The 72,089-nt window shown below is 42.4% G+C and overlaps 1 protein-coding gene across 1 annotated transcript; it reads right to left on the bottom strand.

Moving 5' to 3' along the window:
- Positions 1-52,428: 52,428 nt before the first annotated feature.
- Positions 52,429-70,435, bottom strand: SLC14A1 (solute carrier family 14 member 1 (Kidd blood group)). Its single transcript, XM_052660557.1, has 9 exons — positions 70,289-70,435; positions 66,995-67,148; positions 66,225-66,414; positions 64,915-65,043; positions 63,049-63,241; positions 59,851-59,998; positions 59,512-59,646; positions 54,234-54,283; positions 52,429-52,602 (listed from the first exon to the last, which is right to left on the bottom strand). Exons 1-9 carry the CDS (start codon positions 70,433-70,435, stop codon positions 52,429-52,431), a joined length of 1,320 nt encoding a protein of 439 aa, XP_052516517.1.
- Positions 70,436-72,089: the final 1,654 nt, after the last annotated feature.

Raw genomic sequence — 72,089 nt, 5'->3', positions numbered from 1 at the left:
GGATCCCCTGGAGGTCCCCTGGAGAAGGGAATGATTACCCACCCCAGTGTTCTGGGCTGGAGAATTCATGGTCTGTATAGTCCATGGGGTTGCAGAGTTGGACATGATTGAGCAACTTTCACTTCTCTTCATGGGTATTATAAAATATGGCTATATTTCCTATATTGTACAATATGTCCTTGTAACTTGTTTGTTTTGTACACAGTAGTTTGTACCTCTTAATCCCATTTCCCTATCTTGCCCCTCCTCCCTTTCCTCTCTCATTGGTAACCACGGATTTGTTCCCTATATCTGTGAATCTATTTTTTTTTGTTATATTCACTCATTTTTATCTCATTTTTAAATAAAGTTTTTTAATTGAATGAAATGTAATTTAAATTATATAGTGCTTTACAATTTGTAAAATTTTACACACATGATTTCATGGATCCCATAACCATACATTTTTTTAGTCCTCTCCCCCATATCACCCCACCTTCCCTCTTTATTCTGATAACCACTACTTTATTCTCTGTATATGTAAATCTGTTTCTTTTTTGTTTTATTGACTAACCTCTTTTATTTTTTTAGATTCCACATATAAGTAATTTTTTTGTAGATTAACTCACCATAGATGTGTGGATTTGTTTCTGAGATTTCTATTCTATTCCATTGGACTATAAATCTGTCTATGTGCCAGTACCATACTGTTTTGATTATTGTAGCTTTATAGTATAATCTGAAGCCAGGGAGTCTGATTCCTCCAGCTCCATTTTTCTTAAGATTGCATTGGCTATTGAAGATCTTTTGTGCTTCCATACAAATTTTAAAATTGTTTGTTTTAGTTCTGTGAAAAATAAATTGGTGTTTTGATAGAGATTTCATTTTATCTATCAATTGCGTTGGGTAGTATGATCATTTTAATAATATTAATTCTTCCAGTCTATGAACACAGTGTATCTTTCAATCTTTCTTGTCTTCAGTTTCTTTCATCAGTGTCGTGTAGTTTTCTCTGTATAATCCTTAGATTTATTCCTAGATATTTTATTCTTTCTGATGGGATTATAAGTGGAATTGTTTCCTTTTCTGATAGTTCATAATTAGTGTGTAGAAATGCAATAGATTTCTGGATATCAATTTTGTATCCTGCAACTTTACCAAATTCACTGATGAGCTCTAGTAGCTTTTTGGTGGTGTCTTTAGAATTTTCTATATAAAGTAAGACTGACAGTTTTACTTCTTTCTTTCCATTTGCATTTCTTTTCTTTCTTTCTTTCTTTTTTTTTTTTTTTTCTAAATTTGCTATGCCATGCAGCGTGCAGTATCTTAGTTCCATGACCAGGGATTGAACCCTGGCCCACGGCCATGAAAGCATGGAGTCCTAACCACTGGACCACTAGGGAATTACTTTTATTTCTTTTTCATGTCTGATTTATGTGGCTGGGATTTCCAACAGTATGTTGAATAGAAGTGGCAAGAGTGTTCATCCTTTTCTTATTCTTGAGCTTAGAGGAAATAATTTCAGTTTTTTAGCATTGACTATGATGTTAGCTGTGGGTTTGTCATATATGGTGTTTGTTATGTTTGAGGTATGTTCCCTTTAGACCCAGTTACTAGAGGGTTTTTAATGATAAATGGATGCTGAAGTCTATGAAAAGAATTTTAGCTTTTTCTGTATCTATTGAGATAATCATATGTTTTGTTAATAAGATATACCTTGTTGATTAACTTGTGGCTATTGAAAAATCTGTGTGTCCTGTGATATATCCAACTTGATCACAGGTACAATCCTTTTAATGTATTGTTGGACTCTATTTGCCAATATATTTTGCTTAGGATTTTTGCATCTATGTTCATTAGTGATATTGTTCTGTAATTTTCTTTTTGTGATACCCTTTCCTGATTTTGGCATCAGGACAATGCTAGTCTCATAGAATGAGTTTAGAAGCATTCCTTCCACTGTTTTTTTTTTTCTTCTTCTTTTTTTACTAGTTTCAGAAGAGGAGGTGTCAACTCTTACCTAAACATTCATCTGTGAGGCCACCTTATCCTGGACTTCTGTTCGTTGTTAGGAGTTTTGGTTTAGTGATTCAATCTTATTACTGGTAAATGTCCTGCTCATATTTCCTATTTCTTCCTGGTTCAGTCTTGAAAGTGAAAGTGAAAGTTGCTCAGTTGTGCCTGACTCTTTGTGACCCCATGGACTATACAGTTTGTGAAATTCTCCAGGCCAGAATACTGGAGTAGGTAGCCTACTCCAGTGGATCTTCCTGACCCAGGAATTGAACCAGGGTCTCCTGCATTGCAGGTGGATTCTTTACCAACTGAGCTGTCAGGGAAGCTTTCAGGTTCAGCCTTGGGAGACTGTATATTCTAGGAATTAGTCCATTTCTTCCAGGTTGTCCATTTCACTGGCATATAGCTATTTGTCACAGTCTCATGAATCTTTGTATTTCTGTGATGTCAGTTGTAGCTTCTCTTTTTTCATTCCTGACTTTATTGACTTGAGACCTCTCCTTTTTTAGGGGGGAGAGTCCTCCATAATTTTTAATTTATTTTTATTTTTTCTTACTTTTAAACTTTTTATTTTGTACTTGAGTATATCCAATTAACAATGTTGTAATATTTCAGGTGAACAGCAAAATGATTCAGTTATATATACACATGTCCCTATTCTCACCCAAACTCCCATCCCATCAAGGTTACCACATAACACTGAGCAGTGTTCTCTGTGCTATACAGTAGGTCCTTGTTGGTTATCTGTTTTAAATGTAGCAGTGTGTACATGTCCATTCCAAACTATCTCTTCCCCCTATCCTTCCCTCTGACAACCACAAGTTCATTCTCTAAGTCTGTGAGTCTGTTTCTGCCTTGCAAGTAATTTCATTTGTATCATTTTTTAAATATATGGGATGTTATGTTACATATAAGGGATGTTATATGATATTTCTCCTCTGTTTGACTTACTTCACTCAGTATGACAATTTTTAGTTCCATCCATGTTACTGCAAATGGCATTATTTCAATCTTTTCAATGGCTGAAAAATACTCCATTGTATGTATATATAACATCTTCTTTATCTACCCCTCTCCTGATGGACATTTAGGTTGCTTCCCTGTTTTGGCTATTGTAAGCAGTGCCACAGTGAACATTTGAGTACATGCATGCTTTTGGATCATATTTTTCTCTGATGTATGCCCAGGAGTGGAATTGCAGGGTCATGTGGTAACTCCACTTTTAGTTTTTTAAGGAACCTCCATACTGTTCTCCATAGTGGCCCTACCGATTTACATTCCCACCAACAGTGTAGGAGAGTTTTCTTCTTTCTACACCCCCTCTAGCATCTATTGTTTGTGGATTTTTTAATGATGGTCATTTTGACAAATGTGTGGTGCTATCTTGTTGCATTCTCTAATAATTGGGATTGTTGAACACATTTTCATGTGCCTCCTGGCCATCTGTATGTCTTCTTTGGAGAAATGTCTGTTTAAGTCTTCTGCCCGTTTTTTGATTGGGTTGTGTGTTTTGATTATGACAAGTTTCATGAGCTATTTGTAGATTTTGGAGACTAGTCCCTTCTCAGGCACATCATTTGCAAATATTTTCTCCTAATCTGTATGTTGTCTTTTCATTTTGCTTGTTTTTCCCTTGCTGTGCAAAAGTTTTTGAATTTAAGCAAGTCTTATTTGTTCATTTTTGTATTTATTTCCATTATTTTGGAAGATGGATAGAAAAAGATACTGCTGCAATTTATGTCAGAGAGAGTTCTATGTTTTTCCTCTAGGAGTTTTATAGTGTCCAATCTCATATTTATGGCACCTTGCTTTTTTTTTTTTTGATAAGTCTGGCTAAAGGTTTATAAATTCTATTATCTTTTCAAAAATCAGCTCTTAGGTTTAATTATTTTTTTAAATCTCTAGGGTATTTCTGCTCTGAGCTTTATGATTTCTTTCCTTATATTAATTTTGAATTTTGTTTGTTCTTTTTCTAGTTTCTTTAGGTTAAATTTACATTGTTTACTTGATATATTTCTTGTTTCCTGAAATAGGCTTGTATTAATATCACTATAAACTACTCTGTTAGAACTGCTTTTGCTAAATCCTATAGAGTTTTGGATCATTTTGTTTTCCTTTCCATTTGTCTCTAGTGAAGTCACTTAGTTGTGTCCGACTCTGCCACCCCATGGACTGTAGCCTGCCAGGCTTCTCCACCCATGGGATTTTCCAAGCAAGAATACTGGAGTGGGTTACCATTTCCTTCTCCATGGGATCTTCCCAACCCAGGGATCAAACCTGGGTCTCCTGCACTACAGGCAGACTCTTTACCCTCTGAGCCACCAGGGAAGCATCTGTCTCTAGGTATTTTTAAAATGTAGATTTCTTCAGTGGTTGATTGGTTGTTTCGTAACATGTTTAACTTTCATGTGTTTCTGGTTTTTTTTGTTTTTTGTTTTTTGCAGTTTTTTTCCTTGAAGTTAATTTCTAGTCTTGTGGTTGAAAAAGATGGTTGATATCATTTAAATTTTCTTACGTTTACTGAGACTTGTTTTGTGGCTTAACATGTAATCTGTCCTGTAGAGTGTTCCATGTGCACTTGAAAAGAATGTGTATTTTGCTGCTTTTTCATGGACATATATATATTATATATAGACTTTCTTTATATATATATCTGGTCATTTCACTTAGTTCAGTTCAGTTCAGTCGCTCAGTCGTGTCTGACTCTTTGCTACCCCATGAATTGCAGCACTCCTGGCCTCCCTGTTCATCACCATCTCCCAGAGTTCACTCAGACTCATGTCTATTGAGTCCGTGATGCCATCTAGCCATCTCATCCTCGGTCGTCCCCTTCTCCTCCTGCCCCCAATCCCTCCCAGCATCAGAGTCTATTCCAATGAGTCAACTCTTCGCATGAGGTGGCCCAAGTACTGGAGTTTCAGCTTCAGCATCATTCCTTCCAAAGAAATCCCAGGGTTGATCTCCTTCAGAATGGACTGGCTGGATCTCCTTGCAGTCCAAGGGACTCTCAAGAGTCTTCTCCAACACCACAGTTCAAAAGCATCAATTCTTCAGCGCTCAGCCTTCTTCACAGTCCAACTCTCACATCCATACATGACCACAGGAAAAACCATGGCCCTGACTAGACGGACCTTAGTCACCAAAGTAATGTCTCTGCTTTTGAATATACTATCTAGGTTGGTCATAACTTTTCTTCCAAGGAGTAAGCGTCTTTTAATTTCATGGCTGCAGTTACCATCTGCAGTGATTTTGGAGCCCCCAAAAATAAAGTCTGACACTGTTTCCACGGTTTCCCCATCTATTTGCCATGAAGTGATGGGACCGGATGCCATGATCTTCGTTTTCTGAATGTTGAGCTTTAAGCCAACTTTTTCACTCTCGTCTTTCACTTTCATCAAGAGGCTCCTTAGCTTTTCTTCACTTTCTGCCATAAGGGTGGTGTCATCTGCATATCTGAGGTGATTGATATATCTCCTGACAATCTTGATTCCAGCTTGTGTTTCTTCCAGTCCAGCGTTTCTCGTGATGTACTTTGCATAGAAGTTAAATAAGCAGGGTGACAATATACAGCTTTGACGTACTCCTTTTCCTATTTGGAACCAGTCTGTTGTTCCACGTCCAGTTCTAACTGTTGCTTCCTGACCTGCATACAGATTTCTCAAGAGGCAGGTCAGGTGGTCTGGTATTCCCATCTCTTTCAGAATTTTCCACAGTTTATTGTGATCCACACAGTCAAAGGCTTTGGCATAGTCAATAAAGCAGAAATAGATGCTTTTCTGGAACTCTCTTGCTTTTTCCATGATCCAGCGAATGTTGGCAATTTGATCTCTGGTTCTTCTGCCTTTTCTAAAACCAGCTTGAACATCAGGGAGTTAAGGCCGGTGTTAATATTGATTTTCTTTCTTGATGATCTATCCATTGATATAAGTGGGGTGCTAAAGGCCCCTACTATTGTTGTGTTACTATCAGTTTCTCCTCTTATGTCTGTTATTTGTTTTATATATTTAGGTGTTCCTATGTTAGGTGCATATATATTTATAATTGTTGCATCTTCTTGTATTGGTTCCCTGATCATTTTGTAATGTCTTTCTTCATCTGTTGTAACAGTCTTTGTTTGAAAGTCTAGTTTGTCACATATACCAGCTTCCCTGGTGGCACAGACAGTAAAAATCTGCCTGCATTGTGAGATACTCAGGTTTGATCTCTGGGTCTGGAAGATCCCCTTGAGAAGGATATGGCAACCCACTTCATTATTCTTGTCTGGGAAATCTCACAGACAGAGGAACCTGGTAGGCTTCAGTCCATGGAGTCACAGAATCGGATGTGATGCTCTTATAGGCAACATCTATACAAATCTTGTTTTTGTATCCATTTAATCACTCTGTGGTTTTTGATTGGAGCATTTAGTCTATTTATGTTTAGAGCATAAATAATTATTGATATGTATGTTCTTATTGCCAATTTGTTAATTGGATTTTGAATGTTTTTATAGTTCTTTTTTCTTCCTTTGCTATCTTCCCCTGGGATATGGTGGCTATCTTTAGTGTTATGTTTGGCTTCCTTTTTTTTTTTTTCCCTGTGAGTATCTATTATAAATTTTTGTTTTGTGATTTCCATGACATTTATATATAGCAGTATGTAATATGTGTGATCGTTTTAAGTTGCTGACCTCTTATTTCAATTACATTTTAACAGCCCTGCATTTGTACTCTCTTCTCATAATTACTGTTTTTGACATATTTTACATCTAATTGTTTTGTTTTAACTGCTTAATGTGGATACAGATGATTTTACTACTCTTGTCTTTTAACTTTTCTATTAGCTTCATGCATGGATGATTTAGTATCTTGACTGTATATTTGTCTTTACTGATGAGCTTTTTCCTTTTGCATTTTTCACGTTTCTAGTTTGTGTTTTTTTCTTGCATAGAAAAGCCCGTTGACCATGTTTTGTTAAGGTGGTTTGGTGATGCTAAATTCTTTTATATTTTGCTTGTTTATAAAACTTTTGAGCTCCCCATCAACTCTGAAAGAGAGCCTCACTTTGTAGAGCATTCTTGACTGTTGGTTTTTCCTTTCATCACTTTAAATATATTGTGCCACTCCCTTCTCATCTGCAGAATTTCTGCTGAAAAGTCAGCTCATAGCTTTATGAGAGTTCCGTTGTTTATACCTTATTTCTTTCCTCCTTACTGCTTTGAATAGTCTATCTTTATTTTTAGTTCTTGTTATTGTAATTTTCAGTGTGTCTTTGTACCCTTTGGGTTGGTTCTCTCTGGGATGCCCTTTGGTTTCTGGATTTGAATGTCTGTTCCTTTCTTGCATTAGGGAAGTTTTCAGCTGTTATGTTTCAAAATATGATCTCAGCATCTTTCTCTCTTCTTCTGGGATTCTTATGATACAAATATTAGTGTGCTAGAAGTCCCAGATCTCTTAAACTTTCATTTCTTTTTTTTTTCCGTTCAGTAACAGTGATTTCCACTACTCTCCCAGTTCACTTGCCTGTTTCTTTGTATCATTTAGTTTACTACTGACTTCTTCTAGTGTATTTTTCATTTTAGTTATTGTATTCTTCATTTCTGTTTGATTGTTCTTTCTCTTTTCTGTTGCTGTTGTTAGTTGCTAAACTATGTCCAACTCTTTTGCAATCCCATGAACTGTAGCCCACCAGCTTCCTCTGTCCATGGGATTTCCCAGGCAAGAATACTGCATTTTCTTCTCCAGGGGAATCTTCTTGACCTAGGCATCAAACCTGCCACTCCTACATTGATAAGCAGATTCTTTACCACTGAGCCACCAGGGAAGCCCCTTCTATTTTCTAACTCTTTGTTTAAAACTTCTAACTTCTTGCTCTGAGTATCCATTCTTCTCCTGAGTTCTTTGATGTTTACAATGATAAATCTGTACTCTTTTGGGTAGATTGCCTATCTCCATTTCACTTAGTTCTTCTCCTGGGGCTTTATCTTGTTCTTTCATCTGGAACATGTTCCTCTGTCATCTCATTATGCCTAACTTGCTGTTTTTATTTTTATGTATCTAGTGGTTTGATTATGTTTCCCAGCTTTATAGAAGTGGGGTCTTAAAGGGGACATCTTTTACATCCCAGAAATGCATTCCCCTCTTATCACCAGATCTATATGCTCCCTATGTGGACTGTGTGAGTCTTTTTGTTGTAATGCACTGACTGCTGTAAGAAGTCAGGCAGGCTTAGTTAACCCTCAGTCCATTTGTTTCCATTTTTCCCCCATTGTGAACAATTCTGCTACAAATGCCCTTGAATATATGTCCTTCTGTATAGCGATTTCATTTCTATAGGATAGGTTTCTTAAAGTGGAATTGTTAGGTCAAAGAACATATACATTTTCAGCTTTAGTGACAGCACTACATGGCTATCTAAAACAGTTGTGATGCTTGACATTTCCATCAGCTATGTTTGAAAATACTGTTCCTCTATGTCCATATCAGAAGTAAGAGTTTCAGCTTTTGGTTTTTTTACTTGTTAGGAAGGGATGCAGTGATATTTAGTTATTTTGTAACATTTATTTCCTGTGAATTTGAGCATCTTATTATGATTGCTGGCCATTTGGATTTGCTCCTATGTGGATTTTTTTTTAAAGTAATTTGATTTTGTCTAATTTTCTATGATAATTATCTTTTTCTTACGATATTTGCAAGATCTGTTTACATATTTTAGGTGTTAACTTTATATTACCCACATTATAAATATTTTTCCTTGGGCTATTGTTTACTATTGTTTGTTTGTGGCCTGTTTTTCTGCTCAAAGGGCTTATGTTTTCTTTGTAACTTTCATTACCAAATATATCTATCTTCTTTTATAGCTTCTAGATTCTCAATCTTAGATAAGAAGATGTTCTTTGCCCTTACTATATATATATATATATATATATATATATATATATACACACACATAACACTTTAATCTTCTCAGGCAGCTGTAACAAAATATCATAGATTGAATGGCTTAAACAGCAGAAGTTTATTTCTCATGGTTCTGAGGCTAGGAAGTCCCAAGATCAAGGTGCCAGCAAAGTTAATTTCTGGTTAGATCGTTCTTCCTGGCTTGTAAACTTTATTATCCAATTAAAATTTTATTCATCTAATTAAAATTCATTTTCCAATGAAAAAATAACCACTGGTATTCAAAATAGAATTACATAAGTTTTATATTTTGATTTTTAGAGACCAGGTACTTTAAATCAACCCTTCATTTATAGTTCCCTTCATATTTCTTGTGCCTTTCTTATTACATACACCTTTAAAAAACTTGTTAATCCTTAGATCCTCTAATATACTACTGTGATCTTTTGTCTGCAAACGTGACTAAAAACAATCCCTCTTATCACTGCATCATAATGACACTCCTCCTTTAAGAGGTGGAATTGGTTTCTTTTCCCCTTGAGTCTGGGTTGCTCTTGTGGCTTGAATTTATCCATGGAATATGGTGGAAGTGACACATTGAGACTGCCAACCTTGAACTTTACGAGACTTGCCAGCTTCTGCTTTTATTCCTTCGGTAGCCAGCTGCCAGTTAAAGGAGCTTGGGGTGGACTACAGAAGGGACAGAGACTATGTAGACAGAGGGAGGCTTAGTCAGCCCCCAGCCTTGCCAGTCATTTCAGCTGAGATTCCAGACCTGTGAATTAAGCTGTTTTAGGTGTTCCTAGCCCCAGCCAACCTCCTGGCTAAACACAGACTTAAGAGTGACCCCAGGCAACACCTCAGAGAGCAGAAGAATCTCCCAGCTGAGCCTGGTCAACAAGTACAATCCTAAGAAAATCTTAAATCTTTGTTTTAAGACACTAAATTTTCGGTAACTTGTTAAGAAGCAATACATAACTGGAACACAAAAGACTGTGTGAAAGTATTTCACAGTTAAACACACACACACAGTGAAACAAATGCTTGGTAATACAACCTTGCTTAGCAATAAACGTTATTAAATAGTCACTCGGTTGCTCCTTGATCACATCTTCGCTCCTTGCAAGAGATAACCATTGTCCTGAATTTTCTGTTAATCATTCCCTTGGTTTTGATTTTACCACCTATGTATTCACCATAAATTAAGACTTTAGTTCTGATGTTTATACAAATGGAATTATACAGTATACATACTTTGTTACTTTTTGTGCTTAATATTTTGTTATTAAGCTTTATCCACGTGGATATACTAGCTGTAGTTCATTCATTTTCAGTGATGTATGGCATTCTATTGGTAACATTTGGATTGTTCTAGTATTTCATTTCTATGTTATAAATGTTTGTTTTAAATTATATTTCAAAATTTATAATTGAGTAGTAATTTTTATCAAGGTAAAAATATTGACAAATTTTATTTATTTTAAACATGGACATAGTTTACAAGATAAATAAGGAAACAAGCCTTTTTATTAAAAAAAAAAAAAGCGTTCTTTACGCTCAAGTTCCACCTTTGCTGTTGTTTAGTTGCTAAGTTGTGTCCAGCTCTTTGTGACCCCATGGACTGCAACATGACAGGCATTCCCCTTCCTTGGGGTTCACTGGCTCACGTTGAAGGGCTGCAATTGCTGATTCCATTCCTCAGGTCTTCGCCTCTTGAACCTGAATTTGACCAATATTTGGTAGACATTTCATGATCAACTTTTGTCATGGTTCTGGGAGGCTCATCTCAGTTCAGGTAAAATAAATCTTGCTATGTCACTCCAAGTATTAAGTTTTGGACTAGGGCTCATCAATAATTAAAAATTCTCTGGATTCTAACTCTATCCAGGAGATATTTTCCCTTGTTGCTTCTTCCTGTGCCTAGAATCACACTATGGCAATTATTTTATGTTACAAATGTGATTTTCTCAAATGTTTAGCCATAGAAGTTTTGTTGGAGGCCTGATAATGCATTGGTTACTGAAAGAGACAACAATCTTATAAATTAAGCAAGATATAACTAATTAAGACAGTGACATAGTGCAGCAGGGAGACACAAGCCCAATTTGAAAACAAAGGACAAATTTAAACAATGATTATGATAACTAGTTGTTATCCCGTTACAATAATCAAGTGACCAAAGGAGCCATAACTGATTTAATGCGCTATCAGCAGTTTCACTGTACTGGTCATGCACACTTATGAAGAGATTAATCTTTGAGATAAACATATGTCTCTGGGAGGATCAACCAGGTAGACAGAAAAAGATAGATGTTTCAAAAAGCATAATCTACCAAACTATTGCAAGTCATAATTAATTGAAGCTGAAGTCCAACTCTGTGTGCCCCTATAGACGGCAGCCCACCAGGCTCCCCTGTCTCTGGGATTCTCCAGGCAAGAACACTGGATTGGGTTGCCATTTCCTTCTCCAATGCATGAAAATGAAAAGGGAAAGTGAAGTTACTCAGTCGTGTCCGACTCTTAGCAACCCCATGGACTACAGCCTACCAGGCTCCTCCATCCATGGGATTTTCCAGGCAAGAGTACTGGAGTGGGGTGCCATTGCCAGTTTGTTTAGTTCTATGTAAATAATCCTTTTTGTTAACAGCTTAATGAAGTCATCAGGTTTCTCATTAGAATTCTTCAATTTTTCTCAGTTCAGTATTATGTTCTGTAAGTCAGAAACTTGTATTTATCCAAAAGTCCTTGAAGAGGAGGCATTTTTTCATGGCATCAGAGTGAAACCAAAACTGTCTACATTAACAAAAGACTTAAAGAAGGCAAGTTCAAATCTGATTACAATGCAATTGACAAAACAAACTGATTATTTCTGTGATGTAAAACACCTTCAGATAACTAAAATTATACCTGATAATATTCTACAAGAACATATCAGATTCTTAAGAACTCAACATAATCTCTATAATATCATACCATTTATGTATGGATGTGAGAATTGGACTGTGAAGAAAGCTGAGTGCCGAAGAATTGATGCTTCTGAACTGTGGTATGGGAGAAGACTCCTGAGAGTCCCTTGGACTGCAAGGAGATCCAACCAGTCCATTCTGAAGGAGATCAACCCTGGGATTTCTTTGGAGGGAATGATGCTAAAGCTGAAACTCCAGTACTTGGGCCACCTCATGTGAAGAGTTGACTCATTGGAAAAGACTCTGATGCTGGGAGGGATTGGGGGCAGGAGGAGAAGGGGATGACCGAGGATGAGATGGCTGGATGGCATCACTGACTCGATGGATGTGAGTCTGAGTGAACTCCGGGAGTCGGTGATGGACAGGGAGGCCTGGCGTACTGCGATTCATCGGGTCGCAAAGAGTCGGACATGACTGAGCGACTGAACTGAACTGAACTGAGCCATATAACTTAAAATTTATTACTCATTTGACAACACCTCCCTTATAGTTTAATTTACCAAACGAACCTGATTAGTTTAATATCTCCTTTTGGGGTACCTCAGGGATCCCCTCAAGCACCCCAAAGTTAGCTAGAGGTCAGAGGAACCTTATTATAATTTGATTTGAGAAGCCCTGTCAAAGGAACACCAAAATAAAATATTTTTTTAAAGTGACAATCACCTACTGTATAGCTCAAGGAACTCTGTGCTCTGTGGTGACCTAAATGGGAAGGAAATCTCCCCCAAAGAAGGGATATATGTACAAACTAATGTATATGTATAAACTAGTGCAACATTGTAAAGCAACTATTCTCCAATAAAAATTAATTAATAAAAAAATAAAAAAATAAGGTGACAATGAAAGATTTCAAAAGCAAATACAGATTGTTTGAAAAGTGAAAGTGAAAGTCACCCAGTCGGGTCCAACTCCTTGTGACCCCACAGACCATACAGTCCATGGAATTCTCCAGGTCAGAATACCTTTCCCTTCTCCAGGGGATTATCCCAACCCAGGGATTGAACCCAGGTCTCCCGCATTGCAGGATCCTTTACCAGCTGAGCCACAAGGGAAGCCCAAGAATACTGGAGTGGGTAGCCTATCCCTTCTCCCACAGATCTTCCTGCCTCAGGAATTGACCTGGGGTCTCCTGTATTGCAGGCAGATTCTTTACTAACTGAGGTAAATAAACTTGAAATCTGTTACAAAGGCAGTTTAGCATCTTCAGAAAATTTGTCTGTTTTAACAGAAAAAACTCAACTTTAAATTTTACACCCTCTTATTTTTAAAAATTTGCTCAATTAATCTTAAACATAGTAACTCCCAACCACACACAAAACTCTCAGTATTTTTTTTTATGCCTCACATCTACTGAAAACACATATCTTAGTTTCCTTAAAGGTTTTCCACATTGAGGTACTTTTCTTGCTGACAAATTTGTAACAGGTATAACACCTTATTTATGTTAAACCTAGAGGCAATGAAGGTATTATACTTAATATTATATTTAATATGTTGATGACTCAAGACATATCTCTATTATTATAATTAGACAACAAGCAAAGATTAATACCAGGTACTAATTTAATATTAAATATTTCCCAGTTCATATGAACTTGAAACTCATTTAACTTGATTTTCTTTTTTGTATTTAGAATTGTTTGGTTTGTAAGCACTTATTGCTATGATTTGAGCTAATTAAATAGAGTTCTTTTACTAATCAACCATGGCAATGTTATCCAAATACATATACATATAAACACACCAACAGAGAGGCCTCAGTTCTTCAAGATTTCAGTTCTGAGTCAGGTACCGCAATGTAAAACCCATCAGTTCACAAAAAAGTTGGATTAAAATTGGGGTTCTCACAGATGAAACAAGTCAGGCTCACTTGGCTAAATGGCTAAATAATTAATATTCGCAGGAAAAGCAATTTCTAATTATCTTGGGCAAGCCAACTTCTAAATTTCTTCACCCTCTCTAAAACTTGCATTTCAAAAAAAGACAGCAGAGGTAAGTTTTCTGAGAAGACCACAGAGAATATTTGCATCTCAAAGATGCAGGCAAATTCTTCCTAGGATGTCTTTGTTTCTCTTTGTTTAATATTTCATTGTTGCTTTTCACTCCCTTCTGCTAAGTTGCTGCTAAGTTGCTGCTAAGTCTCTTCAGTCGTGTCCAACTCTGTGCGACCCCATAGACGACAGCCAACCAGGCTCCCCCGTCCCTGGGATTCTCCAGGCAAGAACACTGGAGTGGGTTGCCATTTGCTTCTTCAATGCATGAAAGTGAAAAGTGAAAGTGAAGCCACTGAGTCGCGTCCAATTCTCAGCGACCCCATGGACCATGTCCAACTTTTGGGGACCCCATTGACTACAACATGCCAGGCTTCCCTGTCCTTCACCACTCCCAGAGTTTGCTGAAACTCTCATCTGTTGAGTCGATGGTGCCATCCAACCATCTCTTCCTCTGTCACCTCCTTCTACTCCTGCCTTTAATCTTTCCCAGCATCAGGATCTTTTCTAACGAGTCAGCTCTTTACATTAGGTGGCCAAAGGAGCTTCATCTTCGGCATCAGTCCTTCCAATGAATATTCAGAGTTGATTTCCTTTAGGATTGAGTGGTTTGATCTCCTTGTAGTTCAAGGTACTCTTACGAGTCTTCTGCTGCACCACAATTAGAAAGCATCAATTCTTTGGCACTTAGGCTTCTTTATGGTTCATCTCTGCTTTTAATATGCTATCTAGGTGTGTCATAGCTTTTATTCCAAGGAGCAAGTGTCCTTTAATTTCACGACTGCCATCACCATCTATAGTGATTTTGGAGCCCAAGAAAATAAAGTCTATCACTGTTTCCATTTTCCCCCATCTATTTGCCATGAAGTGATGGTACTGTATGCCATGATCTTTGTTTTTTGAGTGTTGAGTTTTAAGCCAGCTTTTTCACTCTCCTTTCTCACTTTCATCAAGAGGCTCTTTAGTTCCTCTTTGCTTTCTGCCATTAGTGTGGTGTCATCTGCATATGTGATGTTATTGATATTTCTCCTGGCAATCTTGATTCCAGCTTGTGCTTCATCCAGCCCAGCATTTCACATAATGTACTCTGCGTATAAGTTAAATAAGCAGAGTGACAATATACAGCCTTGATGTACTCCTTTCCCGATTTTGAATTGGTCCATTGTTCCATGTCCAGTTTCTAACTGTTGCTTTAATATTTACAAGCTTCATAAAATGAACAGGGAAGGTTTTAGGAATGGTGAAAGGAGTTTTGAAACCACCTTTCTGGTCCTGTAAAGACTACCTTTGTAAAGCAAGGACAGCTTTGATTTTCCTTCCTTTTCCAAAAGAATTGGGTGGCCTCCCCAACAGGGACTGAGACACCCATCCACCCATGCTGGAAAGCCTCACCGCTTCCTCCTCTATTGTAAAGCAGAAGGCCACTCAGGATGGGCCAGAGGCACCACCCAGGCTCCTGCAAACCAACCTGGACCAAGGAGGAAAGAGGCAAAGGCAACAGGAAAGACAGGGAAGACAGACTGCAGAATCTGCTTTGTAATCCCACTGGCCTGGATCTCAACTTAAGGGAGGAAGAGGAAAGGAGAGCTCTCACCCATTTTTGCAGCAGCTACTGAGGAACAGTAGGCTGTGGGCCTTTGGAACACACCAGAGAGTAACTCTGGCCAGAGTCCCTCAATCCCTTTCACAGCCACTCACCTGTTTGCAGAGGGTTCAAGGAGAAAGAAATGAGAAAAACATAGAGAAAATCTTAGAGGAAGCAATTAGTACCAGCTGTCTGTGTATTACCAAAGTTACCAGAATAAACCAAAACCTAGTCAGCCGGAAAGTCACATTAACATGAATTCCCAGTCCCATTAGACCAGTGGCCTCTCTTCAAAACACCTTATAATGGAGTTTTCCTTCACAGTGGAGCAGCAACCCATTCCAGTATACTGGCCTAGGAAATCCCATGGACAGAGGAGCCTGGAGGGCTCTTCATGGAGCCGTGAAGGGTCAGACATGACTAAGCCACTAGGCCCACATTGTCTTCACAGGGAGAACACCCCAAATTGGAGCTGAAACCTCCCAGATGGGAGCCAAAGCTCCCCAGATTGGCCAAAGTCAAAAAGGCCCCAGTGCGACCCTGATGTCAAGTTATTCTGGGAAAAAGATCATTTAAACATTTAGTTTACAAAGAAGAGTGGCATCTATTAGAGAGTCCATCAGCTTGTTCCCCACTGTCAAAGTTACCTGGGACTCCTGTAGGGGACTTTAGAATTGGATGCCTCAAGTCCAAGGGAGTCCCCTTCTTTGTAAAGTGCTTCTGATTGCCAGATTGTAATTGTGAGCCATTAAGAGACTATTGCTTTTCTGATTTTAACGTATCTAATGCATGCCCTAAAGAACTTTCCTTCAGAATAGATGAAATATTTCCCATTTTTATAAGTTTTCTAACACCAAAGCACAAAAGATGCAGACAGGTCTTCTGAGGCAAGCTATTAAGTACGATTATAATAACAAAAGCAAAGAAAACAAGTCAAAGAAACAATTTTCCACATGGAGTCAGAATTGGCTTCTTCTCTGCAACAAATAGGTGGGAAATATATCTCCCGCAGAGTTAGGGGGAAGAAAAGCAAACTTAGTTACAGACATGCAGAGTTATGAGCAGTTAAAGTAAAAAAAAAAAAAAAAAACTAGGAATATTCAGGTCTGCTCACTATTCTTTTTATCTTCTTTGTTCTCAGGGAAGAAAGAGAAAAAAACTCGTTCCACTTTTTTTCCTTTTCACTGCAACATTCAACTTACAGTTCTTCTTTTTAAGTATCAGAAAGAAAGATGCAGAGCCACCGACCTGCCAGACTCCATCACTGGGTTACTGATGCCAGCCTAGTATGGCCTTTGAAACAATCCATGTACAAAGGTCCATTTAGTCAAGGCTATGGTTTTTCCAGTGGTCATGTATTGATGCGAGAGTTGGACTGTGAAGAAAACTGAGTGCCGAAGAATTGATGCTTTTGAACTGTGGTGTTGGAGAAGATTCTTGAGAGTCCCTTGGACTGCAAGGAGATCCAACCAGTCCATCCTAAGGGAGATCAGCCCTGGTGTTCTTTGGAAGGACTGATGCTAAAGCTGAAACTCCAGTACTTTGGCCACCTCATGTGAAGAGTTGACTCATTGGAAAAGACTCTGATGCTGGGAGGGATTGGGGGCAGGAGGAGAAGGGGATGACAGAGGATAAGATGGCTGGATGGCATCACTGACTCGATGGATGTGAGTCTGAGTGAACTCCGGGAGTTGGTGATGGACAGGGAGGCATGGTGTGCTGCGATTCATGGGGTCACAAAGAGTCAGACACGACTGAGCGACTGAACTGAACTGAACTGAAGAGGAAGAAATCAACATCCTAACATCTTTGTTCCTCATCACGGACTCCTGACTGTGAGCCCTCATCTTATATAAGCCCCTAGACTCCTCATGGAGGAGGCCGGAACAGTTCTTGAGCCATGAACCTACTGTGTTCCCCTCTCCACCAACTGAGAATAAAACCACCTTTCTATTTCCTCCAAATTCTGGCTCTGTATTTTTTTTATTAAGCTTCGGTGGGCAGAGAAAGCCAAGTTTCTGGCAAGCAACAAGGGGACAGTCACATCCCAGGTCTCAGATGAGACCCTGGGATGGCTGCCAAGTGTGAGTTTTTGACTTCACATGGGAAAGAATCCAAGACTGAGCCATAGTAAAGTGAAAAGGTTTATTCAGGGAGATACTCCCTCCATAGAGTGAGTGTGGGCCATCTCAGAAGGCAAGAAGCCCCAGGGGATTGGGTTGCCAGTTTTTATGGGAGTGGGTAATCTCATAGGCTAGTGAGTGGGAGGATTATTCCAACTGTTTTGGAGAAGGGGCAGGGATTTCCAGGAATTGGGCCCCCTATCCACTTTCTGACCTTTTGTGGTCAGCCTTGGAACTGTCATGGTGCCTATGGGTGTCATTTAGTGTGCTGATATATTACAATGAACATATACTGAGGCTAAAGGTCTAGTGAAATCAGCTCATGTGCCATCTTGGACCTAGTTGGTTCTAACCTTTTTTGTTTTTTCTTGCGATGACTCTTGGATGTAGGTCTCATTGCTATCTCTTTAAAAAATATATTTATTTGGTTATGTTGGCTGTGCTGTCCTCATTGCTGTGCACAGGCTTTCTCTAGTTGTGGAGAGTAGATTTACTACCCTCTAGTTGCAGTATGTGGGTTCTCACTGTGGTGGCTTTGCTTGTGGAGTATAGGCTCTAGGGTGCACATTTCAGATGCCATGATGGAAAAGAAAGGAACTTTTCCTAACTCCTAACTTCCCACTAAGTCCCACAAACTGAGGAATTCTCTCAAATAGAGAAAAGAATGAGAGGCAGCCCAAAGCAAACCACCAGCAGCTGACTACAAATGTTTTCAAAATGTGCTAGGCTGGATTTATTCAACATGGCCCTGAGGGCAGAGCTGAGATTAGGAGAAGCAGACTTCAGCTCAGATAAAGGAAAACCTCCCTCAAGCTGCAAATTGCCCAGACACGGCAAACCCACCTCCTGAGAGGCAGCCATCCACACCTCATCTTTCTGAGCAATTTAGAGCCATTTCTTCCACTCAGCACATCCTTCTACCCATCTCTTCTTGCATGCCAGTTTTCTCACTTGTTAGAATACAAGGTTCCTTGAAAGAGGATTAGAAAATGCAAATAAGAGAGTTAAGAAAGCACTGGAGCTGGGGTTTACCCCATATCTGCCAATCCCTAGGGCCTAAGGCACATGGGTGGGGGAGCAGAGGAGGATGAAAGCCTGGGGAAAAAGCAGAGTGGGGGTCATGTTAGACATGCCTGCCTACAAGAAAAACATACTCCTGGATGAGCAAGGACAGTTACGTGACTGCCTGGGCATTGGTTCTAGATGGAGTCAGGGGGAAAAACACATCTCTTTAAGAAGAGGAAGAAATAATTCTTAATATGCTCACATGCACATGAGATGGCCACAGGGCATCTGGATATCTACAGCCCCCGGAGCAGTCACTCTGGGCACAGCAGCTTCGTTGATTTTTCACTAGTTTATGGTAGAAAAAACTGCATATTGTGACTTTTTAAAAGTTGAAAGAAGCATTGAATTAATAAAACTGGGAGCCAGGCCTATGACCCAAGAAAGAAACTACAAGATATTTTTCTGAAGAGTATCCCCAATTCAATACGAACTATATGAAGACAGTGGCAGTGCAACAGTCCACCCATATTATCCTATAGTGAAGAACACAATCAACAAGTCCTACCCACACAGTGGAGCTTTAAATTACCTTTTAATCCAGCAGACAATTGATTGAGGTAGAAATTGCTAGGCAATCAGCATAGGACTCTTAGATCTGGTCTTGTTTTCAGTAAACATCTTCATTAGCCTAAAGCTATACCCTTTGTCCTGAATTCCTGGAATGTGTCCTTGGTCTGATAAATTATCAGCACTCAGATCTAGGGATGGGCAGTAATTAACTTCTCTTCCATATGCCTGAAGGAAAAATAACTGATGATGATTAATCTTTAGCCCATACATCTGGTCCTTTGTAAAATGGCTAGGGGACATAAAAAAGGGTGGTGACTTAATCCAAAGATCAAGAAAAGCCATAAAGATGTTAAGTTAAGCATCTTGACCTTTAAACTAATTGGTTAAAAATGATGTATTTTAAGGACAGGAGCCAACCAAAAGTGTACAGATTAATACTGGTAAAGATATAAACTCTAGAGGGGTAGCTCCTCCCGGCCACTGCCCCTGACCTCGGACGTGGGGTAACTCCTCTTGGCTGCTGCCCTTCAGGCATGGGGTCCTCCCGGCTTCTGCCCCTGACCTCAGACGTGGGATAGCTCCTCTCGGCCACACTTAGTGCGCCGGTCACAGCCTCCCACGCTGCCAAAGCAAAAACAATACCCAGCTGTGGATGTGACTGGTGACAGAAGCAAGATCCGATGCTGTAAAGAGCAATATTGCATAGGAACCTGGAATGTCAGGTCCATGAATCAAGGCAAATTGGAAGTGGTCAAACAAGAGATGGCAAGAGTGAACGTCAGCATTCTAGGAATCAGCGAACTAAAATGGACTGGAATGGGTGAATTTAACTCAGATGACCATTATATCTACTACTGTGGGCAGGAATCCCTCAGAAGAAATGGAGTAGCCATCATGGTCAACAAAAGAGTCTGAAATGCAGTACTTCGATGCAATCTCAAAAACGACAGGATGATCTCTCTTCGTTTCCAAAGCAAATCATTCAATATCACGGTAATCCAAGTCTATACCCCAACCAGTAATGCTGAAGAAGCTGAAGTTGAACGGTTTTATGAAGACCTACAAGAGCTTCTAGAACTAACACGCAAAAAAGATGTCCTTTTCATTATAGGGTACTAGAATGCAAAAGTAGGAAGTCAAGAAACACCAGAGTAACAGGCAAATTTGGCCTTGGAATGTGGAATGAAGCAGGGCAAAGACTAATAGAGTTTTGCCAAAAGAATGCACTGGTCATAGCAAACACCCTCTTCCAACAACACCAGAGAAGACTCTACACATGGACATCACCAGATGGTCAACACCGAAATCAGATTGATTATATTCTTTGCAGCCAAAGATGGAGAAGTTCTATACAGTTAGCAAAAACAAGACCAGGAGCTGACTGTAGCTCAGATCATGAACTCCTTATTGCCAAATTCAGACTTACATTGACGAAAGTAGGGAAAACCACTAGACCATTCAGGTATGACCTAAATCAAATCCCTTATGATTATACAGTGGAAGTGAGAAATAGATTTAAGGGTCTAGATCTGATAGATAGAGTGCCTGATGAACTCTGGAATGAGGTTCATGACATTGTACAGGAGACAGGGATCAAGACCATCCTCATGGAAAAGAAATGCAAAAAAGCAAAATGGCTGTCTGGGGAGGCCTTACAAATAGCTGTGAAAAGAAGAGAGGCAAAAAGCAAAGGAGAAAAGGAAAGATATAAGCATCTGAATGCAGAGTTCCAAAGAATAGCAAGAAGAGATAAGAAAGCCTTCTTCAGCGATCAATGCAAAGAAACAGAGGAAAACAACAGAATGGGAAAGACTAGAGATCTCTTCAAGAAAATTAGAGATACCAAGAGAACATTTCATGCAAAGATGGGCTTGATAAAGGGCAGAAATGGTATGGACCTAACAGAAGCAGAAGATATTAAAAAGAGGTGGCAAGAATACACAGAAGAACTGTACAAAAAAATCTTCATGACCCAGATAATCATGATGGTGTGATCACTCATCTAGAGCCAGACATGCTGGAATGTGAAGTCAAGTGGGCCTTAGAAAGCATCACTACGAACAAAGCTAGTGGAGGTGATGGAATTCCAGTTGAGCTATTTCAAATCCTGAAAGATGATGCTGTGAAAGTGCTGCATTCAATATGCCAGCAAATTTGGAAAACTCAGCAGTGGCCACAGGACTGGAAAAGGTCAGTTTTCATTCCAATCCCAAAGAAAGGCAATGCCACAGAATGCTCAAACTACCGCACAGTTGCACTCATCTCACATGCTAGTAAAGTAATGCTCAAAATTCTCCAAGCCAGGCTTCAACAATAGGTGAACCATGAACTTCCAGATGTTCAAGGTGGTTTTAGAAAAGGCAGAGGAACCAGAGATCAAATTGCCAACATCCGTTGAATCATGGAAAAAGCAAGAGAATTCCTGAAAAACATCTATTTCTGCTTTATTAACTATGCCAAAGTCTTTGACTGTGTGGATCACAATAAACTGTGGAAAATTCTGAAAGAGATGGGAATACCAGACCACCTGATCTGCCTCTTGAGAAATCTGTATGCAGGTCAGGAAGCAACAGTTAGAACTGGACATGGAATAACAGACTGGTTCCAGATAGGAAAAGGAGTCCGTCAAGGCTGTATATTGTCACCCTGCTTATTTAACTTATATGCAGAGTACATCATGAGAAATTCTGGACTGGAAGAAACACAAGCTGGAATCAAGATTGCTGGGAGAAACATCAATAACTTCAGATATGCAGACGACACCACCCTTATGACAGAAAGTGAAGAGGAACTAAAAAGCCACTTGATGAAAGTGAAAGAGGAGAGTGCAAAAGTTGGCTTAAAGCTCAACATTCAGAAAACGAAGATCATGGCATCCGGTCCCATCGCTTCATGGGAAATAGATGGGGAAACAGTAGAAACAGTGTCAGACTTTATTTTTTTTTGCTCCAGAATCACTGCTGATGGTGACTGCAGCCATGAAATTAAGACACTTACTCCTTGGAAGAAAAGTTATAACCAACCTAGATAGCATGTTCAAAAGCAGAGACATTACTTTGCCGACTAAGGTCCGTCTAGTCAAGGCTATGGTTTTTCCTGTGGTCATGCATGGATGTGAGAGTTGGACTGTGAAGAAGGCTGAGCACCGAAGAATTGATGCTTTTGAACTGTGGTGTTGGAGAAGACTCTTGAGAGTCCCTTGGACTGCAAGGAGATCCAACCAGTCCATTCTGAAGGAGATCAGCCTTGGGATTTCTTTGGAAGGAATGATGCTAAAGCTGAAGCTCCAGTACTTTGGCCACCTCATGCGAAGAATTGACTCATTGGAAAAGACTCTGATGCTGGGAGGGATTGGGGGCAGGATGAGAGAGGATGAGATGGCTGGATGGCATCAGTGACTCGATGGACGTGAGTCTGAGTGAAGTCCGGGAGTTGGTGATGGACAGGGAGGCCTGGTGTGCTGTGATTCATGGGGTCGCAAAGAGTCGGACACGACTGAGCGACTGCACTGAACTGAAAGATGTAAAACTGCTGTAATTCTTGCATTTTGGTGGGACTCTTTACCCCTTCTCAGTGTCTGTGTTGAGAGTTTGTACTTTCTTTCTCTTTAATAAATCCTATTCGCTTGTTGCTATGAGCGTTTTCCTGTTTTTGAAGTTCATTCTTTGGCTCTGCAAATAAGAACTTGGGTTCCTATTTCACATGCATCACTAGATTTTTGAGGAAATCATCTATTATGAAAGACAAGCTAAAACAGATTTTCTTACGGAATTTAGAAAGATGGTAATGATGACCCTATATATATATGTGTGTGTTAGGGGAAGCACACTGATTGAAACCACCCACCCAGGCCAGGCACCATAGTAACCATTTGCATGAGTTGTTTCATGACAGGAGATCCTGATAATGAATATGGAACTAATAAGGCACCACCAACCAGAAGAGTTCGGGAAAGGTCTAAAGGAGACACCACGTGTCCGTTCACTTCCCAGAATCCCTCTCACTAGCATCCATCTTGGCTGAGCGATGTGTGCACCACCAGGAAAGACTCTGAATTAGAATGATTGGCCAAAGACCACCTGGAAACTAATCCCATCACCATAAAACCCAAGACTGTGAGCCATGTGGCAGAGCAGTTCTCCTGTGTTCCCTTACCCTACTGCTCTCCACCTGGGTGCCCTTTCCCAATAAAATCTCTTGCTTTGTCAGCACATGCGTCTCCTCGGACAATTCATTTCTGAGTGTTAGACAAGAGCCCAGTTTTGGGCCCTGGAAGGGGTCCCCCCTTCCTGCAACACAACGATCATGTCCTTAATAACTTTTGTATCTCCCATTGTTTATTGCAATTCTCTATGCGGAGGAGACACTAAATAAATAATATTTGCAGAAATAGGTAACCAAAGAAAGACATTTAATATCCGAGTCTTTTTCTCAGCTGTAAAATGATTAAAAGAGTAACTGCGTAGCCTAATTCATGAAATTGTTAAGAGCCTCAAATGGGCTAACAGATGTGAAAGTACTTGGATTATAAATTTGGTATAAAGCATTGATTAAGCATTTACTGGGTATTTATATCATGAGCATTAAACACTCAATGATGAGAGATTAATAAGAATCAAAAGTCATTCTCTGAGCCCTCAGGTAGCTGGCATCAGGATTTAAGTCATCCATTCACTCATGCACGCAATGTTTACTGAAATATACTATGTACCTGGCATTGGGTCAGGCAGTGAGTGTGCAGAAGTAACCAGTTTCTGCCCACGCCCAGCTTAGTCTCTGGAGGATGAGAAATGAAATATTGCCTGCTACATCAGTAAACAAAGGATGTCACAATCACTAGCAGTTGTGGCCACAGTCTATGGTGAGCTTGCGAGCCCCGAGGGAACTCAGGAAGGAAAAGAATACCTGCCGTCTAGCAGCCATCAGACTGCAGCCACTCCCTGTGGCGAACCCCAAGGAAACTCAGGATATGAAAACAAAATACTGGCCCCAGATAGTGAAGGTGCATATAAGAGGAATGACTTCAGTGCGCCCAGGCTCTTACTCCTTCCCATATATAGAAAAATGCTAAATTCCTCGATCTGAGATGTCTGGTTTTAATTAAAAATAATCTTTTGATGTTCAGACAACCTGCCTTTTGTGGAAAAACTCCTATACATCCTGGCTTCCCCCTTTGACTCCTTGCAGCAGTTCTCAGGGTTACTTGAGATGCTGCCTCCTGGGTTTGAGGTTCTAAAAATTCCCACTGAATATAACATAACTCTCAACATTCAGGTTATGAATAATTAGTTGACAGGGACCAGAAAAAGGTGGCAAGTGATGTAGCAGAGATATCTCTAAAGTGCTGAAAGAGCACAGAGGGGAGACACCTGAACTGGAAACTGAGGTATTAGGAGGGCATCTTAGGGGAGGTGATCACTGAAACAGTCCTGAAGGACAGACAGGAGATAGACAACATCAGAAGAAGAAAGAACAAGGTATAAAGCACAGTTTCAAAGAATAAGTCTCCTTAAGGAAAGTTTTGGCAGTTTTATGTATCTGAGTAGGTCTGTTGCCTTAAGGGACTGGACAGTTACATGAGCACCAGATTAGTAAGGGCCTGAAGGGGCCTTAAGGTCCTAAGACTTATGAGCTGTCTTCTCTTCAAGGGACTCTGCAGGTCATCTAATCCATCAGTTCGCAAACTTAAGCATCAATCAAACCTCTTGGAAGACCTGTTAAAAGACAGTTTGCTTGATTCACCACTGAGTTTCTGATTTCTTAAGTCAAGGGGGCCAGTTTGATTTAGTCCGATCTCTCGCTCTTTTTTTCTTCCAGATGAACACGTTAGACCTAGAGGGGGAAATGCACGAACCAAGTCCACACAGCTAAGTAAGGCCAATTAGCCAAGCGACCAAAGCACCCCTGCCTCCCCACACCACCCCCCTGCCCTCCCCACCGCGCCCTCCTCGCTGCCCCAAGAATGCTTTCTTCTCAGAGTTCCTCTTTCAGCCATTTAGGAAAGAATTTTATACTTTTATATAAAATTTATACTAAAATTCAGTTTTAAGAAGGTCCCTAAGGAAGGCAACGTTTGAACCTAAGAAAATGCATCTAAACGGGCAGGTTTTCAGCCACCATCGCGGCGGGTGACTCCCGACAGATCGCCGGGAAAACCGGCCTTGCAGACGGTGACCACCGAGCTGGGAGGACCGGGCCCTAGGGCCCGGCCCCCGCTCCGTCGCTCCACGCGCAGACTTGTGCGCCGGGGGTTGGCATGGCTCAGTGCCGGCCGCAGGCTCCGCGGGGCCTGAGTCCTTTGGCCGTAAGAGCGACTTTTCAGACCGGGCAGGGCGTGGCGGGGACGGGCCTCGCCAGCTCGAGGCCCCTCCTTCCCGCCCGCTGCCCGCCCCGAGGTTACACCCTCCCCGGGTCCCACCTCCCGGCCTCTGGGCGCCCGGCGAGGGCAGCATCCTTCCCCAGGGCGGTTTCTCAAGCTCGCGGAGTTCTCCGACTGTTACAGCTTGGAGGGCGTCTCCCAGGTCTGTCCTGATCGCTGCAGTCCACCACAGGCTTAATAACAGCCACTAATATTACTGGTTATATTGTGAACAAATGACTGGACGGTACCATCCCCTTTCTCTTTAGTCGGAAGCATTTATCACGTCTGCCATTTACATTGCCCTTTGCTGGGCCCGTGGCAGCACCACTCTTGTCTTCCAGGAACTTAATGTCGCGAAACAGTTGCTGGGCAGAGTTCAGCCTCCATTCTACTTCATGGTCTCGGGAGGTGCCTCCAGGAACCACGCAAACCAGACACATGTTACCATCTACAGTGTAAGCTTTGGAAGGAAGGGTCACTAAAGTGGGCAACAGAGGTTTCAGAGAGAAGGTGGGGCTTGAAATGGCCTTCGAAGGAATAAGTAGCCATTGGCAGGATGGACAGGAGGGGTGCCTTTCCAGGTGGGGAGTGGGTGAGCTGAGGAGTGATGAGGTACGACCAGGGTGGGGGTAGAGCGAGCCTCAGGTGGGTGGGAGGTGTGTGCTGGCAGGTGAAACCTCCTCCTTTCTAGGAGATATAGTCCTTCCTTTGTATTTCAAGTGACCCTGGTAAGGCCACTGGATGTGACACCTGACATCTAGGACAAAGAGGGATTAGTGCAGTTTTGTGGGCTTGGTCAGAGCCACTGCGGGAAATGGTACCTGCCCTGGGGTGGATGCAGGAGATCCAAGCTGGAAAGCAGGAAGCTGTCTGGGGTTTTACGGGCAGCCTCACAATAGGAGCGTGACAGTTATCTTCCAGGGTGATCGTTTTTATTTCACTAAGGCCTGTTTGCTGCTGCTGCTGCTAAGTCACTTCAGTCGTGTCCAACTCTGTGCGACCACAGAGACGGAAGCCCACTAGGCTCCCCTGTCCCTGGGATTCTCCAGGCAAGAACACTGGAGTGCATTGCCATTTCCTTCTCCAGTGCATGAAAGTGAAAAGTGAAAGTGAAGTTGCTCAGTCGTGTCAGACTCTTTGGGACCCCATGGACTGCAGCCTACAAGGTGGGATTTTCCAGGCAAGGGTACTGGAGTGGGTTGTCATTGCCTTCTCCGAAGGCCTGTTTGCTGCTGCTGCTGCTGCCAAGTCGCTTCAGTCGTGTCCGACTCTGTGCGACCCCAGAGACGGCAGCCCACCAGGCTCCCCTGTCCCTGGGATTCTCCAGGCAAGAACACTGGAGTGGGCTGCCATTTCCTTCTCCAATGCATGAAAGTGAAAAGTGAAAGTGAAGTCGCTCAGTTGTGTCTGACTCTTTGTGACCCCAAAGACTGCAGCCTACTAGGCTCCTCCATCCATGGGATTTTCCAGGCAAGAGTTCTGGAGTGGGGTGCCATGAAGGCCTGTTTAGACACTGCCAATGGCTTAGTCATAGGCCAGTTAGGCAGGACTGAAAGTAATCTCAGTTTCAATGGGTTCTTAGTTAATAATCAGAGCAGGGCTGGAAGAGAGAGTTTTCCCAGGGAAAAACTGATGTTTCCTAGAGGCTCTGAAAAATATTAATATTTTATTTATCCTGATGGACTCTCTCCCTGACTTCAAAGGAAAGGAAGTGTCAAATCCTTTTTAGATTTCAGCTGGTAAAGAATCTGCCTGCAATGTGGAAGACCTGGGTTCAATTCCTGGGTTGGGAAGATCCCCTGGAGAAAGGAAAGGCTACCCATGCCAGTATTCTGGTCTGGAGAATTCCATGGACTGTATAGTGCAGGGGGTCACAGAGTCAGACATGACTGAGTGACTTTCATTTTCACTTTTTCTCAAGTGTTAATGAGAACCTACTGCTAATGGAGAGGACTGGGAGTAGGCATCTTCTCACTTCTGGTGTAAAATTGATGGTTTTCTTCTGGTTGGTGTAGGAGGCTATGGGCAGAAGATGGAGAAGACACACTAGGGAGACTGCTGAATGCTCAAGCTCTCTCCTCCTAAACCTCTCCAAGAGATGCTCTTTAAATTTATCTCTTTTTAGTCTCCACCTTGGAGTGTCTTTGGGGTTGTTAAAGTCTTCCTTTAAAGCACAAATACCTGGAAGACTCCTTAATGGAGAGAGGGGAAGGATAATAGGAAAGTGGGAAAAGGAGGTAAGAAGGATGGAGATAAGAAGGATTCTGAGGTGGGTATCTTGGGGAGGGAGATCTGGGAGGGTGTCTGCAGGGGGTGTGGCAGTGGAAGAGTACTGAGTGTTGGGCGAAGGCATTGACAAGGAGCTGAGAGGGCACTAGACACAAACTTTGCCTAATGTACAGTCTGACTATAAAACAAAAAAGCGTTATGTGCCAACTGTGAGGAGGGGAGCTTCCCAGTGGTAAAGAATCTGTCTGCCAATGCAGGAGACACAAGAGATGCAGGTTCGATCCTTAGTTGGAAAGATTCCCTGGAATAGGAAATGGCATCCCACTCCAGTATTCTTGCCTAGAAAATTCGATGGACAGAGGAGCCTAGCAGGCCACAGTCCATGAGGTCACAAAGAGCTGGATATGGCTAAGCGACTGAGCACACATGAGGAGGTAGCTTTTTCAGACCTCCTGAGGGTTTACCAGCTTTCTGTTGCTGTTGAACAAGCTACAATAAAACTCAGTGGCTTAAATCAATAACCACTTCTACCTGATGGTTTTGTGGGTCAGAAATGGGGTTGGGGCTCTGCTGGGTGATTCTTCTGTTCCATGTGGAGTCAATGAAGGTCACTTGGTGGTGCTTGCTACCTTTTTAAGAGGAAGAAATAAAAATGGAAAAGTCAGCCAATAAACATTTTTTGAGCGTCTCCTTAGCACAGAGGCTGAGAGCACAGACTGAAATGAAAATGGCGCCATCTCTTCCCAACCACATTGTCTTGCTAAAGTAACAGCCTCTCTAAGTGTCATTTGTCATATCTGCAGGTGGGGTTGTTATGAGGTTCAAATGAGATCACAGATGAGTGCTCAATAAAATCTAAGTCATTTAAATTATCCCAAGTGTCTCCCATCTTTAAAGTAATTGCTCTCTCCTCTCTCATCCAGCTTTAATTGCTTCACTCTGTCTCTCTTTTAAGAAACTATTTACAGATTTGCAAACATTTTCCAACTCACTGTCTCTACTTTCTATCTCCCATTCCCCATAAATCCAGGGCTGTCCAGGTTTTGCTTCCACCATGCCAAGCTCTTCCTCCTAAGGTCACCTCCTTGTTGCAGAATCCCATGCACAATCTCTTCTGGAAACAGAAGCCACGATTAGCACTCTCTTTAAATCTGTTCTGCTCTGGCTTCTGTGGCGCCCCCACTCCTGGGTCTTCTCTCACCTCCCTGGTTACTCCTCAGCCTCTCTAATGCTGTTTTTCTTCTGTTGTAGCTTAAAAGCTGGTTTTCTCTGGAGTCCCCTGTTCATCTTCTCATTCCCTATGCTCCCTTGAGGTCATTTTATTGACTCATGGTTTGAATTACCTGCAGCCCAAATCGCTTTCCTAAGGCCCAGAGAGTGGCCACCACCTCTGGAAAGCCTCTACATGTTTGGATTTTGCTGCCCCAACTCTAGCAACTTGATTCTTCTCTGTGTCTCACTTTTCACTGAAAGTCACTACCACCTTAGTTGTCCAGGACAGTCATCCTTGACTATCCCTATTGTTTATTTCCCATGTGAAATTGATCACTAAATCCTAATTCTATATCCCAAATTGCTTTATTTTTTTTAAAAAAAGCATTTATTTTTAAGTTATAATTTACTCAAATTTATTTACCTTCTGTCTTTGCTGATTCTTCTACCTCCCTGTGCTCCCCAAATAGAAGCAGCCTTGGGGACTCCATGGCTCCCGTTTTCCTCTCCTTTCTACTATCTGTCTGAGTCACTTTCACTTTTTCAGCTTTTCTTCCTTTTCCATCATGGTTTGTTATAGGATTTTGAATATAGTCCCCTGTGCTATACAATAGGACCTTGTTTATCCATTCTCTGCATAACAGTTTGCAAGTGCTAATCCCAACTTCCCAGTCCATCCCTCCCCATTCCCCTACTTTGGCAACCAAAAGTCTGTTCTCTTTATCTCTATTTCATAAATAACTTCATCTGTGTCATAGTTTAGATTCCACATGTAAGTAGGCATCACTTTTGATAGGTATGGTATTTCTCTTTCTCTTTCTTCACTTAGTGTGATATTCTCTAGGTCCATTCATGTTGCTAAAAGAGATAACTTTATTTCATTCATTTTTATGCTGAGTAGTATTCCATTATATATATGCCACATTTTCTTTTATTCATCTGTTGATGGACATTTAGTTTGCTTCTATGTCTTGGTTATTGTAAATAGTCTGCTGTGAACATCGGGGTGTATGTTATCTTTTTGATTTATGGTTTTGTCTGGATATATGACCAAAAGTGGGATTGCTAGATCATATAGCAACTCCAGTTTTAGTTTTTTTGAGGGACCTTCATACTGTTTTCCATAGAGGCTGCACCAATTTACATCACCACCAACAGTGTAGGAGGGTTTCCTTCTACACACTCTCAGCATTTGGTATTTGTAGCCTTAAAAAAAAATATTTCTGTCCTTTTTATGTATAAAGTATGTTAAAAACATGCAAGGCCACCAGTAATTTTGTGTTTCTTCCATTTGGGGTTTTCTTGAAACTGTATCATCTGCGGAGAAAGAGGATTTCTCTGTGTCACAAAATCTTCCAGCCATATAAACTTGGAGCTCATCACCCAGCCCAAGAAGCAGAAACACTTGTAGTACTACCCAGTCACAAGCTCCCAGGGTGTACTGTCAAGAGGATCCTCCTATCTGTTGGAAAGGTAGCATCAGCGTATGGTAGGGAAGGGGAAGGGAATGTGGATGGTACGATAATGACAAGTAACCCATGACCCGTACGGGATTCAGAATCCAGGTCTGGAACAGATAAATATACCAAGTTTAGAAGACTATGCCAAAATGTAAAGCTCTCTGGCAGGTTATTTGAGTTGTTCTTTTTTTTTTTAAAGTCTATTTTTTCTAATATGAGTATTTTTACTCCAGCTTTTTTATGAGCTCCATTTATGTGGAATATCTTCTCCCATCCACTTACTTGCAATGTAGGTGACCCAAGGTCTCAGGTGGGTCTCTTACAGACAACATATATATATAGGTCTTGTTTTTGTACCCACCCAGCCAGTGTCTGGGCTTCCCAGATAGCTCAGATGGTAAAGAATCTTTCCACAATGTGGGAGACCTGGGTTTGATCCCTGGGTTGGAAAGATCCCCTGCAGAAGGGAAGGGCTACCCACTTCAGTATTCTTGACTGGAGAATTCCATGGATGGAGGAACCTGGCAGGCTACAGTCCACGGGGTCTCAAAGAGTTACACATGACTGAGCAACTATCACTGTCACCTTTTCAGCCAGTCTGTGTCTTTTGGTTGGTGCATTTAATCCATTTACATTTAGCATAATTATCAATATGTATGATCCTATCACCATTTTCTTAACTTTTTGGATTTATGGTTTATTTTTTGTAGGTCTTTTCCTTCTCTTGTGTTTTCTTCCTGGAAAAATTCCTATGTTTGGTTGTTTCATTGCTCAGTCATGTCCAACTCTTCACGACCCCATGGACTGCACCAGGCCAGGCTTCCCTGTCCTTCACTGTTTCCTGGAGTTTGCTCCAACTCAGGGTGTACTGAATTTGTGATGCCATCTAACAGTCTTACCCTCTGTCATCCCCTTCTCCTCTTGCCCTCAATTTTTCCCAGCATCCGGGTCTTTTCTAATGAGTCGGCTCTTTACATCAGGAGGCCAAAGTATTGGAGCTTCAGCTTCAGCATCAGTCCTTCCAATGAATATTCAGGGTTGATCTCCTTTAGGATTGACTGGTTTGATCTCCTTGCAGTCCAAGGGACTCTCAAGAGTCTTCTCCAACACCACAGCTCAAAAGCACCAATTCTTCAGCGCTCAGCCTTCTTTATGGTCCAGCTCTCACATCTGTACATGAATACTGAAATTACATAGCTTTGACTATATGGACCTTTGTCAGCAAAATGATGTCTCTGCTGTTTTAATACATTGCCTAGGTTTATCATAGCTTTTCTTCCAAGGAGCAAACATCTTTTAATTTCATGGCTGTAGGCACTGTCTGCGGTGCTTTTGGAGCCCGAGAAAAGAAAGTCTGTCACTGTTTCCATTTCTTCCTCATCTGTTTGCCTTGAAATGATGGGACTGGAGGCCATGATCTTCGTTTTCTGAATGTTGAGCTTTAAGCCAATTTTTTCGCTCTCCTCTTTCACCTTCATCAGGAGTCTCTTTAGTTCCTCTTCACTTTCTGCCATTAGGGTGGTGTCATCTCCATATCTGAGGTTGTTGATATTCCTCCCGGCAATCTTGATTCTAGCTTAAGCTTCAACCAGTCCGGCATTTCACATGATGGACTCTGCATAGAAGTTGAATAAGCAGGGTGACAATGTACATTCCTGGCATACTACTTTCCCAATTTGGAACCAGTCTATTGCTTCATTTTGGGTTCTAACTGTTGCCTTCTGACCTGCACAAAGGTTTTCAGGAGGCAGGAAAGTGGTCTGGTATTCCCATCTCTTGAAGAATTTTCCAGTTTGTTGTGATCCACACAAAAGCTTTAGCATAGTTAATGAAACAGAAGTAGGTGTTTTTCTGAAATTCCCTTGCTTTTTCTATGATCCAGCGGATGTTGGCAATTTGATCTCTGCTTCCTCTGCCTTTTCTAAATCCAGCTTGTACATCTGGAAATTCTTGGTTCACATACTGTTGAAGCCTAGCTTGAAGGATTTTGAGCATTACCTTGCTAGCATGTGAAATGTGAATTGTTTGATAGCTTGAACATTCTTTGGCATTGCCCTTCTTTGGGGTTGGGAAGAAAACTGACCCTTTCCAATCCTGTACCAGTGCTTAGTTTTCCAAATTTGTTGCCATACTGAGTACAGCATCATCTTTCAGCATTTTAAATTCCTCAGCTGGAATTGCATCACTTCCACTAGCTTTGTTCTTAGTAGTGCTTCCTAAGGCTCACTTGACTTCACACTCCAGGATGTCTGGCTCTAGATAAGTGATCATACCATCATGGTTATCCGGGTTATTAATACCTTTTTGGTACAGTTCTTCTATGTATGCTTGCCACCTCTTCTTAATATCTTCTGCTTCTGTTAGGTCCATACCATTTCTGTCCTTTATTGTGCCCATCTTTTCATGAAATGTTCCCTTGGTATCTCTAATTTTCTTGAAGAGATTTCTAGTCTTTCCCATTCTATTACTTTCCTCTTTTTCTTTGCACTGATCGCTAAGGAAGGCTTTCTTATCTCTCCTTGCTGTTCTTTGGAACTCTGCATTCAGATGGGTATATTTTTCCTTTCCCCTTACCTTTCACTTATCCTCTTTTCTTAGCTATTGTTAGCCCTCTTCAGACAACCATTTTGCCCCTTGGCATTTCTTTTTCTTGGGGATGGATTTGATCACTGCCTTCTGTACAGCATTACAAACCTCCGTCCATAATTCTTCAGGCACTCTGTCTATCAGATATAATCCCTTGAATCCCTTGAGTTACTTCCACTGTATAATCATAAGGGATTTGATTTAGGTCATACCTGAGTGGCCTAGTGGTTTTCCCTACTTTCTTCAATTTAAGTCTGAATTTTGCAATAGGAAGTTCATGATCTGAGTGCAGTCAGCTGAGACATAGTACTGTTAACATTTGTTGTAAAACTGGTTTAGTGGTGCTGAGTTGTCTTAACTCTTGCTTGTCTGTAAGACTTTTGATTTCTGCATCAAACCTCCATCAGATCATCAGATCGAGAGTGTAGACTTTTTAATGATAGCCATTCTGACTGGTGTGAGGTGGTACCTCACTATAGTTTTGATTTGCATTTCTTTAATAATTAGCAGTGTTGAGCATCTTTCCTTGTGCCTGTTAACCATCTATATGTCTTCTTCGGAGAAATATCTATGTAGGTCTTCTGCACATTTTTTGATTGGGTTGTTTGTTTTTATTTGTTATTGAGTTATTTGAGCTTTTTGTATATTTTGGAAGTCAAACTCCTGTTGGTCACATTGTTTGCAAATACTTTCTCCCATCCCATAGGTTGTCTTTTCACTTTGTTTATGGTTTCATTTGCTGAGCAAAAGCATATAAATTTGATTTGGTCCCATTTGTTTAGTTTTGCTTTTGTTCCTATTGCCTTGGGAGACTGACTTAAGAAAGCTTTGGCACAATTTATGTCAGAGTGTTCTCTTCTAGGGGTTTTATGGTATTATGTCTTATATTTAAGTCTCTAAGTCATTTTGAGCTTATTTTTGTATATGGTGTGTGGGTGTGTTCTGATTTCATTGATTTGCATTTAACTGTTCAGCTTTCTCAGCACCACTTGCCAAAGAGACTGTATTTTCTCTGATGTATATTCTTGTCCCCTTTGCTGAAGGTTAATCAGTTGTAGGTGTGTGGGTCCAGTGTTTTATCTATTCCAATGCCATACCCTGGGATCGGACCTCCATCATCTCTTACCAGCTCACTGCACTGACTTTCTGACTGCGCTCCCTAGTTGGAGCGTTGCTTTGCCCCAGGCCATTCTCCACACAGGTTTGGAGTTACTCCTCACAGCTCCCTACCTGATCAGATGGACTGAACTGCCTACAGGTCACACACTGGATACTTTACTTCCAGGCCTTAGCGTGTGTTGGTTCTCCTGACCAGTGGCCTCCAACTCATCCAGCTTTTTTGTGATTAAGACATTTTCTGGAAGGCGAATGTGATTTGCAAATATCATAACCAATGTAATTACTGCATCACAGGCTGATCGTTGGCCCCCGATTTTTCACTCTTAGCAGCTCGTGTATGATTTCAGCACACACTGCTGAAAATAAGGGCTGCATGTTCTTGCAGCTCTCTTGCAGCTATATGTGGCTATGACTAAGTTCTGGTGAATGGGATCTAAATTGGATTGTGTGGCAGCTTCTAGAAACATCCCATAAAGGAAAACTGGCATATGCCTTTTGTCCTGTCCTTCTGTTTGCTCCCCTGCTCCTTGGATCACTGGTGCTATATAGCTAGATCTGGAACATGATTTCTCAACCCTGACACCATTCACATTCTGGGCGTGGGTGATTCTCTGGGATGTGCTGCTCTGCCTCTAGATGCCAGTGGCACCTCCCCCCTCTCCCCGACTCTGCTCTGTTACAATCAAAAATGTCTCTACACATTGCCTGTTGTCCTCTGGAGTGGGGTGAATGGCCTTGATTGAGAACTGCTGATCTAGAACAGTCAACCTGAGACCAGGAATGGCAAAACCGTTGTTTCCCTTGGGAATAACGGAAGGGGCCTGGATTCTTGAGCAGCTGGGGGCGACAGTCATGGACAGCCTACCTCTAGATTTCTCCACTGAGGAGAGAGAAACATCCCTTCAGTTTAAGTCACTGTTATTTTCAGTTTCCATCACTTGCAGTCTTACTTAATTTTAATTCATACAATTATCTCTTTTCTTTTGAAATACAAACTAGTGAAATTAAAGCTCAGTAAAATTTATTTGGTTGTCAAAGATATACATGCAGAAGGAATAACTTTGTAAAAGGCCATGGCTTAATAAAGTTCAACTCAAATGTTCAGCATTGATTGATTAGTTGGGAGTCTTAGGTGAAAGAGACAAGTTATTCGTTCTACATGAGCTTAAGCAGAGAAGGTGAGGAAGCTCAAAAAATCAAAAGGTGGGGAAGATGCGTAGGAATCAGGGGAATTATAGGGGCCTCGGTGGGCTGGAATCAGAGAGTTGAGCCTTCTAGAACCCACTTTCTGTCTCTCTCTACCTGTTCCTCCTTCTCCCTTATTCCCGGGGCGGGGCAGCTTTTTGACACTGGGTAACATGGCGGCTGGCAGCAGTTGCATCAGCAAGAAAGGAGCTCTTTCCCCACCAGCTCCAGCAGCTGCTGTCCTACGACCTTCTGAATCTATGACTGTGATTAAGTGCAGCGATTGTTCTAACCTGGCTCCTGGGCCTCCCTCTGTGGTCAGTGTTAGGTAAAAGACGACCACGACACCAAAAAACAAAACAAAACAAAACAAAAACGTCTAACAAGCTTTTTAATGACGAAGCGCTACCAGGCGGGATTCCTGGACCCAAACCAGGCAGGTCGAGGAAGTCCGCGCCCGGGCCGTGTTAAAAGCAGCTTATAAGAGTTTGTTGTGAGGGATGGTCATGTTAATGGATGGGGGTTTGGATAGGTCGTTGGGCCGAGGTGTTGAGGGCTGATAGGTCCTGCTATGTGGCCGGGGTGGGGCGGCTTTGGCTGGCGAGCTGTGCTGTCACTGGTCCCCGGGATCTGGGAGGCTCCTTCCTTAGGGACCTCCCCCGCTGGCGGGGGAGGGAAGGGGCGGCCCATCATGGCCCCCCGGGGTCCGACCTTACAGTCAGGGGTTCAAGGCTGTGACCAGAGGGTCAGGAGTGAGAAATGGGCACACACTGAACAAAGACCACGGTCACTTTGCTGCTCAGCTTACACACCCTCTTCTTCCCATATACACAGCTTCAGAAGTGTCCTTGCTTGAGAGAAAACCACGTTGCTCAGACCTCTTTCCCACAGGAGAAATCAGAAGTCAATTAAATACCCTTCTCCTTAGATCTGGGTAGATGTATTCCTCGTCATCTCGAGAAAGGATAAATGTGCCTCCCACAGCATAGCCAATATGTAGCCACGATGGGGGAGGAGCAGAAGAACAATGAAAGCTCCCACTTAAAACAGGGGAAAGGGAAGAGGAGATGACAGTCCCTGGCTGGTCAGGAACGGTGAGTTAAGCACGCGAACGTGATTGCCAGCTCACTGCCCCGGCCACGGGTGAGTCCTCGGTCAGCCGGTGTGGCCTTCCTGTGCTCCACAGGCTGACTCTCCTCCCACGGCTCGCCCCAGCCACACCCGAGGGGCAACCGGGCAGGTTTTGCTATTGGGACCAGCCTGCCTTGAGGCCTTCTCCCTCCTGGCATTGGCTCTGGGGCCCGAGTTTGCCTTCAGGTTGAAAATCATCAGTTCCTGTGTGTCCAGCCTGCAGTGTCTGGGAGTAAAACTTAATAAAGCTCTCGCTGGTTACGTCTGAAGGAGCTTCATTGACTGGTGAGTCATGGTGTTTGAGTCTGAACCCAAGCCTTGCATGTCTGTCTCCTAGTTCGTTCCCCCCGTCCTCAGTTTAATTTTAATGGCTTTGTCTGCCTTTGCCCTGGATCCAGGACCATCGGCTTCCTGTCAGGCCCTCCCTTAATATTTGTGGGGCTGCAGCAAGAGCTCAAAAAGAGGTCCATGTTCTCCCACTTTTTCTTTCCACTCAACTCTACTAAACAGGGCCTCATGCCTGCATGTAGTCAACTCAGTGGGTACATCCAAGCTCTGTTTGCCCCGCCCTCTGTCTGCCATCTCTCAGCAGCAGCAGGTCAAGGGGTATGTAACCTGGAAGCACATGGTCGATTCAGAGGAATGCCGTAGGGCAGTGGCCTTCACAGGCCCAGGAAGCAGCCGCAGGACACTTGGGAAGGACATTCTGTGACCTGAGGTGCTTGAAGCATGTCTCAAAGGAGGTACCAGGTTCCAGGTGGACATGTCCCCTGGGTTTGGGCTGTTATTCCCACGGGGAAGGGCATGGCCAGAGGAAGGTCAGAGTACAACGCTTTAAAGCATGATGGTGTGACAGGACAGGGCCATTCTTACTCAGGTCTAAAGCCAGTACTGTTTCTGTCCTCAGACTGCTCCCTAGCAGTTGACACAATCATGGCTCGAAACTGGGGTGAATTTATATTAGAAGGTGTTTAGTCTGGGGATTGGACTTCCCTATTTCTCTTCACAGCTAATTGTAAGGGATTTGATTTAGGTCATACCTGAATGGTCTAGTGGTTTTCCCTACTTTCTTCAATTTAAGTCTGAATTTGATAATAAGGAGTTCATGATCTGAGCCACAGTCAGCTCCTGGTTTTGTTTTTGTTGACTGTATAGAGCTTCTCCATCTTTGGCTGCAAAGAATATAATCAATTGATTTCGGTGTTGACCATCTGGTGATGTCCATGTGTAGAGTCTTCTCTTGTGTTGTTGGAAGAGGGTGTTTGCTATGACCAGTGCATTTTCTTGGCAAAACTCTATTAGTCTTTGCCCTGCTTCATTCCGCATCCCAAAGCCAAATTTGCCTGTTACTCCAGGTGTTTCTTGACTTCTTACTTTTGCATTCTAGTCCCCTATAATGAAAAGGACATCTTTTTTGGGTGTTAGTTCTAAAGGATCTTGCATCACTACGAACAAAGCTAGTAGAGGTGATGGAATTCCAGTGGAGCTATTTCAAATCCTGAAAGATGATGCTGTGAAAGTGCTGCACTCAATATGCCAGCAAATTTGGAAAACTCAGCAGTGGCCACAGGACTGGAAAAGGTCAGTTTTCATTCCAATCCCAAAGAAAGGCAATGCCAAAGACTGCTCAAACTACCGCACAATTGAACTCATCTCACATGCTAGTAAAGTAATGCTCAAAATTCTCCAAGCCAGGCTTCAGCAATACGTGAACCATGAACTTCCAGATGTTCAAGCTGGTTTTAGAAAAGGCAGAGGAACCAGAGATCAAATTGCCAACATCCGTTGGATCATGGGAAAAGCAAGAGAGTTCCAGAAAAGCATCTATTTCTGCTTTATTGACTATGCCAAAGCCTTTGACTGTGTGGATCACAATAAACTGTGGAAAATTCTGATAGAGATGGGAATACCAGATCACCTGACCTGCCTCTTGAGAAATCTGTAGGCAGGTCAGGAAGCAACAGTTAGAACTGGACATGGAACAATGGACTGGTTCCAAATAGGAAAAGGAGTACATCAAGGCTGTATATTGTCACCCTGTTTATTTAACTTATATGCAGAGTACATTATGAGAAATGCTGGACTGGGAGAAACACAAGCTGGAATCAAGATGGCCAGGAGAAATATCAATCACCTCAGATATGCAGATGACACCACTCTTCTGGCAGAAAGTAAAGAGGAACTAAAAAGCTACTTGATGAAAGTGAAAGTGGAGAGTGAAAAAGTTGGCTTAAAGCTCAACATTCAGAAAACGAAGATCATGGCATCCGGTCCCATCACTTCATGGGAAATAGATGGGGAAACAGTGGAAACAGTGTCAGACTTTATTTTTTAGGGCTCCAGAATCACTGCAGATGTGACTGCAGCCATGAAATTAAAAGACGCTTACTCCTTGGAAGAAAAGTTATGAGCAACCTAGATAGCATGTTCAAAAGCAGAGACATTACTTTGCCGACTAAGGTCCATCTAGTCAAGGCTAAGGGTTTTCCTGTGGTCATGTATGGATGTGAGAGTTGGACTGTGAAGAAGGCTGAGCGCCGAAGAATTGATGCTTTTGAACTGTGGTGTTGGAGAAGACTCTTGAGAGTCCCTTGTACTGCAAGGAGATCCAACCAATCCATTCCGAAGGAGATCAGCCCTGGGATTTCTTTGGAAGGAATGATGCTAAAGCTGAAGCTCCAGTACTTTGGCCATCTCACGCGAAGAGTTGACTCATTGGAAAAAAGACTCTGATGCTGGGAGGGATTGTGGGCAGGAAGAGAAGGGGATGACAGAGGATGAGATGGCTGGATGGCATCACTGACTCGATGGACGTGGGTCTGAGTGAAGTCCGGGAGTTGGTGATGGACAGGGAGGCCTGGCGTGCTGTGATTCATGGGGTCGCAAAGAGTTGGACACGACTGAGTGACTGAACTGAAGTGATTTCTCTTCGTCCTCCCAGATAATTGTTTCCTAGTCAGGAAATTAATTTCAGCACAGAGACAGAACTCAGCTGAGGAAGGGACCTCTCAGGGAGCCTGCTAGGTCAGATTTTGGGGAGTGACCAAAAAAAACTGTAGACCACTGCTGAAAATGGCAAATCCCTCTCCCTTCATGTTGCCTCCTAGGCTCGCTCTGACCCACCTCATCAGCAGAAATCAACAGGCAAAGGAGAAATAGGGGTTGCAGAGTCCCAGCCCGGCATCACAGAGCGGAGTGCAGAAGGATGTATCTGGAACTGGGAGACAATAGCTTGAGAACGTGTACAGAGAGTACACAGTTATTCAACCCCATGGCTCTGTTGCATTTGCTGAAGGCAGAAAGAGAATCTCAACAAGCCCATGCACCCTTCTTTAATGTAAGCACACAAAAGTAACCAGAGTATTCCAGTGTGCCAATATTTTTCTGCCAAGTGTTTTCTGAAGCTTTAACTGTGGGAACACATGGTTTGGGTCGCGATATACATCATACATAGTTAATAGTTTAACAGTGTAGCAGGGATTATCATATTCCTTGCCTGGGATGGGGGTCTATGGGGGTGAGGGTCCTCCCTCAGCTCCCCACCCCATCTTGACTTCACTTATTTCATCTTCTAGATATGTCATTTGCAATATTCTGTATCAGTTTTGATTGTTGGTTGCAACAACAGAAACAGATTCTGACTCACCTAAGTACCATGTAAGTTTAATGGAAAGGTATGAGATCGTTCACATGGACATCACCAGATGGTCAACACCGAAATCAGATTGATTATATTCTTTGCAGCCAAAGATGGAGAAGCTCTATACAGTCAGCAAAAACAAGACCAGGAGCTGACTGTGGCTCAGATCATGAACTCCTTATTGCCAAATTCAGACTTTAATTGAAGAAAGTAGGGAAAACCACTAGACCATTCAAGTATGACCTAAAACAAATCCCTAATGATGATACAGTGGAAGTGAGAAATAGATTTAAGGGATGTGATCTGATAGACAGAGTGCCTGATGAACTATGGACAGAGGTCTGTGACATTGTACAGAAGACAGGGAGCACGACCATCCCCAAGAAAATGAAATTTAAAAAACAAAATGGCTGTCTGAGGAAGCCTTACAAATAGCTGTGAAAAGAAGAGAAGCAAAAAGCAAAGGAGAAAAGGAAAGATATACCTATTTGAATGCAGAGTTCTGAAGAATAGCAAGGAGAGATAAGAAAGCCTTCTTCAGCGATCAGTACAAAGAAATAGAGGAAAACAACAGAATGGGAAAGACTAGAGATCTCTTTAAGAAAATTAGAGATACCAAGGGAACATTTCATGCAAAGATGGGCTCAATAAAGGACAGAAATGGTACGGACCTAACAGAAGCAGAAGATATTCAGAAAAGGTGGCAGGAATACACAGAAGAACTGTTCAAAAAAGATCTTCACAACCCATACAATCACGATGGCGTGATCACTCACCTGGAGCCAGACATCCTGGAATGCAAAGTCAAGTGGGTCTTAGGAAGCATCACTAGTGGAGGTGATGGAATTCCAGTTGAGCTCTTTCAAATCCTGAAAGATGATGCTGTGAAAGTGCTGCACTCAATATGCCAGCAAATTTGGAAAACTCAGCAGTGGCCACAGGACTGGAAAAGGTCAGTTTTCATTCCAATCCCAAAGAAAGGCAATGCCAAAGAATGCTCAAACTACTGCACAATTGCACTCATCTCACATGCTAGCAAAGTAATGCTCAAAATTCTCCAAGCCAGGCTTCAATAGTACATGAACTTCCAGATGTTCAAGCTGATTTTAGAAAAGGCAGAGGAACCAGAGATCAAATTGCCAACATCTGCTGGATCATGGAAAAAGCAAGAGAGTTCCAGAAAAACATCTATTTCTGCTTTACTGACTATGCCAATGCCTTTGACTGTGTGGATCACAATAAACTGTGGAAAATTCTGAAAAAGATGGGAATATCAGACCACATGACCTGCCTCTTGAGAAACCTATATGCAGGTCAGGAAGCAACAGTTAGAACTGGGCATGGAACAACAGACTGGTTCCAGACAGAAAAAGGAGTACATCAAGGCTGTGTATTGTCACCCTGTTTATTTAACTTATATGCAGAGCACATCATGAGAAACTCTGGGCAGGATGAAGCACAATCTGGAATCAAGATTGCCGGGAGAAATATCAATCACCTCAGATATGCAGATGACACCACCCTTATGGCAGAAAGTGAAGAGGAACTAAAAAGCCTCTTGATGAAAGTGAAAGAGGAGAGTGAAAAAGTTGGCTTAAAGCTCAACAGTAAAAAAACAAAGGTCGTGGTATCTGGTTCCATCACTTCATGGGATACAGATGGAGAAACAGTGGAAACAGTGTCAGACTTTATTTTGGGGGCTCCTAAATCACTGCAGATGGTGACTGCAGCCATGAAATTAAAAGACACTTACTCCTTGGAAGGAAAGTTATGACCAACATAGACAGCATATTCAAAAGCAGAGACTTTACTTTGCCAGCAAAGGTCCATCTAGTTAAGGCTATGGTTTTTCCAGTAGTCATGTATGGATGTGAGAGTTGGACTATAAAGGACACTGAGTGCTGAAGAATTGATGCTTTTGAACTGTGGTGTTGGAGGAGACTCTTCAGAGTCCCTTGGACTGCAAGGAGATCCAACCAGTCCATCCTAAAGGAAATCAGTCATAAATATTCATTGAAAGGACTGATGTTGAAGCTGAAGCTCCTATACTTTGGCCACCTGATGTGAAGAGCTGATTCACTGAAAAGACCCTGATGCTGGGAAAGATTGAGGGCAGGAGGAGAAGGGTTGACAGAGGATGAGATGGTTGGATGGCATCACTAACTCAATGGACATGAATTTGAGTAAACTCTGGGAGTTGGTGATGGTCAGAGAAGCCTGGTGTGCTGCAGTCTATGGAATCTCAAAGAGTTGGACATGACTGAGCAACTGAACTGAACTGAACTGATGAGATAGTTCACTACATGAAAGTAACAGTAGTCTGGCCTCAAGGGATGGGCTGAGGGAAGAAGCCATGCTGACTTGAGTATTTCAGGGGCGTCTTCCAGATCACTGTTGTCAGACCTTGCTCCAATTTCTTTCTATCCTGGGATGTCTGCTTGGATTGCAAATTCCTGCAGGGCAGAATCTGAATCAAGAATTCCTGCTTGGGTCAGGTGGCTCTCCCCTGGGCCAATCCCTGTGGCCAGGGGATTAGAGTATTTGTTAAACCAAGTCTGAAGTCTTTGACTCCTCTGCTCCTAAGAGTAGGGTGTTGAGGCTGGTAGAGAGAATCCCACGGATGGGGAAGAAACATTTCCTGAGGAAAGGGAGGTGCTATTGCTAGAAGAAGGTGGGAAGTTGCATCTGGGAGATAAAAACAACAAATGGCCTTTATGTCAGTCAAGCTGGGATTTCAAGATTACGAGAAGAAGTAATCATGTTCTTAATGGCGTGAGGAGGAAAACTGCTTCTTAACCCACGTGTACTCCATACGCTGCCCTGCTGGCACAGGCACATGCCTGACTGCACTCCCTGGTCCTTGCCTACTGCTTTTTCTCTTCATGGTGCTGTGCTCAGGGGGGAATGTGTTTTGATCAAGTATAGTTCTTGCTTTCTTTTAATTTGTCTCCCCTCCTCTTTCCTTTGTACGATCACTTTCTCAGTTCTAGATACCATCTTCCTTGAACCTGCCACCAAAACTAATCCTTCTAGAGTCTCTTGCTTATAGGATTTGCTCTTACCAGCTATTAGGTGAGAAGAGACCAGATAAACTAATTACACTAGGGCTTTAATATCTCAGTTCAGTTCAATTCGGTCACTCAGTCGTGTCCAACTCTTTGCGACCCGATGAATCGCAGCACGCCAGGCCTCCCTGTCCATCACCAACTCCCGGACTTCACTCAGACTCACGTCCATCGAGTCACTGATGCCATCCAGCCATCTCATCCTCTGTCGTCCCCTTCTCCTCCTGCCCCCAGTCCCTCCCAGCATCAGAGTATTTTCCAATGAGTCAACTCTTCGCATGAAGTGGCCAAAGTACTGGAGTTTCAGCTTTAGCATCATTCCTTCCAAAGAAATCCCAAGGCTGATCTCCTTCAGAATGGACTGGTTGTATCTCCTTGCAGTCCAAGGGACTCTCAAGAGTCTTCTCCAACACCACAGTTTAAAAGCATCAATTCTTCGGCGCTCAGCCTTCTTCACAGTCCAACTCTCACATCCATACATGACCACAGGAAAAACCATAGCCTTGACTAGATGGACCTTAGTCAGCAAAGTAATGTCTCTGCTTTTGAATATGCTATCTACGTTGGTCATAACTTTTCTTCCAAGGAGTAAGTGTCTTTTAATTTCATGGCTGCAGTCACCATCTGCAGTGATTTTGGAGCCCCCAAAAATAAAGTCTGACACTGTTTCCACTGTTTCTCCATCTGTATCCCATGAAGTGATGGGACCAGATGCCATGATCTTCGTTTTCTGAATGTTGAGCTTTAAGCCAACTTTTTCACTCTCCACTTTCACTTTCATCAAGTGGCTTTTTAGTTCCTCTTTACTTTCTGCCATAAGGGTGGTGTCATCTGCATATCTGAGGTGATTGATATTTCTCCCGGCAATCTTGATTCCAGCCTGTGTTTCTTCCAGTCCAGTGTTTCTCATGATGTACTCTGCACAGAAGTTAAATAAGCAGGGTAACAATATACAGCCTTGACGGACTTCTTTTCCTATTTGGAACCAGTCTGTTGTTCCATGTCCAGTTCTAACTGTTGCTTCCTGACCTGCCTACAGATTTCTCAAGAGGCAGGTCAGGTGATCTGGTATTCCCATCTCTTTCAGAATTTTCCACAGTTTATTGTGATCCACACAGTCAAAGGCTTTGGCATAGTCAATAAAGCAGAAATAGATGCTTTTCTGGAACTCTCTTGCTTTTTCCATGATCCAACGGATGTTGACAATTTGATCTCTGGTTCCTCTGCCTTTTCTAAAACCAGCTTGAACATCTGGAAGTTCATGGTTCATGTATTGCTGAAGTCTGGCTTGGAGAACTTTGAGCATTACTTTACTAGCATGTGAGATGAGTGCAATTGTGCGGTAGTTTGAGCAGTCTTTGGCATTGCCTTTCTTTGGGATTGGAATGAAAACTGACCTTTTCCAGTCCTGTGGCCACTGCCGAGTTTTCTAAATTTGCTGGCATATTGAGTGCAGCACTTTCACAGCATCATCTTTCAGGATTTGAAACAGTTCAATAGGAGTTCCATCACCTCCGCTAGCTTTGTTCGTAGTGATGCTTTCTAAGGCCCACTTGACTTCACAATCCAAGATGTCTGGCTGTAGATTAGTGGTCACATCATCGTGATTATCTGGGTTGTGAAGAGCTTTTTTGTACAGTTCTTCTGTGTATTCTTGCCACCTCTTCTTAATATCTTCTGCTTCTGTTAGGTCCAGACCATTTCTGTCCTTTATCGAGCCCATCTTTGCATGAAATGTTCCCTTGGTATCTCTAATTTTCTTAAAGAGATCTCTAGTCTTTCCCATTCTGTTGTTTTCCTCTGTTTCTTTGCATTGATCGCTGAAGAAGGCTTTCTTATCTCTTCTTGCTATTCTTTGGAACTCTCCATTCAGATGCTTATATCTTTCCTTTTCTCCTTTGCTTTTTGCCTCTCTTCTTTTCACAGCTATTTGTAAGGCCTCCCCAGACAGCCATTTTGCTTTTTTGCATTTCTTTTCCATGGGGATGGTCTTGATCCCTGTATCCTGTACAATGTCACGAACCTCATTCCAGAGTTCATCAGGCACTCTATCTATCAGATCTAGACCCTTAAATCTATTTCTCACTTCCACTGTATAATCATAAGGGATTTGATTTAGGCCATACCTGAATGGTCTAGCGGTTTTCCCTACTTTGTTCAATTTTAGTATGAATTTGGCAATAAGGAGTTCATGATCTGAGCCACAGTCAGCTCCTGGTCTTGTTTTTGTTGACGGTATAGAGCTTCTCCATCTTTGGCTGCAAAGAATATAATCAATCTGATTTTGGAATCTGATTTCTGATTTAATATCTCAGATCCTAATAAATGGCTGTCATCACAATGTAATGTTCTTTCACTGAGGCTTCAGTGGAGAAATTTCAGGCTCTAAGGGCAGGTGAAAGCCTGCTGGTAGAAGCATCTTGGGGTCTTGGCTCCCCTTACTTAGATCATGGTAGTGTTGACCTGATCAGATCCAAGTGTGACCGCATGTCCCTCTAGCACCCAATGCTGAATCCTGCGTCCTTAGACCCCAGTCACAGCCTGGAAAGAAATGATGCTTTGCATTAAATTATAACCAGCATGAGACACACAAAGTCTGTCTGCACTGGCTCACTTGACCAAATGTATTCCAGGTCGATATTTGAAAACATTATCAGCTGGTCTGGTCAGGGTACCAGCCAGTCATATCCAGGATGCTGAGAAAGGGGATCCTCATGCTGTAATAAGCCTGTGTCTTGAAGCCTTTGAAGGTCCTGTGATGATCAGTGACGCACAGGGCTGCAAGTGATTGGTTGGGGAATGAAAGGTGGAACAGGTGTGGATATTGAGGGAGGTCCCAAGTAGAAGGAATGAGAAGCTCAAGTCTTCCTTACACGATGAATAGAAGGGTAAAGGGGAAGGGGCAGGGCCTGGGGAATCACAGTATCAGTCTTCTTCTCTTTGACTTTCTTGCATCTATGAAAGATCTGCTTGGCACTCTAGGTCATTCTTACAGATGGAAAGGAGTAGCCCATGGGGGTGGGCAAGATGAACTCTGTGTCATTGCCTTGGTTAAGGGTGAGAGTGTGATAGGAATGATGGTCAATACCAGTTGACGCATGTATGTAAGCTCTGCACACTTAAAGGAAACAGATTGTCCTCCACAGGAACTTCTTTTTTTCCCTGACCATTTTCTGTATACATGTCCACACTGTCAATATCAGGGCCCATCAAAACATGGCCCCTTGGTAAGAGCATCATGTCTTTGAACCCTAGCAGTTTTTCTGGAAAGGGTGGTAGTCAGGGAATCCAGGAGGAATCCAAATGAGTTTCCAAGGTCAAGTCCAGGTAAGCCAGGGAGGGAACGTGTTAGAACAAGGGCAGAGTCACATCTCCAGGAAGCCATTCTTAGGTACTCCAGTTTCCAAGGATCTCTTAGTTTTCTGAACTTGCAGTCACTTTTATGTAGGAGGGCACATTAGAATCATCTACTGCTGCTAAGTCGCTTCAGTCTTGTCCGACTCTGTGCGACCCCATAGACGGCTGCCCACCAGGCTTCCCCGTCCCTGGGATTCTCCAGGCAAGAACACTGGAGTGGGTTGTCATTGCCTTCCCCAGAATCATCTGTGGAGTCACCGAAGATTCAGGGAGTCCAGGATGGGATGGGAGCAATTGCATTTTTTCAAAGGCTCTTAACGCATAATTCTGATAAATGCCCTTGGTCAAGAAGTTTTATAGAGTGTTTATAAGAGGTGCTGGGGAATAGAATTTGCAAAAGGGAGCCCATGGAGGAAATTTAGCATTTAGTGGGATGCAGTCTTCAGTTTGCCACAGTCTGCCACCGTTCCCTGATGCCTTATACCCTGGTGGTCCATTCTTCCTTGTCTGTGACTGATGGGCCCTGGCACATCTGGGTGATGGCATCCCTCACATGGACACACTGGGAGGCAACCCTTATTCCAGTGGTGCTGCCCTAGCTCTGAGTGCTTCTGAAGATGCTTTTCAGGTTCTAACTTCAGAACAGCTTCATACCACACACAAGAAAATCAGTCTCCTCATTCTGTAGCTGTATACTAATTTTTTTTTAAAACATGACACCTTTGATGTGCACAGAGTAGTCTGGAAAGGTATAAAATTTTGCCTGAAATGAACATTTACAGTCTTTGAACTCATAGGTTTGAGATAAAAAATTAGCTAGCAGCGTAACAGAGAAAAGGCTTTTTACCCATTCATTCTTTCAAAGGGAAGGACAGATTCTCTGAAAGTTGAGTTCCAACCAACAACTCAGTGCCATCTGAGTTGCCACAGAGGCTTTGGGTATTGTCTAGCCCAGCACTGCCCAACAGAAATACAGTGTGAGTCACAAATGCAAGTCTTATATATAATTTAAATTTTTCTAGTGGCTACACTAAACTTTTTTTAAAGGTAAAATTAATGATATACTAATATTTCATTTAACTCAGTGTATTCAAAGTGTTCTCATCCCAACTTCCAGTCAAAAAGTCATCAAGAAATTTTATGTATATTTTTTTTTGTCCGTCACGCTTGAATCCAGTGTGTATCCTTAAAGTCCACATCTATTTAGGCTGGCTTTCCTGATGGCTCAGGCAAAGAATCTGCCTGCAATGCGGGAGACCTGGGTTCAATCCCTGGGTTGGGAAGATCCCCTGGAGAAGGGAATGGCTACCCTCTCCAGTATTCTTGCCTGTAGAATTCCATGGACAGAGGCTATACAGTCCATGGGGTTGCAAAGAGCAGGACACGGCTGAGCGACTAACACTTTCACTGTTTCAAGTGCTGTGAGCGGCTAGTTGCTTTCGCAGATCTAGCCTCTTGAAGAGAAGCCAACCTGGGGTCTCATAGTGTAGCAAGGCCTCGTTAGAGTGGCTTCTCCTGGGCTGGCCCACGTGTGCTCTCGTTGCCCTAAGATGCATTTGCTCTTGGGCCAGTAACTCGTGTCTTGGCTTTTATTGTTTCCTTGGCCTGATGGACTTAACTTCAGCCAGATTTCCTGGTATTGTGCCAGTGCTTTCCTCTGAGCTTCATTTCTTCCCCTTCAAGTCCTTGCATGCCACTGTACTATAATTCAAAGCTACTATGGGCTAGGACCCCATGGACCCAACCCAAACAGGAAACTGGCTTTTTCATTGTTTGTTTGGAACCATGAAGTAGAAAATGTCAAGACACTTGTTTTTAAATGCTTCAGAACTGAATTTAAACTCTACAATTTCCAAAGGGGACTTCCAACATGGAATGATTTAGAGGATGCAACTGTCAGATTAAGAGGGCTGATTAGAACATGAATGGACCCTAAACTTTCTTTGGTTTGATCATTATCGCTGGCTGTCTCACCCTTTGTTTAGAATCCTATTAGTCAGAGGCTATAAAACCTTGTATGAGGCTGGCATATCTAACGTACTCTGGAATATTTCAGTAAGTATTCAGCAAAGAATCACCGTGTTAAAAGGTTTTAGTTGAGGTCTTTGTCCCAAATCTTTGTGAATCCCATAGTAGACAGTCTTGTCTGTCATCATAGATTTTCTCCAGTGTGCCCTGGGCACATAGGCACTGTGTGCTGTATGGTGGTGCCATATACCAACCATATACCAACCAAGGCAGGAATGTTGGCGCCTGTCCAACAGTCATTCCTCTTGCTTTTGCTGCACTATGGTGGAGTGCACCACCTCTGCAGTAATAGAGGCTGACAAGTGTCCTGCATATAAAAGAAGCATGCCAGATGGTTACTTTCCCAGACTCCTCTGTAACCCGGACTGGCCATATGACCCAGTTCTGCCAGAAGGACTCAAGTGAAAGTATTTTTGGAGAGCTCCTGGGAAAGACTTTTCTCCCTGATAAGAGAGAAACATGAAGGAATGACTCCCTTGCAGCTCTGGTTGCCTTCTTCTTCCTGATAAGGTTGTGATGTTTGCAAATAAGGCAGCTATTTTGGAACCATGAGGTAAAAAAACCTGGGGATGCAAGTGAAGCTGTCTGAGGATGCCGAGACTGATGATGGAAAGAGATCACGTTTGATGACATCATTGAGCAACTGCGTAGCATTTGGAACAGAACTTCCACCCTTTGGAATTGTTTTTATCATATGGACCTCTGTGAAACTACAAGCCTTCTAATGGTCTGGGGGATTGTCAATGCAGGTTTAAGAAGGATATTTAACCCTAAAGATTAAAGCCTTTTGGAAGAAAGGTGTTAGATAAAGGGGAGGCTGACAACATTCACATGTATAAAACCTCAGTCTGTATTAATACTTGTGCTTAGTTGCTCAGTCATGTCTTATTCTTTGTGACCCCAGGGACTGTAACCCACCAGGCTCCTCTGTCCATGTGGATTCTCCAGGCAAGAATACAGGAGTGGGCTGCCATTTCCTTTTCTAGGGGATATTAATACTTAGCAACCTCAAAAATATTCTTGCAAGCTTCTTTGTAAGAGGCCCCCCTTGGAAATTCCTGATCTCCTGGAACTTAACCTTCCATCTCAGTGTATTCCACAGTTATCAGGGGTCTGGGTAACAAGAAGATTGGGACCTGTAACTGCTAAAGGAATATAGTGTCTGGAGTCTTTAGCAAAAGAGCGCCTAAACCTTCTGTCTGTTTTCTGTGCTGTGGGCTCGGTTGCTCAGTGGTGTCTGACTCTTTGCAACCCCATGGTCTGTAGCCCACCAGGCTCCTCTGTCCGTGGGATTTCCCAGGTAATAGTACTGGAGTGGGTTGCCATTTCCTCCTTCAGGGGATCTTCCCAACCCGGGGATTGAACCCTTGTCTCCCGCATCTCCTGCATTGGCAGGCAGATTCTTCACCACTGAGCCACCTGGGAAGTGACCTCTTTGTTTCCTGCCTCATACCAAAGGGGGCAGATCACTCTTGTAGATTTACTATATGGAAACCAAATGTGGGAGTGGTTTTGTTTTGACAGAGGGCACTTCAAGGGACCAGCCCACTGTAGCCTCCTTTTGTTTCCTGTTTGGGCAACGTTTGAAACTGGTTGGACTGAATTTCCATTTTTACCCTGTTTTCTTTCACACATGCTAAGCTTGGGTGAAAGGAGGCAGAGACAAGCACTGGCATTTATCCTCAGAGGAAAACACATTCTGAACAGTAGTTTATCCTGGAACACTGACCCCTGAGGCAGGTCATGGCCCATGGTCTGTCCTGATGGGTGCCCAGGGCCTGTCGGCTCCCAGGATCTTCTCAAAGTGTTAAGAGCGTGCCCTGAACATGTGTGACTGTTCTCAAGAATGCATTCTAATTCTTGAGTAAGGAGGCCAATGGGTAGTTGAGGGGATATTGAGGGAGAAGAGCTCATAAATTAGAAATTGAACATGGTTTTCTCAACTCTGCATCTGGTGTTATTATGAAGTATAAAGAAAGGAAGAAGGATTCTAGTATTAATACATACATACCTATGCACGTGATTGTTAATAGGTACAATAGCTATAAAAGACATATGACTGAAACAAAATTTACACAAAACTGAGCTGTGAGTATAATTTATTCATATTCTTACGTAGAAATTTATTATACAGGCAATAGAAAAGAATACAAATGCCCCCTAAGAAAATCAATGAAATATTTGCTAAAATCATTAGGATAATACTTAGTAACAAAAATAGCTTGAGAAAATGAATACTATTTAGACAACTTACAAGGTTTGAAACTGTTCCTGTTTGCAAGTCTGTGTGAGGGCATGGGAAGAGAGTCAGCCCGCGAGAGGGCTTCCGTGTGAACATGGACTTGGAGACACGAAGAGGCTCTGGCTCACTTAGCCACGCCCAGGGTCTCCAGGGCTGGTGATCTTTGGTCTAGGCTTGCTTTTTTGTCCGATCCCTCTGAACTCTTATTTGTCAAATTCTCTAACAAAAAAGATTTTTCGAACACTGAAATTTTAGTTTTTTCACAGAAATATACATGACTCTATGACAGTTGCAAAGTCATGGTTTCAAAAGGTCACAGGGTTTTAAATTGAAACAGCGTTTTCCTGAGAAAATGAAGAGGTGAACTTTTCCCTAAAATAATTGTGGGTTTGCTTCCCTTTTGTTCCTATAGTTTGCACTGACTACTTCAAACTCAAAGAAGAAAAAACCTTTAGGATTCCAATTTTGCTTTCCAGTCCTCTAAAATTCTGAAGCTTCCCACTGCTGTATTCAGCATGTTCGGTTATAGAACCTTTCCAGGACTGATAGCTTACACAAACAAAGCAAAACTGGAGACTTCTTTATCCATATTTCTTTTTGGTGGTTCATATACCATTGGTTTTTGAGTGAGAATATTGTTAAGTGTTTAGAAAATAGTGAATTTTTTTTTAAAGTAAGAATTAAGCAACTTCTAAGCACTCAGAAGCAATCTGACAGTAACTTTCAGTCTTTGTAATACATGACATCCTTAGATGACTTGAAAATGTGGCTTTAAAGAGCCCTTGGATGTTGATGATTTGATATTTGATCCCCTGTTTTTGTGGCCTTTACAGAATCAGTTTAGGGAATAAAGTGAAAATAGCTATGCTGAATATTTTAGAAAAATTTAACTTTTCTTTCTGATAAAGCCAGGAACTTCTCTTATTTTACCTCACTGAAAACAAGTCCATTCTCACAATAAAAAGATAATAAGCTACCTAAAAAAATCCTTTGCAATAACCAAGAAAAGTGACAATACAGAATAATTTTGATGGACGGGATCCCATTCTCCCTCCTGTAGCTCTGCCAGCCTGAAACAAACCCACCATCTCCTGTAAGAGAATGTCACACACAGCGGACAGCGTGAAGGCCGTTCTGTTGAGGAACTGGGGAAGGAGCTCAGTGATGGGCTCTGTGATGTTGACCACAGCTATAATGAGTAACTTGCACTGATTTTAAATATGCCCAATGGCTTATCTGCAAATTCTAGGCTGACTTTGATTTTGTGACTGTGAATTCCATTCACTTAAGGCTTATAGAGATTGTAAGAGATCGGTTTTATAGAGATTAATTTTTAATTAATACTGTTAACATGTACAATCCAACACCAAGAATATCAATAAATACCAATAATTAGCTTTGGTCTTCCTCTTTCTGTTGGGACATTCTGACTCTATAAATATAGTACAGTCTTAGCGCCAGTGTCCCACTAGGGTTTAAAATTCCACAGCCAGAGGACATCACCTTGGTGTGTCTTGTCACTTGTTTAGGGATGTTCTGGAGTCTGAAGGAGATACAAAGTGAGCATAAGAACAGATCACTGATGGTTTAGTATGAAATTTGTTACTAGTAAAAACAACAGTTTTGAAGCTCTGGAAGTCAACTGGGGCAGCTTGTCAGAAATGGCTTGTGGCCATGGCTGTGGATGGGGGTTGCGTTCACAAAGGGCCTTGAACCGTCCTTTTCATGGACTGTAGGTAGAAGATGCGGTTTTCTTCAGGATAAGTGACTTTACTGATGGGCATCTTGTAGATGTTGGGGTTTTTTGTGGTCAGCAGGAGGAACAGTAGGGTGGCTAAACAGAAGGGCCAGGTACAAGATGGCAATCCGACCTGGACAAAGAGACAAGCCACACATATCTTTAAGATCCTGTTGGGAAGCTAACTTGCACAAAGCACAGGCTTTACACCACTGTCATTCAGCTCAGGAGATAACTCTCCGGAGGCGCAACTCTGGACTCCGCTTGTCCCCGTGGAGACTGAGTTTAAGATCTCAGGACATTCGGCTCCTAAAATGTCAGCATGCACTCCTTAGGGATGACGCGTGCCCTGCCCTCCCTCTTACACAGTCAGACTTCCTACAGCGGATGTGCAAAGATGACACTTAGCCTCTAGAGATGATACTTAGCAACCACCAATAGCTCCCGAGCACTCATCACATCCATGAGGCTGTCTTTGATGAGTTCAGCTCTCTCTCCTCTTGGCCTCTGCCCAGACTAGGTCTTGGACTCTATTTGCTTTATTTCTTTTTGTTTCATCTCTCAAACAGACTCTAGACTCCTCTTTCTGTGCGGCCATGACAACTCAAGCAATTCTGAGCATACACCATGTACTTGATTAAGTTTGGCCCTGTAGACTCCACCCCCCCAACCCAGGTGTGATGGTACCCAAACTCGACTACACGTCAGAATCCTCTGGAAGAGTTTAAAAAAGACACAGATAACCAAGCATCATATAAGATCTACTCTACCAGAAATGCTAAGGTACAGGGCCCGAGGATCGGGATTTTTCACAGTCTCCCTAGCTGACTCCGTTCTGTAGCCTGCCCAATTCTGGCTCACAGGCCAAGGTCTGTGAACCTTTATTGGGGTGTGAAGGGCCCCCCAAGCTCTAAGGCATCCCATCATGCCTGTAACAGGGCTTTGACATTCCACCATAAAGATAACTGTGTCTCCAGCAGGACCCTCCCAGGTCAGCTGCCCTCTGTGTTGCTGTGAAGAGGACTAGATGCGGCCCTGCCCCGCTGGCAGCCATGACCACGTCCGTATGGACGGGGTTAGCAGGAACTGGCCTGGTATCACCTGCAGTGGTGGGTGAGGAAGAGAACTGAGGGGGGCGCGCCCAGAGCAGCCGGGGGTACTGGGCTCCTCAGGGGAGGGGAAGGAGAAAGTCAAAGGGCTGGACTACTGAAAAGGAAGGAGAAGTGGCCAGAGGCACTTAATAGGCGATGATTTTGCTTATTAAATAATTTAGGACAGGAGTCTGAAAAAGTCTTACTAATGACCGACTGGGCTTTTTTTTTTTAAAAAAGACTAAGAGTATGAAAAAGTCTTGGCTTAATTAAAAAGAAATCTGGATCTTTAGCCAACTATCCTTTTCCTTCCTTTTCTGATTTCTCAACCTCTACATAGTCCCAGGTTTCTGTTTAAGTAAAAGATATTCTAAAGTCAACTTCTTGACACTCAGAGTTAAAGTATGGACTTGATAATATACACACTAAGTTTCACTTCTTTAAGACAAACAATCTGATATTTTTAGCAAGCCTGGCGATTATAGTTTGGGCTAAGGTTTACTGTGATGCTGGAGGGTAAATGAAGACAGGTGGCTCCAGAAGGTGGACTACAGTGATTATCCGTCAAGCATCCTGCCCTGGGATGCCATTGAGGTGGACTTCAGGAGGGTTTCTGTATCATTGAAAACTGACCAATCATGCTGATGAGAAAGTGAGATTAGAGCAAACTTACCACAGCCATCACGTGTGACATGCTGGCTCCCAGGTAGGCAGTGAACAGGGCTAGGTGAAAAAAAAAAAGGAAAGAAAGAGCGCTTGGACTCCTTTCAATATAAATCCCTGGAATGTAAACTTGCGCATTTCACCAGTGAGCCCAGCACCCTGGTTACAAGTCTGAGCTTAGAGTCAGCAGCTCTGGGTTTGCATCCAGGTTCTACCCCTTAGGAACTTGGAGCTTCCACTCAAAGCCCCCATTTCCTCACCTGTACAAGGGGGTAATGGAAATCTCACTCTCAAGAGTTGATGTGAGTGTGAAAGAGGGTAATCCTTGGGCTTAGCACACAGTAAGTACTCAAGAAAGGTAGCTTTTCTGTGGTACTATTTTTTTGCTGTTATTGCTAATATAATACTTAAGGAAAAGGCCTTCCACAGTAAATACATTTCTCCATTATTTTACCCAAGCATAATTAAAATGGAAATTATGAATGTTCCTTGAGGTAACATACAATCTCACAGCTTCTGAGATTCTCAGATCAATGGTTAAAAATCACAGTTTTAAAAAAAAACATGGGATATGTATTTAGAAGAAATCAGCAGAAACTGAACACAGACCTAGGATTCCTCCTTGTATTAACATTTTCCCTAAAACCGTTAAGGTCGGCATACATGTCAATGAGTTAACATCCTGTGTTTTTATTTACTTTGAGCATGAATTTTTGAGAGTAGGTAGTTTGAGGATATGTATGACCTTCAATGTAAAATAACAGAAACAAAGAGCTCAGCTAGCTAACTCTCAATTCTTGGGCCCAAGGAGACTCAGGGAAGCCCATAGGGTTCACAGAGACTGCCTGAAGAACGACCTTCTTATAATGGCCACATGGCCAACTGGGCCACAAACACTCACCATATGGTTCTCATGTCCATCAAGAAACACATCTGCTAGTTTGGGGAGTTGGGTGGGGTAGTGGGAGAGACTCTATGATCTCTTACTTTACTATAGATTTCCATCCTTTCACTGACATTTTATCTTTTTATCCTGGTATTTTTTGTTCAATATTATACCTAGTTCTTTCACATATGAATTGTCTCATGCTAACAGGAAAGGCTCATCTTTGGAAAAGGTCTGGGCTTCAAATCCCAGCTCTGCCATTTTGTTTGTTGGACAACAAGTCACTGAACTAGGAATCTAGTTTCACTGTCTGTAAAAAGGCAGCTGGAAGAGGTTCTTTAGAGGGAGTTCAGTTCAGTTCAGCTCAGTTCAGTCACTCAGTCGTGTCCGACTCTTTGCAACCCCATGAATCGCAGCATGCCAGGCCTCCCTGTCCGTCACCAACTCCCAGAGTTCACTCAGACTCATGTCCATAGATTTGGTGATGCCATCCAGCCATCTCATCCTCTGTCGTCCCCTTCTCCTCCTGCCCCCAATCCCTCCCAGCATCAGTCTTTTCCAATGAGGCAACTCTTTGCATGAGATGGCCAAAGATGACTCTTAAATGCGATTATGTATTTTCACAAGCAGCAGCTTTAAACTCATCTCTGTCATCATAGGAAGGAAGTACTACTCTGAGCAGAAGGGGTTGGAAGATTTTCTCTGCTTGGCTTAGATAATTTCATCCCCACCCTCCCCATTTAGTTCATTCATTCATTCAGGAAATATTCACTAGCCATTGGCTAAGTATGGAGACACCCTGTCCCTGCTCTCCTGAGCACCGGCTCTTTTATGACACTCCCCTGGGCACATGAGTCCTTACTGCATTTCTCTCCTAGGAGCACAGTAGCTTAATATCTATTAGCACCCTTTTGGTGCTCAAGTCTCATACTGATATGCTCTTTCAATTCCTTGTTGCTTTTCTTTCTATAGTCAGAGTATCAGACTAGCTAATAGTTGTTGCCCATCATTAAGATGAGCTGAGTTGGGCTGGGAAAGCCTTACAGTAGCGGTGAAGCTCTGGACATCATGATTTGGAGGTGATGCCCCTAACAGTGTGCTGAGTAGCTGAGGGAGAGAAAGGGCCCTCTGCTTCCCTCAGTCGAAGGGAAGACTGAATCCCAGTTCTTCATAGACAGCATCCCTCCCCACAGACCTTCATATGAAAGTCCTACTATGAAAACACAACCTGTAGGAAGAGATCCAAAGTGTGTTTACAGTTTGCAGTGATAAAATAACAAAATTGAGGAGTTCTCTGGCTGTGCAATTTCTGACTTAGGGGCACAGGAAAGGCAGATATACCAGGCTTCTATCAGAGACTCCCATGTCTGCTTCCTGATAAAGCCACAGGAGTTAATAAAAGAGGAGCTCTATAATAAATGTCTTTATTTATTTACCTTGGCTGACAAGCTTGATCTTTTGTTTGGTGATATGGGCAGGCAGAAACTTGCTGTGTATTTTACTGTGAGATCTGCTTTACAAGAGGGACTGGAGGTCTGTCTCAAAAGTTTATGTCCAAAGATAAAAAAAGACTGATGACTGTGCCCCATGTGGATGGAACAGCACTCCCACACACTGTCAGTGACACGGCAAATTCATATGGCCTCTGTGGGGTGCATTTGGCATCTACTGAAAATAAGGGGAGCTAGGATTTTGGCACCAGTGTCTGGGCTCTTAACTAATTCTATACTGACTTAACCACTGTACTAATAAAGAAAATCTGGATCTATCCAAAGGAAGGTAGGTATAATAGATAAAATAAAGGCCCTCAAAGATGTCTACGTCCTGATCCCCAGAACTTGTGATATGTTACCTTACATGGCAAAAGGGACTTTGCAGCTATGATTAAGTTAAAGATTTTGAGATAGGGGATTATCCTTAGCCAAGTAGATCCAATGTAATCATGAGGTCCTTATAAGAAAGAGGCAGGAAATTTCTATCTAGGGAGTACGATGAAGTATTTTCACCAGCTTTATACTCTTCTGTATTGATTGAATTTTTGTTTGTTTTGTACAACAGTCCTGTACTACCATAAAATTACAGAGAGAAAATAACGACAATATCTCAGCTTTGGGAAACACATTTGTAAACATCTTTGTCTTCTCCTTTTCCATGATCTGTGAAAAGACCTTCATAGACGTTATCAGTGGAGAAGGCAACGGCACCCCACTCCAGTACTCTTGCCTGGAGAATCCCATGGACGGAGGAGCCTGGAAGGCTGAGGTCCATGGGGTCGCTAAGGGTTGGAGACTGAGCGACTTCACTTCCACTTTTCACTTTCATGCATTGGAGAAGGAAATGGCAAGCACTCCCGTGTTCTTGCCTGGAGAATCCCAGGGACGGGGGAGCCTGGTGGGCTGCCATCTATGCGGTCGCACAGAGTCGGACACGACTGAAGTGACTTAGCAGCAGCAGCAGCAGCAGACCTTATCAGCAACTTCTGTGACCAAGACAGTTTTTGCTTGATCTTTAAGGATGTGCTCAGGCTGTCCGTACACCGGCCCAGACCATGCTCTGCAACAGCTGGAATTCCTCCTCTTACTTTTTAGCACTTACAGAAAAGCCACGCTTTCTAGGAGGTGCTTTTGGATGATTCTGAATTGCAGTTTCCCCCAGGGACTCCTGGCCTGTGAGTCTCTTGGTTCTGCATCCTGTGGTCCCCACGGGCTTCTCTCTCTTCCTTGCCTGGCTTCTGCTCTCTATACACAGGAGCCAGCTAGGATCTCAAGCTTCTGAACCCCTAGCTCCTCCTAGTACTGTCTGGATTGTACTATGAATGCTTAGTACATATTTTCTACTACTACCAATAGAGAAAAAATAATGGTTTGCACCTGAGGGAACGGTTTGAAACCTCAGACCCATCTTGGAATAAAAGAGTTTACCCCAGGTGAGCTCAGGAGGCCACATAATCTGTCTCTACTTTTTTCCTTTGCCCTGAGCTTGTAAACAAGTAAGTGAGCAAAAGGTTTTGACATGGCTAGTAGGTGAAACAGTTATGTAACTATAAAGAAATCGACAAAATAACACGTGAATGGCAACTCCAGAGCATCTGAGCTCTGTTAATCTTGCTACAGCATCAGATAATCAAAGTTGAATAAAGCCTTAGAGATCCTTGGCCCTATCCCACATCCTGCCCAATGCAAGAACTCACTCCAAATCTTGCCTGACATGTCGCCCACTATGTTAATAATGGCTGGATTGATTAATGGTGGTAAATCCAGCCATTATTGGATTAATGATGATAAATCATCATTCACGGTGATAAATTGTCCCACTAATGATTGATTAGTTTGGTGATAAACTGAATCTTGGCAAATATTTCCATGAGATTACAGACATTCTTGCCTGTTCCAATATCCTCCCATCCCTTTGTCCCCCAGGAAGGATCATTCCTTTCATTCTAGCATATTATCTTACATACTTTTAACTTGTGTTGAATTAGGGATGCTGGAAGCTATGGGTGAATAAGCCCACCCTTGCAATGGCCTGGGAAATGTGTTAGCTTTTCAAATCTGAAGCACTTGAGGTCTGTTTTTACCTAAGGGCTTGAATGGTACTGAAGGAAGGGAGAGTAGTGTAGTGGGAGTAACTCTGGAAGCTGTTAGCAAGTGTGGACTCTGGGTTTACATCTACCGCTAATGGGTGCCTTGTAGTGCATCGCTTTCTCTGCTCTCAGAACTCCAACAGTAAAACGAGAAGGATGCTGTGGAGCTCGCCAGAACCCTTCTAGCTCTGACAGGCTGAGTCTGGCCTGGAGCTCAAAAAGGATTAATATTACAGGTCTCAAAATGTGGTCCCCAGAGGAATAGCATCAGCACCACCTGGCACCCTGTTAAAAATGCAAGCTCCTCCCTTGCCTCCCTGGCCGGCTCTAACAGACAATGAGTCTGGGACCGGGGCTGGGCCCCAGAAATCTGGGTTTTAACAAGGCTTCCAAGAGATTCTGATGTTTGCTCCAGTTTGAGAGCAGCCATATTAATGTGATTCTCTAAGGGCCCATTAATACCACCAGACTTACCAGGAGAACTGACTATATTTAGCTTGTTTCCTTTCAGTTTCTTGGGTCAATTAGTATGAAGAACACAGGACAAGTTGTTTGTATCCCCACCAAATACACATTGTAAAATGGTTAATATGACCCAGCAGGCTCTCCAGTCTTCAACATGAGCAATGAGGTAGGCAGAGCAGACCCAGGTCCTCCCTGGGAGGGGAGGCCCATTGCCCTGGTCACACACTTAGCAGGTATCAGGGGCTCAAACTAGAACTCCAGCTCTGGTTCCTCACACAGTCCTTTCTTACCGTTTGACCTGGATTTTGATACCATAGTCACGAGCAGCTTTCCCCGAGTTCAGGGAATACTCACCACAGGCAAGAGCCAGGAGGTGGGTTTGCCAGGTGAGTGCCATGAACATTCCTCCAATTGCAATGCAAGCTAGAGAGCTGTTGAAACCCCAGAGTCCAGCGTAGATGTTCTCAAATGGAGCTGAAAGACTGAGTCCTGTTAGGGAAGAAAGGAGGGGTCAGAGCTTTGGACTAAAGGCAGGGTGTTCTGGAAGGAGGCTGGGGGTGGGGAAGGCATCCGACAACTCCCATTGGTCCCTTGGAAGCAGACCTTCAAGAAAGGTCTGGAATGTAGAAGATGCCTGAGACAGTAGTGGGGCAGAGGCAGTGCTCAGTATCTGGGAGCAAGTGTGACACTCACCTGCTATTATCCCCAGCAAGGACCCAATCGCAGCGTGCAGGCACATGAGTGGGGAGGAGAGGAGGATGGCACCTAGGAAGATGCCCCCTGCCCACGGATTATCGCAGCCATATATCTGACCCACACCCACAGGCAGGGACTTCAGCAACTGCGGAAACGATTTAGAAAACACGGCCATTAAAACGACTGGACAGAAACCCATAGGACACCCACAAACAGTGCAATGACATTTTGGATTTAGCATATCTTATCTTTCAAGATCTGAGTTACTAACATTTATAATTCTCTCTTGCTCTACAGAAAAGTCTCAGTCGCTTTATCCCCAGAGATCCATCAGCCCTCCCCGCTGCACGCTGGGCCCTCCTTCTCCAGATCCCTTCGCTCGCTGGCTCTGTGGCCCACACTGACACCTGGTTTTGGTTGCTGATAAGCTCCCCATGTAGTGTCCCTGCTCCCCACTATGAGGATCAGCCACACCTCCCAGCGAGGATGGTAGGGACCACATCTTACACTTCTATTCTCAACTCTCCATCAATTCTGAGGCCAATACATCAATGCATCTCTATGGTCAATAGAAGTATTATTACTCCCTTGCAATTCAGCTGTTAGTGCTACGGTCAGAGACCCAAAGTCAGATTATCTTATCAACAGCTCAGAAGCAATTACTGGCAGGTTGATGAATCAGGACCATATTTACATTTCTGTTGCTAGTGAGAACATTCATTAATTAAATCAAATGTTTTATTTTTTAAATTTATTTATAATTTTATCTTAAAATTAATTAAAATTCTTTTAATTTATTTTTTTATCTTTTTTTTTAGAGAGCACATATTAATTTAAACCAAGATAGCTTGTTCCAGTTATCAACAACTGTTAGTTGTTAGAACACAAAAATATATTTAAATGTCCTAAGTATAGCTTTCTGGCTGAGTTCTGAACTCAGATAATGTGTTCACAGAATGGGAGTTCTTAGGAAGAAGGCACAAGGTTTGATTCAAGCTAAGAAATGGTTTAAATTAAAATAGCCATGTAGGGTTAATAGCTTCTGTATTGGGCAGTTTTAGATAGTTCAACTAATGCTATTTTTTTAATGGGAAATCCTGATAAATTTTTTATTTTCCTTCTGAATTATTTCCAAATATTGCTATTCATTTTCTGTACAAAAGTTAAAGAAAACGCTATTTGAACTCCTCACGCTTTGACTGCCCAGCAAAGAGGACAGCAAAGAGGTTTGATAACCTGATAGCAGGAAAGACAGTATCTTGACACTTAAAAACTGTAAGGTTGGTCTTCTTCTGATTTCAAGTGTTTTCTTCATTTTTTAATACTTGAGAAAACTTAGACAAATTTATTAAATAAACACCAATACAAAGAGATGGAATTTGATTTGGGTCAACCAGGCTTTTAAAAAATAGTGCTATCCCTATACATATTTATAGTGAGATACACAGCCAAAGCCTTTGACTGTGTGGATCACAATAAACTGTGGAAAATTATGAAAGAAATGGGAATACCAGACCACATGTCCTGCCTCTTGAGAAATTTGTATGCAGGTCAGGAAGCAACAGTTAGAACTGGACATGGAACAACAGACTGATTCCAAATAGGAAAAGGAGTACGTCAAGGCTGTATATTGTCACCCTACTTATTTAACTTATATGCAGAGTACATCATGAGAAACGCTGGACTGGAAGAAACAAAAGCTAGAATCAAGATTGACGGGAGAAATATCAATAACCTCAGATATGCAGATGACACCACCCTAATGGCAGAAAGTGAAGAGGAGCTAAAAAGCCTCTTGATGAAAGTGAAAGAGGAGAGTGGAAAAGTTGGCTTAAAGCTCAACATTCAGAAAACGAAGATCATGGCATCTGGTCCCATCACTTCATGGGAAATAGATGGGGAAACAGTAGAAACAGTGTCAGACTTTATTTTGGGGGGCTCCAAAGTCACTGCAGATGGTGACTGCAGCCATGAAATTAAAAGACGCTTACTCCTTGGAAGAAAAGTTATGACCAACCTAGATAGCATATTCAAAAGCAGAAACATTACTTTGCCGACTAAGGTCCATCTAGTCAAGGCTATGGTTTTTCCAGTAGTCATGTATGGATGTGAGAGTTGGACTGTGAAGAAAGCTGAGCACCGAAGAATTGATGCTTTTGAACTGTGGTGTTGGAGAAGACTCTTGAGAGTCCCTTGGACTGCAAGGAGATCCAACCAGTCCATTCTGAAGGCGATCAACCCTGGGATTTCTTTGGAAGGAATGATGCTAAAGCTGAAACTCCAGTACTTTGGCCACCTCATGAGAAGAGTTGACTCATTGGAAAAGACTCTGATGCTGGGAGGGATTGTGGGCAGGAGGAGAAGGGGACGACAGAGGATGAGATGGCTGGATGGCATCACGGACTCGATGGACCTGAGTCTGAGTGAACTCCGGGAGATGGTGATGGACAGGGAGGCCTGGCGTGCTACGATTCATGGGGTCGCAGAGAGTCGGACACGACTGAGAGACTGAACTGAACTGAACTGAACACAGCATACATCCTAGGAAAGTGGTTCTCAAACTCTGGCCCACATCACTATTTGGGGAACTTGTTAAAACAGATTCCTAGACTCCACCCCAATGATTATGATTTAGGGAGTCTGAGATGGAACTTGTATTAATACTTAAAAAACAATGATTCTGATGCCCTTAAAGCTCAAGAAATCTGAATTACTGTACACATTTTAGGAGATCCACCATAAGGAAAAGCAAAATAGAGAGGTTCTGTGATGGGATCTGACAGTGAGCAACCAGTTCTTTTGACTGGGGGCGGTAGGTCAGGGAGGACAGAACCTCAGGCTGCAGGCCCCTGCTTCAAGGGCTGGCCCCCATCAGACACCCGCCCCTCCAAAATCAGGGCAAAGTTTGGAACAAAGTGACAGGATTCCAGTGGAACTACACTCTGGAGTTAGCACTGCAGGTGTTAGGAAAAAAGGAGGAAAAGTTAGTTTTGACCACGTAGTCCTTTTAAAAAGTCCCTTAGAACCCAAAGATTTGAAGTAGAACGAATAAGCTCTTAGATGGCAAGAGAAAGTGCAAGGCTGCTCCAGAGCTGAGTCTCTGTAAGGTCTGATGTCCACCAACAATTAACCAGGAAGTGTCTTCCAGAGCCCAGGGGAGGTGGGAACGGGTTATAAGAAGACAGTGTATCTTACCTGTAGGGCACTGAGGTCAGGCCAGGTGACGTTGGGAACTGAGGTGACAGGTGTGACCAAGGTGCTTGGGAAAAACGGATTGTAGTGTCCCGTGGCAGAAAGGTACATTGACAAGGCCATATTGAAGGGCAGAGTGAAGACAGGGAGGTCCCATTTGCTCAACACGGAGTTCAATGCACTTGAGAAAATTGGACTAAAAACAACAACAGAATAGAATGGAAGAATATGCATGTGACAAGCCACAATGATAAACTGAATATCTATACTATAGAGGTGCTTTTTTTTCTTTAGCTAATATGTCCCTAAAGTGTTGTGTTGGCAAAATTTTGACAGGGAAAAAAATAAAACAAACTCAAACCCAAACACACCTGGAATAAATCCTGTCATTGAATAATTCTTATGTAAAGTAAAAAGTCAACTCTCAGCTTATTTCGCTTGTGGAAAATTATGCTATGGGGTTGCTCACAATGAGTTATAAATCTAGGTTTAAAAATAGTTTTGAAGTATTTAAGACAGATGAAAAAAATATTGTCTAAGCAGTTAAAGCCCCTGTATAAACTACTTGACTACATGCCCTTCCCTCCTCACCAGACGCAGCCTCAGTCTTCAACTTAGTACTCGAGAAAGAAGACTATAAACTCAGGAGGGCAGAGGTTTAAGTCCTTGAGCAGTTGAACTGTGACCTTGGGCAAGGAGGTACCTCAGTTTCCTTGCCTGTAAACTGGGATATTGGATTAGATGGTCTCTGGGCCCTTTTTGTTCCCTCACTTGTGGACTCAAACAAGGAGCCATCGCTTTGAAGTTAGAACCCCAGGTTTCCTGAACTCAGGGGAGAGGGAGTGGGTGACCCTGTGCGGTGACACCTCTGGTCCTTGAGCCTGGTCTTCAGAACAGGTGGGAAGTTTCTCCTGAGGAGGCTGGCTGTGCCAGTTGGTTCTCCTGCATGCACCTGTGGCTGCAGCCAGGGTGGGCACACTGTCCACGGTTGGCCGTGTCTATGTAGCCACATGTCTCGTGTGTGCGGATGCTAGCATTTTATATTTTGAATATATGATAGTAAGAAGGAAATGCTTGCTTAAAAAAATGATTTAAGACAGTGTCAATATAGAAACTAGTTTGAAGGACTTAGGGTTAAAAAAAGAATTGAATTTAGTAAATAATTGTTTTGAGGGGGACAGGGGCAGATGGCTAAGGGGGGTTATGTAGGGACGGTGGTTCTGAGTGTGGTCCCCGGATCAGCCACATCAGCACCACCTAGGAACTTGCTGAGATGCAGATTCTCAGGCCCCATCCCAGATGAACTGAATCAGGAAGCCTCAGGGAGGGAGCAGTAGTCCATGTTTTAACTGGCCCTGTAGGTGGTCCTGATAGTGTGCGTGTTTGAGGACTCCTGATGGTGGGGAGTGGTTCTCAGCTTTGGTTGTACTTTAGAATCCTCCAAGAGCCTTCAAAACTCTCAGTGTCCTGGAAACTCCCCAAACCAATTACATCAGAATGTTGCTATAGGAGGGGGGGCGATGAGGTGTGAGGGGAAGCCGCATGCATCAGTATGTTTGAACGCTTCCTGTTTCCAATAGATATATCCTGAATCTAAATAAAAAAGATAGTTTTCTAGAAATTGCCTTATTATACATAATATTTACCACTTAAACCATTTTAAGGCGTTCAGTTTAGTGGTATGAAGTATGTTTACACTGTTATACAGCCATCACCATCATCCGTTCACAGAATATTTCTCATCTTACAAAACAGAAACCCCATGCTCACTAAGTATAACTCCCCCCAACCCACTCCTGCCCCTTATACGTTTTTTTCTTTTTTTTTTTTTTTTTCAGAAAGGCATTTTGAAAACCAGGTACAACTTACCAAGTCATGGACATAGCAGATACAGGGAATAACAGCCACCAGAAATAATTTCCCTTGTCTGAATAGATCGCCATGAGGATCCCCACCAGGGTGGCGTTGTAGCCCTGGAGCCCTGCTGTGATGGCGGACCTGTGGGCAAGAGGCACAGCTTGGACACCTCCTGGGTGGATGTTGGCTGATCGTGCCCATGAATATCACTTGTAACTTACAGGTAATATTTACATTTGAAAAAGAGATTATATTTAGGGTTTTATTGCAAAGTCTCTAGAAATCAAATACTAATAAAAGCATGCAACAGTAAAATATACGTGGGTGAAGTACGAATGTGCATATAGAACAACGCCTACAGAGGCAGCATAGCTAAGGAGCGGAGAGAAGGAATCAGCAAGCCAACATAGCCGGTTTCCTTCTAGCCTTTCCTTCCAAAATTTATTATTTCTTTTGAATCATTAGGGTCTCTGACTTGAATAGAGCTTTTATTTGAAACTCTTCCCTAAGTCTGGTTTCCTTGCTGAGAAGTGTAAGATTCTTGAAATGTAAATTCAGTTCCACAGTGTCTTTGATTTTATCAACACAAGTCTTCCAACTTAGAATATATTTTCATCTTCTTCCACTTTGTTGTTTCCAGATATACATTTCTAAATTATTACAAAGAAAAACAATCCCTTTTACTTGGCAAATTATTCCATTCAACTATACGCATCTTTAGTACCTAATTTTTTTCTTGGGTCCCTTTCTTCCCAGTATTTAACCTCACTTCCAAATGTTGTCCTATGGATTAAGTTTCTACTCTTGGCCAAAATGGTACCTTTTCACAACTGGGGACTAAAATTTATCTCTCTGGAAGCTGAACTAACCTTTTCACTGTCCAGGAAGAATGAATTTGCTAAACCAAGCATGGAACTAAGATATAATGGGATTAGTGGAATTATTAAGCCACTAAAACTTTTCCTGAATTCATATGCATTTTTTTGCCCAAATAAAATGCTGATGATAAATAATTGACTGATCATTAAAGTAGACTCCCTTTGGACTGTAGGGTCTTATAGCTTAGTTATTATTTATAAGAATTACTTATAGCGTAGTTCTGGTCCCATGTATTGCCAAAAGGATCTGGCTGCTTATTCGGATACTATGAATAAGAGGCTATAAATGATTTCCTGACTGATGACTAAAGGCAAATATAAAGCATTCTGTGGAATAAAGGTTGATTCTCCAGGGAGGGTGGGGCTTTATCACAATTGCCCAGAGTCACTGGTTGGCTCCTGTGTTCTCAAGCAAGAAGCAGAGGCTTGGAGGGACATTCCTACCTGTCCTGATTGAGTAACAGGGCCGTCAGGGTGGAGACCACTGTTCCCACACAGCCATTGAGAGCACACCAGGGATTCTGGACCAGGAGTCCCACCAGAATCAGGATTCCACTGATGGGGTTGCTGACAAACACCACTTGGGATATCCCCCGAAGAACCCAGTCAACGAACTGGAGAGCCTGGGGTTTGTCTGGAAGAGATGAGATGGGCAGAGCTAAGGAAATGGTGGGGCAAATGGGGCTCTCCTTCCCGAGTCTCCTTCCCAAGCCTACCCTGAGCAAAATCCCCTCTGAACAAGGTGAGGCTAACTTTGGATATTCCTTGAAACTTTTTCTCTGAACTCTTTCCCCTTTAGTGACCCCAAGATCCCTGAAATTATCCAGATCTGCTTTAGTGACACCCAGATCCTCTTTCTGCTCAGTCCACAATGTCCATACTAGAACTCCAGTACCAGAAAGCATTGAATGGATTTATTTAGTGTGCTTAGAGGTTTATACCCTTAAGCAAAAGGAATGAATTACCAAGAGTAAAATTTCAGTTTTTAAGTACCAAAATTTCAAGGTGGAACTAGATGTCTTCCTCTGACATGAACAGGACCACTGTCTCCATTAGAAAGAAAAAAAATGGAAGAAGTTCTCAGGTTAGAAGATAAAAGTTTTAAAAAATGGAAAGAAAAATGATAGAAGATAGGGGAGTATAAATAAAGATTTGAGTAGAAGAACCAGCAAACCACTTCCGCCAATGCCACTTCTCCAAGGTGGCGTAGATACCTTTAAGCCAGTTGGCAAATTCTTTCATGTCACCAGTGATATAGCCAAGTGCCTTGGGGAGGCGTCTTCTGCCTTGACCTTGTGGAGCCTGATTTCCACCCTGGTCCAGTTTGACTGCAGTGGGGTTGTCATCCATGGATGTCCCTTCTGGCTCCTTGAGGGAAGAACGGAGCTCATGAACATCTTAATGTAGAACCCTTTGGACTGGCCAGTGTGGGGCCTGACCACAGAAGCCACACAGGATGAGTTGGAAGGCACTTCATCTGGACCATGACAATCCCAAGGAACTAAGAAAGCACCATTTTCCTCTTGAAATATTGTCAGGAAGATTATTATCAAAACCCAAGCCCCAGACTACTTTTGTCATCACTGGTTTTAATGTCACCATGAGAAGGTTCTGGCCTTTAATTTCATAAGGTTCAGGTTCTAGCTCAATGAATATTTATTGAGCACCTATATCCTACACTCAAAGAGCTCAGTCTAGTGGGAAAAAATGAAAAATAGTTAATTTCAACATAATGAGTCAGAAAATGATACAGAAATAGCTACAATCAAGTACTTAAGCTTTTTGCTCCAATGAAAGGAGCCAGATGTCAGGTTACAAAATGATGCTTGCTAATGCAGACCAACCAGCCACTTTCTAAGACAAGCAGCCATTTTAGTTTCAATTTTTATTTCACAAAAACAGGCTTTGTTTTAAAAGTTTGAAAAAGAAGAAATGTCTACAAGACAGTTTGTGTGTGTTGACATAGCCTAAGAACTGTGCCCTTCCCCGCCACAGAAATATTCACTCTCCAAATCAGAGATTACGTCCTGACTATGTCCTCACATCAGGCAGCTGCTTCATATATTCTTTATTTTTTAAATTTGTTATTTAAGTGTTTAAATAACACTTAAGTGTTTAAGTGTTTAAATGAGCAAAATCAATAAATAAATGAAATGTGCAAATCAACATAAATATGGGACTATACATTTATATACATAGTATATACATTATATATATAGTATATTCACTAAAATATTGAGAATTTGGGCTATATCATTAAAAATATAATTTACTAAATCTAAACTAGAAAAAAAAAAGACTGGCAAAATAATCTTCCACAAAGATGTAGAAAATGGAAAAAGTGGAAGTGGGCTAGCTGTTGAAAACCAAAGAATTACAACTTAAGAACTGTACACTGTAAGAGTGTACCGGGCATACTTATAGTAAGCATGCCTCAGGGAAATACTAGCAGTGTGACCACGACTTGTGCTCACTACAAGACTCTTCACTTCTCATGTTGAGTGTGCAGTAACAAAGCATCAGCATCATCAGAATATTGTACCCTGTAGACAAAACTGAAGGTTTCATGGTGCTGATGGTAGATATTAAAGAGGACCAGTGATGTCATCCCAGACGTAGGCAAAGGGAGAAAGACCATGGCAAAACCACTTGGAGTCTGCAAGAAAAGCCAAGAGCACAGCCAGGCCAGTGTGCAGAAGGGAAACACCAAAACCATCAGACCCCAGGAGAAACAAGTGTGGAATGTTGAAGCCACAGGCACGTAAGACATGACCAAGGAAATACCCAAAACCCTTGCGGTTAAACCAACTCGTCTTCTCCCTGCAACCAGGCTGTGAATAAGGGTTTCTCATGCCTATTTTTGGTCTCACTGTTCTTCCATTTACCATACCCAACAAAAAGCTATTAAAGCCCAATTAACAGGTAATAAAAGTTATGACTTTTAAAGCTTTTATTTTTTGCAATTTTGATTTCAGTTTTGGCTCCTATTAATCCCAGTACAAAAATCCATGTAACTCATTTTTTATTGTCACAATTGTACCTCAATTGTATTATTTCGCTGCCAAATAACCATTCTGCTTTTAAAAAATGGTCAGCAATTCCACAAAGTAGAAGCTGTTTATGCAATACATTCTAGACTAAAGTCATTCTGGTTTGGCAAAATAGTGATAGAAACCAGCATTTGTGAGACTTCCAACGAACCTTTGCATTGAGAGATTCTTAAACTGAAAACTGCAGGACAGGAACCAAAACTGAGTCTATGTGGAGCTCAGCCGGCCCGAAGTTAAACAACGCAAACCTTTTGAATTATTAAGAAATTATGAAAAATTTGGGTTCTATTTCATAATCTAACTGATAGCTATCATTTATTTTCATCTATCTCTCTTTAAACATCGTAAGTGAAGATATTGCTTGGTAAGCCCTTTCCTTGGCTATCGTGACCCCATTCTCAAAGTCGCACATCCTATGAGAGGCATCAGGCTCCAGTCCAGGCAATGACAAGAAATTGCCTTGCGTTTCTGTAACTGGGTAGATCCAGCTCTACAGAGGCAGCACTGAATGAAAACATGAAAGTGGGCATTTTCCATCAAGTACGGAAGCAACTAGGTACGTGGGTTATCCCAGGGTGGACAAATTCGTGTTCTCAAAATTCCCAGCATTTATTTATTTATTTTAGAGGGTTTTCAATACATCATCACCTCAGAGATTTTGGAGATACAGATATGAAACCTGATATTCTAACTGGCCAGACACGATTGAGAACCTGACTGGCCAGAGTTCCCTGCCCAGCCACCCAAAGTTGGATAAAGATTGAACCATTGATCTGAATCTTTGGCCCAGCATACAGAAGACTTGCTGTGCTTTGTCTTTCTAGTATCCATATACTGGGGTGGGTGGTAGGGCTACCATGTAATAGAGGGATAGATCTTCTCATGAGTTGATTCCCCTGGGAATCATTTATTCTGGACTGAACACTATAGAACTCTGGGAACCCTGATTACTCGTTCCAGAACTCAGGCATGAGAACTGGTCGTGAGAAACCAGTAGCTTAACAGTTGTGGTTCACCCCAGGATTTAATCATGCTACACTCTTTGTATTTCTTTAGGGAACTTTAAAAGTCTACATATCCTAATTGGGTAGGCAATACAAGGTGATGAAGCAGGAACTAAGTTCAAACTTCTCCAATTTAAGTAGGTCATTAAATTTCACCTGAAAAGACAGGACAAGAAAATAAAAGGAATGAACTCTATAAAACAGCAGCAAGATAAATAAAAATCCCCAGAATACTTTTTCCCAGCTTTTCCATGGTTGTCAAAACTCTGCAGCACAAAGGTCCAACATCTAAACCAAGACGAGTGTCGTGTGAGTTTCTGGACCAAGACCCCTGTGCATCAGGCTCAGCCCAAGCTGCACCGCTCAGCAGACCATGAGGACCCCACTTCCAAGGCTCGGTTCAGAAAAGACACAGCAGAATCACACAGACAGAAGCTGTACAAAGGTAGCATACCTGTTCTGCCGGCCCCTGGATCAGGGCCAAGTTTAGCCAGGGGAAGCCTCTGTGTGCTGCCTCACCAGCTTTTTTTCCAAAAGGGCCCCTCCAAAGAGGACCAGGATAGGCGTCATCAGCAGCGCCAATCAAAGACCGTCCATTCATTCTTCCTTTCTTTTCATACACGACAAAGGGCAAAAATACGTGAATCAGCAGAAATCGTGCCCTGCCTGTGATGTGAAATGCAGGGTAGAGCTCTTGTAGGGGATTCCTGGGGAGAGGAGACCTCAACAAAGAAGGCAGACTTCTCCATCAGCTAGAGCTCCATCAGCAGAGACGATGAGCTGACTGCAGACACCGAATGTTCCTTTTACTTCGCTTAAAACAGAAGGAAAAACTGGCAAGCCATCCCGCACAGAGACCCACGTATGGATCTTGAACTGCTGTGTTTCTCCACTGGCCGGAAGCTGACAGGTCTGAAGCCTGTTCCAGAGGGAGTGGTGTGCTTCAGGCTCTGAAACACTTCAGGTGAACTCTTAGGGCTCCATCTCGGAGGATGGAGCCACGATTTCCTTCAGCCTTGATCTTTACAAACGTGAGAAGAAGCCCTGGTATGGGCTCTATTTTCTGTAATAAGATGCTGGCCACACTTGCACAGCAAAAGCCCAGTCTAAGGGACTTCTAAATGGCATTATTTTCCTTCTATCTGAATAAGAATTGGTAAAAATCGGAATCACCTTGTTAATAATAAACAATTCATAGTTATATTTAACAAGTGTGGAAACTTTTTGTTTCCCTTAAAAAAAAAACAAAAACAAACTTCCATTATATCCAAGGATAGCATTCTTCCTTTAGAAGTTCCAGAAAAGTCATATGTTTGGTATTTATTTTTTTCTTCCTCTTTAACTACTCTCTTCCATTGGCTTGGTTTGAAATCTGAAAACTTAACACTCTGCTAGAGTGTTTCAGAAAAATCCATAATTGTGGAAAACTTTACTGACATGCCTTTGGAAAAAGTTGTGTGTGTGTGTATGTTTAGCCATGGTTAAACAGTCTGGCTAACACCAAACAGGTGGGTTGCATTATGCATATTTTTGTTTGACAAAGAGCAACATTAAGAGACCCAACAGTAGGGCTCTCATATTTAGTTTAAAAAACAAAAAGAAAGAATGAAAGAAAAAGAAAAGAGACAGGCAGGACTGTCACATTCCCCTGTCACGTTTCCCCACCACCAACATCACTCATGTCTCGGAGAATGACATCCTTGAGCTCAACATCAATATTTTCTAAGAGCCAAGAGAGAGAAGATGTTGGGAGAGCATATAGTTCAAGCCTTCATTTTATAGAGGAAAAAACTGGAGTCCAAAATTTGGGCCATCCGTGTTCACTCGGCAGATCAGCCTTATGGAACAGGTAAGCCCTGGTGGCTCTTTGTCCTCCAGGCTGGAACCATACACACTGATGTCCCCAAGGGGGTGTTAGGGCTCAGTAACATTGTGGACACAGCCTGTCTTCATGGCCTCCCTGATGTAAACCTGGGGAGAGGGGGTGTTGAACAACAGCAAAGGTTGTTTCACCCCGTGTCCTTGCCAGAAGCAGTGACTCTCCTGAAAACAAACATCTCACCATGCCCCAAAGTAAGCCTCACTCCCTTGTATCACAGACATCCACAACAAGGCCTGTGTGTGTTGAAGTTAACATCCCGAGAATATTCTAGAAGCTACACCCAGTGAGCTTACAATAGAAGTCAGAAAGCACTTTTCATAGCCCAGATCACTTAGTGCCACAAAGCAGGACTCATCATTCTGAAATATCAAGA

The sequence above is a fragment of the Budorcas taxicolor genome, chromosome 22, assembly GCF_023091745.1.
Source record: "Budorcas taxicolor isolate Tak-1 chromosome 22, Takin1.1, whole genome shotgun sequence".
In the NCBI taxonomy this organism is placed as follows: Eukaryota; Metazoa; Chordata; class Mammalia; order Artiodactyla; family Bovidae; genus Budorcas; species Budorcas taxicolor.
This window is presented reverse-complemented; position numbering and strand designations above follow the sequence as displayed.

Coding starts and splice junctions, on each gene's coding strand:
- SLC14A1 (XM_052660557.1), bottom strand. CDS start 70,435: ATGAATGGACGGTCTTTGATTGGCGCTGCTGATGACGCCTATCCTGGT. Junction 66,415..66,994: donor ATTTGCCAACTGGCTTAAAG/GTATCTACGCCA, acceptor CATCTCTTCCAG/ACAAACCCCAGGCTCTCCAG. Junction 63,242..64,914: donor TCTGCTATGTCCATGACTTG/GTAAGTTGTACC, acceptor TGTTGTTTTTAG/TCCAATTTTCTCAAGTGCAT.